The sequence below is a fragment of the Trematomus bernacchii genome, unplaced genomic scaffold (assembly GCF_902827165.1).
Source record: "Trematomus bernacchii unplaced genomic scaffold, fTreBer1.1, whole genome shotgun sequence".
Lineage (NCBI taxonomy): Eukaryota > Metazoa > Chordata > Actinopteri > Perciformes > Nototheniidae > Trematomus > Trematomus bernacchii.
Window position 1 is genome coordinate 531,971 of NW_022987876.1, and position 71,798 is coordinate 603,768.

Here is a 71,798-nt window from a genome sequence, read left to right on the forward strand (position 1 = left end):
AATGTTGTAAAAGAGTAATCACGACCAAAATCTACCAAAAAGGGTCTTATTATGATATAAAGGGCCGTTCCGGAATCTCAGGCCTAACGCAACTGCTTCACTTCAATGTTGTGCTTCAATCCTGCCAACTGATATTAAATAAATAAACAGATATAATCAACTTTTACTTTGCATTTAAAAGTTAAATGCATAAATGTGATGTATCTTAGATACTAATTAATGAATGCCTCATATCACATCATATCATATAAAGTCTTATCAGGGTATCGTGTCCCATTGCTATGCACTGTAACTATGACATAAATAAAAAAACTGGGTTAATACCATTTTATCTGATATATACTTTACATCAGAAAATCAGAAAAACATACACAGGTTTAGTGTCTATTATGTGTATATTATTATGTGTCTGATTACCATCATGTCAGGATTCGTGGAAAAATGTAGGACCCAAATGCAGAATACAAAAAAAAGGCAAAAGGGTCAAGGAACAAAAGGCGAGCTTTATTTAAACAAAAGCTGATGACTGAAAAAACATGAATGAAAATAAACAGGTACTGTAGCACAAGGCAGCATCAAAACAAAAACTGACCGTGACCAACATGGAGGGAGACAGGAAAGACAATGAACCGACAAGGAGCACAGGGGACGACTATACAAAGAAGGGTAATCACAGGACAAGACACAGCTGGGCAGGGGAGGCAGAAACACATGGGCAACAGGTGAACACAATCAGACAATCAGACACAGGAGGGAAAACACAGGAAGGAAGACAAGACACCGGGAGAACAGAATTGCAAAATAAAACCCATGACAAGACAGACAAAACTAAGATCATGACAGAACCCCCCCCTCAAGGGACGGATTCAAGACGTTCAACCAAAGTCCAACACTTCCAAAAGGGTGGGTGGAGGGGGTCCGGAGGCCCGGAGGCCTGGAGGCACGGCAGAGGACCAGGAAGGGGTCTCGGGGGCGGACGACCCGGGGGCAAGGCAGAGGAACAGGAGGTGGTCTCGGGCGGACGGCCCGGGGGCAAAGAAGAGGAACAGGAGGTGGTCTCGGGCAGACGGCCCGGGGCAAGGCAGAGGACCAGGAAGGAGTCTCGGGCGGACGGCCCGGTGGCAAGGTAGAGGCAGAGAAGCGGCTAAGGCCGTCGCGGGCATAGTTAGGGAGCCGGGCACAAGGACGGACCGGGTTCGTGGCCGACTGGACCACCGGCGGAATAGGAACCAGTGTTGTCCGGACAGGAACCCTGGACGGGACATGGGCTGGTGTCAGTGGGACCCCGGACGGACAGGACATGGTGTTGGCAGGACCCCCAACAGGACAGGACATGGTGTTGGCAGGAAATCCGGCGGAGCAGGTGACGGCGGGACCCCCAACAGGACAGGATATGGTGTTGGCAGGAAATCCGGTGGAACCCCCAACGAAACATTACATGTTACTTGTTACTTGTTAGACATTTTTAGCCAAAGCGACTTACATACTCAATACTGTGGATGATCCCCACAGGAGCAATTTGTGGTGAAGTGTCTTGCCCAGGGACACAATGACATGCTGACTGCAGTGGGGTTTGAACCTGTGCTCCCCCTGATCAAAACACCAACGCTATGGACACATGTGTCCATAGTGATGTGTCACGATAAGTCTATCAGATAAGTCTATGGAATCAGATAAGTCTAGACTTATCTGATTCCATTCAAAGCTTCTCTTCTTATTATTGAAATTTAGCAGGGGAAAAAAGAACATACCACAGCCTTGATTGTCGCTATACACACATGAATGATTCAACTTCAAGATAGAGCCTTTCATATCCTAGACCCAGACATAAACAGTGGACGGTGACTGGCAGGTAGAGGATAGGTCTTTTCAAATTATTCCTGCAGTTCACACTTCTGGTTGAATTTAAAAATATAACAATGACACATTTATTGCAAAAAAGGTCCAAAGGTAAAATACTTAGAAGTGGAAATAGGAAAATCCTTTGTGACAGACGCAAAACAAAAGTTAGAACATCAAAATGTTGTTACCACAGAGCACACTTCCTTTACATGAAATAAAAACAGGTGATTTAAAACAATCCTTATTAAGGGGTAGTTAAGCAGACCCACATCACAATTATTTGTTATTGTATTACATTTATTTTGATTTTAAACATATTTCTTTCTAGAAGTTGAAAAACATTTGCAGTTGAAGCACTCTTAATATTGCCCTTGATTTACCAAAGGCAACACAAAATATACAGACACTTTCTTTAAATTCATTGTTGATCTGCACGTTCATTTGGGTCTTTCCTAGTGTGTGACAGATCCATCCAAGGGGAGTATCCAGGCAGGCATACCCTGCAGCCAATGAACATGAGGAATGCCCTACGGAAGGAACGGTTGAAGAAACCATATAGCAGGGGTCGGCAACCCCTGGCACGCGTGCCAGCATTGGCACGCGGCACCGTAGCCAGTGGCACACTAGGAATAAGTCGAATAAGTGTGCAAAATATTTAAATTGTATTTTCGGATCCTGAACGAGACCGCCGCCAGAGCGCGTCTCCCCGTTACCTGCAGAAGGAAGCCAAGCACGCAACGCAGCCCCGCTCTCTTTAACTCCAGGTGACTTTCTGCCGCTTTCCTCCGTGGTGCAGTGCTGATCGTTTCACCACGGAAGAAAGCACTTCATAAATTGCAGTACCCATAAGGAGCTTTACAAATGTCGCAGTTTTTGCGTGGCTGTGTGTGTCTTTAGTTGAAAGCCCAGTGGCGATCTGCTCATCTCTCATTGAAATAATATGCTACAAAGGGGCGGACTGGCCATCTGTGTGTTGAACTTTCCTGTCGGCTCCCAGACCGTAGTCGAGGAGGGCAGAAGCAACGAGCTTCAGGTTCAATAACCCACTTTAGCTTAAATGACTGGAGAGAGGCGAGCTCTTCTTGAGAGGCCGTTGCATTTATTTAGCTGTTCTTCTGTTTCACAAAATACATCACAGACCTCTGTTTTTCTGCTGCCTCGTTTCACTTCCAGAAACATACTCACACGCACACGCCACACCCCTCTCTCTCTCTCTTAAAAGGGACAGCGATCTCATCTCACTCTGCATGACCCTAATATCATAACATGTGTGTTCTGGAGAATCACAGAACGGACGATCGTCCTTATTATTATGCCGTTTAAACCAATTATTTAAATGTGTTTGTTAAATTCGGTATCATGTAAGTTGCGCTGACAGGTCCACACACTGCTTCCCCGCAGCGAGGCCCCCCCCCCCCCCCCCCCCGTTGATAATTCTCGATCGTTGGCACGCTGATAATTTTTTTTTTTTTAAATGGCACTTCATATCAAAAAGGTTGCCGACCCCTGCCATATAGGAAGGGATTTAAAGAGGAGTTGATATATCCTAGCCACACAAATATATCCCAGACAACCACCTCTGTGCTGTATTCAATAAAAGGGTCCACAATGATGACTGTAAAGAAGGGCATCCAGAAGATTAGGAATACTCCCATGATGATACCCAATGTTTTTGCTACCTTTCTTTCCCTCTTCATAGTGTTTCTGTGTCTTTTTATCTTGCTTGAATCCTTTCCAACTCCAGAAGCCATTTGGCTTTCCATGGCGCTGATCTGCCTGGCCTGCCGCTTGGCAGCTTTGAAGATCTTCCAATAAGCGATTAGCATGATAGCCATATGCAAGTAAAAGGCTACCAAGGAAGCCATGACAGCATAAATGCGATTGACCAGGAACACGCATAAATCTTCAGGGATCAGGATGTCCACACCTGCCACATGAAGATCTAGCATTATGGGGCAAAAGGAGATGAGCATGGGAACAGCCCAACATACACAAATAAGGAGAGCTACTCGACTGTTGGACATTTTTAAAGAGTAAACTAGCGGGTTGCAGACAGCGTAGTAGCGGTCATATGCAATGCAGCTGAGATGGAATATAGAGGCAATGCAGAGCATGACATCAAGGCTAGAGTGAAGCTTACAAAAAAGGACACCAAAGTACCAGCATCCCTCCACCGTCCGAATCATACTATAAGGCATCACTACCAGGCCAACAAGGCAGTCAGCCACTGCCAGGGACATGACGAAGGAGTTTGTGGGGGACTGCAACTGCTTGAAGTAGGCAATGGACAAGACCACCAGAAAGTTTCCCACCACTGTGCACACAATGCCAACAGAGAGGAAGGCATACAGAAAAATGCGAGAAGCCTGGTTCCTAAATGTAGTACAGGATTGAACTTCAATCTGAAGAGATGTGTTAGCCTTTTCGAACAATTCCAAGCTGCCGTTATCCATGGTCTAATCAAGCCTGTCAAAACACATAGATACAGTTGTGAGAAATTACTGTGGATTTAGCAGATTAAGTGAGGCATTTTATCACAGTTTGCCTACACTGTTGTATGGTACATTAACAGCGAAATATTTGACGAACCACCCAGAATTGTGTTTGTTATGACCCAATTGCTGCTCCATGGTTACTTCTCATTAGTTAATCTCTAAGTACATTTTAGTTCGATGAAGGAATCACTAAAGTCTGTGGGCTTAAAAATACCTTGTTTTAGTGGAGTTGCCTAATCTAAAATGCCATCTCTATGCTTTGTTTATGTGGCAGTAGCCGCAGAGGGGAGGATAGGTGAATGTATTTGTTAAAGTTGGTTTGATTACACCATTCACAATTCCGACAATGCCACCTTGGGTATTTCACCCAAGGAAATATTAACACTTTTTTCAGTTATAGAGTGGACACATAGGTTTGAATACTAATGGAGCAGGAGACGTGGTTTCAATTTATCAAAAATATACAATTTTATTTAGCACAAGTCAATAGTTAAAATGTAGTTCAAAACAGTCGCACAGGGCTGTAGCACAAAGGGAAAAAATGAATTAGGGGCTGAGGCTTACCAGTGGGGGGATAGGGTCGACGAGTGAGTGGAAGGATCCCCAAACAAACCAAACTTAAATCACCCCAGTCATACGTGCAGGAAATCAAATCCTGGGGGAGCACATCACACACAAAAGAAGGGAGGAAAACCACCACCTTGGACACCAGCACCACCAGCTTCAGCTCTCAGTAACTAAGTAGGGAAACAAAGAGGCAAACGCAGTTAATGGGGGCAAAATACGTAAATCAAAGTAATAAACAAACACAATATCAAATATGTTCTCATAAACAGATGATAACTGTTGGGGAAATATTTTCCAAGGTCCATAACTTTGACCCAGTGTATCAGTTCATACTGTCCTGACTGAGCACACGCACCTGTAACCTTGGCTGCTGTGCTCTCAGTGTTTTGTCTCCCTGTTCCAGCCTGTTGGCGTCAGCTGATAGAGGTGTTATGATTCTATCTTGTTATGCACAATGTTGATTATTCTCTCAGAACTAGCTAAACACATGGGTCTGGGGGGGAGTTCTTCAGATTTAACGTGGCAACTCTACCGTGAAGTCAGAACCTCTGGCTCTTGGACTTGTGATGTGAATTCTCCGGCCGAAGCTCCTAAATAAACCATCAGTGTTTGACATCAAAGCTCCAGCTCTCCCCGTGTCTCCCACTGCATTGCTACACAGAAGTTTCCCCCACAATAACAATTGTGTAAACATTTAAAAATAGAACAAATCACAAGAGAAAAGGTTCAGTCAAACAAAATAAACAATTAACTAGAATAAAATAAACAAGCTAGTTTAAATCAAGTTGGCCAAAGTAAGGACAAGTTATAGAGGGAGTTAGCCCCAGAGTTCAGTGACTTCCACACTTCAAGTGTCGGCCCAAGCAAGGCAGCAGGAAGGCGTACAGTTAAAGCAGCATTTTACTGGTGAGCGAGCATCCGCAGTAGGCGACGCAAAGCTGGCCAGAAGCAGCAATCAGAAGCAACGATTATGTAGCGGTAGCCCAAACATTTAGGCAGGATCAGCAGCAGTTGTGACGTTACTGCCGATAAACACACTTTCTCCGGTGAAGCAAAACAGCAGATGTCCCTTAAACATTGGATTGGCCCTAGGTTTATGAATAAATACAAATATAGCGTTAATATCAATACAAGTAATGAGGTGGATTGACTAAATAGATCGCCGTACAGCGCACATACCGATCAGGCTTTCCTATCGATGACGCAGAGAGGGGAGAGCTTCACGCTCTTTATGGCTGTGTTGACAGGCTGCACCGGGAGGATCCTCCACTAGGTGAGTCAAAGCAGGGCTAAGTATCAATACGCTGGCAAATTGCAGAACCTTTCCTGAAGCGAGCAATGCTACTGCAACATACCTGCACCGGTGGCGGAAGCAAACACGGCAAACACGCAAGTGGGGCGGGTCTGTGTACCAACAAACAAGAGACAGCCAGCTAGAAACCTCTGCCCTTTTATAGGGTGCCCCCTGGTGGTGATATGCTCACAAGAGCCAAACGAGGAGAATATGCTTTACAAGGGATTAGGACTCTCATCCTGCTACACTTAGAAAGAAAAGACAGGAGACTTCCGGTTTGATGAGGGAGTGAGCAGACGTGTGTGTGGAGGGCTCCTGACAAACTTTTCTATACCTTTCAAATACCTTTCAAAGCCGATTTTGTAACCGATTCAAACCACGCTCATATTTAAGGGAACTATGAAGTAATGACTAGGAAACAGAAACAGCCATCGACATCAACCACACAAACAACCAGAGCTGCGACCACAGCGGCTAAGATAGCAGCTAACATGGCTGCCGCTTGCCCAGTTACCAAGGGGGACTTGGAGGCTCTTCTCAGCAAACAAAGTCATAGTTTCAAATCCGACATGGCTAGACTGATACAAGAATCAACGGATTCCCTGGAGAGGTCGGTAAACTCACTAGGACAACAAGTGGCATCGTTCAACAGCCGTCTCGACAAAACCGAAGTAGTGGTGGGTGAAAACGTTGGGAAACTCACCGTGATGGAAGCCGCTGTTCAGTCCCTACAGTCCCAAACCATCACATTCCAGGAGCGGGTGGACAACCTCGAAAACCGGTCCAGGCGGTCCAACTTTGGGATAATAAACATACCCGAGGGGCGCGAGAGGGGTCAGGACCCGACAAAGTTTGTGTCTGACTTGATAATGGAGGTGACGGGTCCCGGTGTTCTCAGCAGTCCTCCGGAGATAGAACGAGCCCACTGTTCCCTCGGTCCCAGACCGGGAGACTCCAACAACACGGGGAAGCCTCAGGCCTTCATTGTCAAATTTCTCAGTTTCCAGGAAAAGGAGGCAGTCTTAAAATGGGCCAGACAACACAAGCTGTATTACGGCGGCACCGAGTTGAGAGTGTATCCTGATATCAGCACTGTCCTAGCCAAAAAGCGAGCTGCGTTCAACCCCATCAAGAATTCTCTTTACCAGAAAGGAATACAATTCCGCCTGTTGCACCCAGCTCGTCTTCATGTTTCATTCAGAAATGACGATTACTACTTTGACTGTCCGCAAAAAGCCCAGGACTTCTACAACCAACGCATTGTCCCGCCCGAGTAGTGGGAGGCTGTGGAGCACGGACTTTCTCTGGACTGAATGCACGGCAAATAAACACTCACAAACGGACATCTCAGGAAAGGGTGAAGTTGAAATGTTTAACCTGAGTCTGTTTGTATTAAGATATCCTGATATGGATCCACTGTGAGGTATGGATGTTGTTATCCAGCATGTGCACTAGATTTCCTCTGTTGTTGTGTGATACTGTGGCCACTTCCGGTGTTAAAGGGGCACGGTCCGGGGGAAACAAGACTTGCTAGGAACCTTTTTTGTTTCATTTCTGGTTTGTGCGGTTAACTTTATATTGGCTACAAACAACACTAGACTGTTTACTCTACATGTCAGACCAATTGTAGAGATAGGAGCCCTGTCTGCTCAGGAACATTAGTTAGATTATAGGTTAATGTCATACGGAAGTGACATATTTTTTTGGAGTCCTGCTGCTAGTTCTCGTTTTCGGAACAAGCTTAGGAAAGGGAATATGTGTTTGGCTCTCCTTTTTGAGAGCATTTTTTTTGGGGAGAATTTGGGTGTTAGGTCCTACTATGTTTATTTTTGATTTTTGTTGTTCGTTTCTCCTGCTTTCCATTAAATAGGCCCCATGCTACCTCTTCATATACTTCTGGGTCACATTTTGATGATGGTTAATGTAGGACAGGAAATGGTGGAGCATGTCTAAGACTTGTCTCTTGGAATGTTAAGGGCATGAATGCCCCAGTTAAAAGAGGCAGAATATTTCCCCCATTTTCCAAACATCTTAAAACTGAAATTGCCTTTTTACAAGAAACTCATCTGACCACCAAGGACTACCATAGGTTAAAGGCATCATGGGTTGGCCAAACCTTTCATTCCAATGTTAGTAGTAGAGCAAGAGGCGCAGCTATTGTGATGCATAAAAAATACAGTTCAGCCCGACTAAGGTTATAGCGGATCCTCAAGGTCGCTTTGTGATAGTCTCTGGTTCCCTCAATAATGTCAATGTTGTTCTCGCCAATCTATATGCGCCCAACTGGGATGATGAAGCATTCATGGGAAAGGTGATATCATTATTACCCAACCTAAACTCCCACCATTTGATTTTGGGCGGTGATCTCAACTGTACAATGGACCCGCTTTTAGACAAATCTAGCCCAAAACGGGACTACCCCTCTAAAATGGCTAAAGCCATCTCATTATTTATGAGTCAAACAGGATGTGTGGACCCATGGCGTTTTCTCTACCCCAAAGTGAAATAGTTTTCTTTCTACGCCTTGGTTCACAAAACATTCTCGAGAATCGACTATTTTTTTATCGTTAACTATTTTCTTCCCGCTGTCAAAAGCAGAGAATACTCAACCATAGTGATATCCGACCACGCCCCATTACTACTTGACCTCTCATTCACACTGTTACTAAAGACACGTCCCCCCTGGAGACTGAACTGTACACTGTTAAACGATGATCGATTCTGTGAAACAATCTCTAAAGCTATTGATGATTTCCTTACAACCAATATGTCTGATGGGATATCACCATCTCTTTTGTGGGAGACGTTAAAAGCTGTGATCCGAGGAGAGACTATCTCTTACTCTGCAAGGCAAAACAAATTGAAAAAGCAAAAACGGTTAGAAATGTTGGGCAGTATAGCAAAACTAGATAGCAAACTCTCAACATGTCCATCCCCTGAATTAGATAAAGAAAGGCAAAATCTTCAGATGGAATACAATTTACTTTCAATGCAAGAGACTGAGAAATTGCTTTTAAAATCGCGTGGATTTCAGTATGAACATGGGGAGAAGGCGGGTCGTCTCCTAGCGCACCAAATTAAGAGCCAGTCGGCTTCCCAACAAATTAAACAAATACGGAACCCTACTCGTGAACTCACAACAATCCTATCTGTTATCAATGACACCTTTAAAACCTTTTACTCTGGACTATATGCCTCACAAGCTCCTGTCGATAATGCGGACAGAACTCAATTCTTGGATGATCTGGAATTTCCGTCCATAACACCTGCTCAGAAGGGTGAGTTGGATCAACCTCTAAAGCCCAGTGAAATAGCTGACTCGATCAGGCTGATCCAGAGTGGCAAGGCCCCCGGCCCAGACGGCTATCCAATTGAGTTAAAAAAAAAAAGTATTGATAAATTGACCCCCCTTCTTTTGAGAATGTTCGAGGACTCTCTGGACCGGGGAACGTTGCCACAAACGCTCACTGATGCGGTAGTAATCGTATTATTAAAACCAGGCAAGGAAAATTCTGAATGTAGCTCCTATCGCCCCATCTCCCTTCTGAATGCGGACTATAAGATCCTAGCTAAAATACTAGCCATACGCCTTGAATCAGTCAAGCCAAACATCATATCATTAGACCAAACTGGGTTTATGAAAGGACGATACTCCTTCTCCAACATCCGTCGCCTTCTCAACATCCTCCTCTCTCCTGCATCCAAGGAGACACCAGAGGTGGTGGTCTCATTGGATGCAGAGAAAGCGTTCGACAGGGTGGAGTGGGGCTTTCTATTTGAGGTCCTTAAGAGGTTCAGCCTCGGATCCAAATTTGTGTCGTGGATAGCATTGTTATACTCTTCACCCAAGGCTTCAGTGAGTACGGGATGAATTCTCAATATTTTACACTAGGTAGAGGAACTCGCCAGGGTTGCCCTCTAAGCCCGTTACTATTCGCCATGGCGATCGAACCCTTATCAATTGCGCTTAAATCTGCCAGCTTTACACAAGGAATGACCAGATATGGTTCAGAACACATACTCTCGTTATACGCTGACGATTTACTATTGTTCATTTCTAACCCTATATCTACCATTCCTCAGATAATAGATCTGTTAACTCGATTCGGAACCTTTTCAGGGTACAAGCTAAACTTTTCCAAGAGTGAGTTCTTCCCTGTAAATGACCTGGCCCTTCAGATCCCCGATAGACTCATCACCTTTAAGATGTCCAGAAGTAATTTTAAGTACTTAGGTGTGAATATAAGTGGAAAACTCTCAGACCTTTACAAAAACAACGTCCCACCACTAATTGACAAGCTCAAATTTGATTTGGAAAGGTGGAATAATTTACATTTAAAGGAGAGGTGTCATGGCCATTTCTACTGATCATAATTCCATTGTTGAGGTATACTAAAATAGATTTATACTGTGCATTTTTCCAAACTCACATTGGCTTCTCATACAGCATCTCTGTCTGTTATCAGCCTGCAGCCAGGGAGGAGAAATCAGCTGAGCTGCCTGCTCCCTGCACACAGATGTGTGTGTGAGGAAGTCCGTGGATTGGTCAATTTGGACCAATCAGCGGGGGCTTAAGGTAACGGCTCCGCGGACGTAACGTAACGGCTCCACGGATTGGTCCATTTCGTTCCGGGTACGGCATGACATCATGCCGTACCCGGAAGAATCAAATGGACAATGACGTATCTCCAACGAGGCGTTTTGGGGAGGTATGCATAAAAACCTTCATAACACACAAAGGGACGGGTAATAACCGAAAAAGCATGACACCTCTCTTTTAAGTATCGCTGGGAGGGTAAACTGTATCAAAATGAACGTTCTCCCTCGCTTCCTGTACCTCTTTCAATGTCTGCCAGTCTTCCTACCCAAATCACTTTTTCGTAAAATAGACACACTAATCTCCTCTTTCATATGGCAAGGGAAGACTCCTAGAATTAGGAAAGAGCTTTTACAATGGCACAGATCTACAGGAGGAGTAGCGCTTCCAAACATAAGACACTACTATTGGGCAGCCAATATCCACAACATAATTTTATGGACTAAGGAACCAACATTGAGTTGGTGTGAGCTTGAAGCCAAATCCTGTCCTACTACCTCACTTTTGGCTTTGCTTACATCTATTACCCAGCCGGCCGACTCAATATTCGAATAACCCGATAGTTGTTTCCACCCTAAGAATATGGTCCCAATTCAGAAATGTTCATGGACTTAATGGATCCTCTATTCATAGTCCCATTCGCAACAACCATCTCTTTCTCCCCCCTTACACTGATGGGGCCTTCTCTATGTGGCAGAGATTAGGTCTTATCAGAGTAAGAGACCTTTATATCAACAATGTTTTCGGTAGCTTTAGCCAACTCTCTGACAAATGTTGCCTCCCAGACTCTCATCTATTTCGCTACTTCCAGGTCCGTAACTGGGTTAAACTAAATAACCCTTCTTTCCCCAATATCCCTCCGGATTCAATAATTGACTCAATTCTGGACACTCTAATAACCGAAAAAGGTTTGATTTGAAGAATTTACTATTCCGTCTCCCGTCTCTCAGAAACATCTCTTGGTAAAATCAAACAAGATTGGGAAGAGGAACTAGTCCAAGCAATATATGATGATGTCTGGGATGGCGCATTAGCGAGAGTGAACAATAGTACGTCCTGTTCCAGGCTCAATCTTATACAATTTAAAGTTGTCCACCGTATCTATTACACCAACTCTAAACTGTCCAAAATATACCCAGATGCCACACGTCACCAGCAAACATGACTCATATGTTTTGGTCTTGTCCTCGCCTACAAGGATACTGGACAAGCATTTTCAAACACCTTGCTCAGGCCTTGGACGTGGTATTGACACCATGTACAGAAACTGCCATTTCTGGAGTACTACCTGGCCACCGAATGATGAGGAGGAAAACTAAGGACAGTATAGCCTTTGCATCTATTTTAGCACGTAGAAGAATACTCCTAGAATGGAAATCTTCGATACCACCTAAAGCATCTCTATGGCTCAAAGATCTAATGATGTACCTGAACTTGGAGAAAATTAAATATAACCTGAGGGGCTCTTCAGAACTATTTGAATCTGTCTGGGGCTCTGTGTTAGCCTACATAGCTGAACTTAAGACACTACATTAAGAAGATAGGGGGGAATTATGAATGTATGTTTTTTTTTTTCTGTCTTTATATACATGTATGTATGTACGTGTATGTATGTGTATGTGTATATGTGTGTAGGTATGTACATATATATATATATGTGTATGTGTATATGTGGGTATACATATGTGAGTATATGGGTACATGTATTATTGTTATTATTCTTTATTTCCTTATCTATTAATTTTTTTATATTATCTTTTACATTACTTTATTTGTACCTATATGTATCTATTTACTTTACTAGCTAGGACCGGGAGGGGAGGGGGGGAAAGGGAAAAATATTGACTGTATAAATGTAAACTCATTGTGCCTGACTCAATAAAAAGAAAAGAAAAAAAAAGAAAGAAAAGACAGATGTTATTTTCATCCCAGATGTTGATATAATGAGGAGAACGATATGTATTTCCCTTTTTGCCTGTCTCTACATAACCAAGAAATGCTCTGACAGAGGGAAGTTATTGATTAGCTTAACGTGCATGGAATTATCCACATTAGCTATCAGGTCTGTTGAATTGGAACCACAGTCACACATTCTCAAAGAGGACAATGCATGTGTTATATTTATAAAAGTTTCATTTCAGCTCATACCAGCAAATAAGTTTCACTCCTCTGGCAATTAAGTTTTACTCGTCTGGATTCATGCATTGCTCATTACAGATTATCACACAGCAGAAGACATATGACTGTAATGAGCAGAATTGCGTGTAATTCTCAGTGCAAGCAAAGTGAGCAGGGAGCAGATGTCCAAGCTAACTTGTAATAGATTGTAATGAACACCACAGGGACTGTGTTAGGAAAATGATGCTTAATGAACATTTTGATTTTAGTTTGGCGTGTACTATGTATATAAATTAGTAAACAAATAAACATGAAATTATACAGTATGCTCTTTCATAAAGGCTGTTAGTGGGTAAAAAGTGCCTAATACTCTGCAAATCCCCCCTCAGTGAGGCGAAGGACACTTCGGCAGTCATCTTCACAGCCCCCAGCCCCCACACGCCATGTTTCCCTTTGTCCTTCTTATCATTTTACCTAATTGAGAAACATCACGTCTGCAAGAATCATAATTTTATAAGTCTGTTTTCTTTTTGTGTAATGGCTCTGCTATCATCCAAAAAAAGAGAGTAGACATTGATTAGTACATCTCTTTTTACATTTACATTTTGCAATCAAGCTTATAAAAAACAATAAATTCAGTGTGATGATGTTGCCCATATGCTAGTTGATATTATAAATACCCTGATAAATGTTGTACAGAGTTAACAGCCATTTAACAGTTTGGTTATGATTAAAATGCATTCTTGATGACTACATCTCAGTTTCATTTGTGAATATATAATATTAGAATGATGTTGTTATACAGATTAGGATCTATTATAAGATATTCAAAGAAAGAAGTTACAAAAAACGTCTAATTTAAAAAATAAAGTTATCCTAACCCTGGAAAAGCCACATATTAAATATCACACATTAAAAGGATTCTTCATCTTTCCATCTGATTCTATGAAGAGCAGCACAGTGACTACAGATTAGCTTATTTATAGATGTAAGCATTTCAAACAAGGTCTTGAATTTTGGTTTAACAACAAAAACCGGCATTACTAGAAGATTTTAAACAATGACACTCACCTGTAAAAAGGAGAGATGATTGTCTGTCTTCATGTCTGAATCATACTGCACCTTTTACAAAGAGACCAGGGGGATGGGAGGGCTGGGAAGTGGGCGCATGCAACAATAGTCACAGTACCAAAAAAACAGTCTCCTGCCATCTCCCCTGCCAATTCAAACGACTGACAAATATTGTGACATGTTGAGTAAGGACGGACCATTAACCGTATAACTTTGAAATGTGCAGATTTGTACAGCAGTGCGTACAGTGTACTATTCTAAAACATACCATTTATTTTCTCCAGAGTAAGCAGTGCAAACCCTAGATGTTTTTTCTTATTTGTAGAATCACTTTTTTTAATGTAGTCCTAGTTCTAGGTAAGGCATTGCCATTAAGGCCACCATTTTTGCCCAGACTGAAGATACATATTTTTTGGCATACTGTACATGCATGGTCCCCAGAGGGAGTGATCTCTTGTAGTGCCACCAGCAAACTACATGTTTTGTTTTTTAGCGAAAATTGCCTACAACTGTAGAATGGAATGTAATGATATTTGATTCAATCAATCAATCAATCAATGTTTATTTATATAGCCCAATATAAGACACCAAAAAGGAAATTTGGGGGAAGCTGGGTTATTCGGAACATGAGAGTACACAGGCACAGACAGAGAGAAGGAAGAAGTAAGGTGTCCCCCGACAATCTAAGCCTATAGCAGCAAAACTAGGGGCTGAATCTAATCAGCCCTAACTATAAGCTTTATCAAAAATGAAGTTCATAAGCGCACTCTTAAAAACGGATAGGGTGTTGTGACGACCCCTGCTTCAAGGTCTCCTGTGGGGTGCATGGCCCTTTAACGTTTCTCCTCTTTTGTGTGACGACCTGATTGAGGACACCTGGCGGCTGTCGGAGGATTTAAGAGGAGGAGCCGGAGTCTCGATGGCTCTCTCCCCGCAGAGGACCGGACCTCGGATAGCAGCCACGTCGCCTATGTTTTTTGTTGCTTTGTCTTTTTGTTTGTCTTCGGACACATTAAGTTTTTGATAAATAAACACCTTTTTTACATATTCTTGTCCTTCCCACGCTTTTTGTTATGGCTAAGAGCCAGGCCATGACAGATGGGGGCTCGTCCACTTCTTTTATCTATGATACAGCAACGGATAGGTAAGATTTGTGTTGGGAGTTGGTGCGCGTGTATAAAGTTTGTTGGGAGCGCGTTTGCAGTGCGGCCGGTTTCTTTGTTTCGGCTCGTTGTGGGAAGGACATTTCAGATCGTTGTTTGGGGACATATTTGATTACTTTGTGAGGATTTGATTTGTTTGGTATTATATTTTGGGAGAGTGGTTGCTAGTTGTTCTTAGCCGTGGTCAGCTGTTTGTTTTTGTTTCTTTCTCCTTTCTCTCTCGTGGGGGTTTGTTGGTGCGTTGCAGGTGGAGCAGTGCGGAGCGGTGCGGAGTTTTCCCTGGCAGGTTAAGCGGCGGTTCCCTTGGGATTGTTGAGCGGGGTGTGTAGTGTTGCGGAGAAAGTGGTTGAAGCTTCGGCTTGGGAGCATGGCCGTGGTCACAGTAGTGTTGCTAGCTTGCTAGTCGCTTTGCTGGGCCAGCGGTCTCCGGTGCATAAATACCCACCACAAGTAACTGCATGAAGACTAGGGAGGAGATTAGTCAGTGGGATGGTGAGTTAGTGGGGAAACTCCAATCAGAACATTAGTGTTGTTCCACTTTGGACGCATAATAAGTGTGGTGGTATCTGTTCGGGTTGTTTTTGTGTTTTTTTTCTTTCTAAGCTCTCGGTTTAAAGGTCCGGAGTTGTGTTCCGGTGAGGGGTCGTTGGAAGTTAATATGGCTGACGTAGAGGCATTTATTGAAGCTCCGTCTCAGGAGTTGCTTGGTACTTTTTCAAGAGAGCAGCTGCTCTTAATTGCTGAGCATTTCTCTGTGTCTATTGTCGGGGATAGAAGGGTGAAAGACAACATAGGACTCTATAGTGTCGACGTTAAGGGAGACGGGAGTTTTTGCTGCAAAGGAAGAGGGGGTTTTGTTAAAACCTCGTTTTCAGGCAAGTGCACTTTCTTTTGAGCAGCAGAGGGAAATGTTGTTGTTGCAGCAGGAACACGAAAAAATAAAGTGGGAACATGATCGGGAACATGACAAAAGGAAGTATGAGTTGGGAATTGAAAAGGAAATCACAGTGGAGCGGATGCGACAAGAATCTGAGAAAGCCAAGATAGAGTTGGAGGGACATCGTCTGGCTATTCTCAGAGATGGCGCGTTGTCCGGTGAGGGGCTGGGTGAACAGGTGACTAGGTCTCCTCATCGCTTTGATATTGGTAACCTGCGCTTGCTGCCTCACTTTAATGAAAGTGATCCTGACACGTCTTTTTTGTTATTTGAACGTGTAGCTAGGGCTAGAGAGTGGCCTGATGCGGACTGCGCTTTGATGCTTCAGTGTGTTCTCACAGGAAGAGCGCAGTCTGCATATTCCTCTTTATGTCTGGAAGATAGCTCTAGCTATAGTAAAATAAAATCAGCGGTGCTTAGAGCATATGAACTGGTGCCAGAGGCCTATCGACAGCGTTTTAGGTTCTTTGAGCAAAAACAAGATCAAACATATGTGGAGATGGCGAGGGATTTGTCTATTCATTTTAAGCGTTGGTTAACTGCTCTTGAAATCGATTCTTTTGACGATTTGTGTGAACTCATGATTTTGGAACAGTTCAAAAATATTCTTCCTGACAAGATTGTTTTATATAACAGAGCACAAGTTAATTTCTGCGGCTGGAGCTGCTGTGGCAGCTGATGAGTTTGTGTTGCTTCATAAGAGCAGGTTCGGAGGGCGCTCTGGGGCACTAACTGTTAGTGAAGGAAATAGAAAGGAGGTTGGGATGGATCCAAGGAAATTGAGTTTGGTCAAATCTGATGTGGATAAAAACAACGACACTTGCAACTACTGTCGGGAAAAGGGCCATTGGAAGGCAGAATGTCCTGCGCTTAGAGCAAAATCTGAGGGAGGAAGATGTTTTGTTGGGCCTGTTGCGTTGGCTCTGCCTGTGAAAAGCTGCTGTGTTGCCGATGTGCTTAAATCCCATTTATGTGGATCTGACGTTTTGGCATCTTATACTCCATTTATACGAGACGGCTTGGTGTCATTGGTAGGTAGTGATGTCAGAGTTCCAATAAAAATCTTGCGGGACACAGGGGCTTTTGACTCCTATATTGTTGACTCTGTTTTGCTGTTGTCTGGTGAAAGTGACACAGGTGACACAGTTCTGAGTTGGGGGATGGGATTAAAAGTTTTTCCTATTCCTGTTCATAAGGTGTATATTGACTGTGACCTTGTTAAAGGTGAAGTGGCTGTTGGTGTACGTCCAGGTTTGCCAATCGAGGGGATACATTTTATTCTGGGCAACGGTTTGGCAGGTGGCAGAATCTGGACTGATGTTCCCCCTGCGCCTTTAGTGACTGGTGGTCTGATTGAGTCTGGGTTTGAGGAGAGCTCTACAGTGGTGCCAGGGGTCACGTCCTCCTGCGTGATCACGCGTGCTATGGCCAAAACTATGCTGTTTAGAAACCAGAAGGCCAAGCATTGCTCCACTGGTCAAAGTGGTCGTGGTGGCGGCGGCTTTGGTGGTGGTGGCGGCGGCTTTGATGGTGGTCGTGGTGGCGGCGGCGTTGATGATGGTCGTGGCGGCGGCGTTGATGGTGATCGTGGCGGCAGCTGCAGCAGGGGTCGAGGACGTGGCAAGGAAATGTTCTGTTATCGGTGTGGAGACCAAGGACATATGGCCAGGGACTGTGACCAAACTGAGGATGTGTGCTACAACTGCAACAAACCAGGCCACATGGCTCGTGACTGTGGGCATGCCAACGACCGGAGGTGCTACTTCTGCGGTGGGCTTGGTCACATCTGGAGACGTTGTAATCAGGTGAAATGTTACAGGTGTGGCGACATTGGCCACGTTGCGGGGCGTTGCAGTAAAGCCAGTGAGGCTAACGGCTACAACTGCAGAAAAGCGGACCATCTGTTAACAGTTTGCCCCGAGGAAAATGCGCATAACTTATATCTTTGACTGTAATGTATTGTCTTTCATACTGTTTTGTAAATCCTTCTTGCTCTGCCCATCTTTTTAAAGTGTGCTTCTCAGGTACCTGGGTTGCTAAAGATGTGGCTGGGTGTTGGAGGCGCGGTTGGCAGAATGAGGGTTGTATGTTACAGTTGTTGGTTTTCTTTAAAATAGGGTACCTTATGTCTTTTGTTTTTGTTTTTCATTACTGGTTGGGTTTTTGTTTTTGTTTGGGATGGGGTTGGTTTGTTGTGCCGGTGGTCCTGGGGACACCGACTTTAAGGGGGGGGTGTGACGACCCCTGCTTCAAGGTCTCCTGTGGGGTGCATGGCCCTTTAACGTTTCTCCTCTTTTGTGTGACGACCTGATTGAGGACACCTGGCGGCTGTCGGAGGATTTAAGAGGAGGAGCCGGAGTCTCGATGGCTCTCTCCCCGCAGAGGACCGGACCTCGGATAGCAGCCACGTCGCCTATGTTTTTTGTTGCTTTGTCTTTTTGTTTGTCTTCGGACACATTAAGTTTTTGATAAATAAACACCTTTTTTACATATTCTTGTCCTTCCCACGCTTTTTGTTATGGCTAAGAGCCAGGCCATGACACACCCAGGGGGGAAAAGATAACACATTGACCCAGGAATAAGTGCTCAAAACATGGGTAAAAGTGTGTTAAAAAGTCGGGGAACATGTTTAAAATGACAGACTGCTGCTTGTTGGCAGGCTGACTCAGTTCACTTGTCTCACACACACACCCAGGGGGGAAAAGATAACAGATTTAGCCAGGAATAAGTGTCTGAATCATGGGCACATTAGTGTTTAAAGTCGGGAGAACTGTTTTAATTCAGGACCAGGGTGAAAAGATAACGCATTTACCCCGCTAAAGTGTTCAAAACATGGGTATATTAGTGCTCAAACTCGATTAAACTGTTTTAATTGCGGAGGTTTTACGTTTTGGTTCACTCGTCTCACACACCCAGAGTGTTAACAACATTTTTACAAATTTTATAAATTAGTCTAGAGCTCGATCTATTGTAATTTGAGTGTATTACACGTCTGTCCATGGAACGCGAGTTTTGCGCAATTTGAGTGGACTAAACTGATATGCAGCTGGAGTAACGTACATTGAGACGCATTGGGACATTTCATCGTCACTTTCAATGTTAACCTTGTACATAGGAGGCACAATACGCTTACTCTACTATAGCAGTTGTAGACAGAGTAATTCACTTTTCTTATTTTCCTGTTAGGTGTAAGCTCATAAGAGATGCGAGACCAAAAAATGGTGTCTAACCTTTAAAGGTGCAAAAACAACAATTGAAACCAACTTTGAACTTTTGATAGGCTGTAAATCTGGCCAACTGATGAATGTCAAATGAAAAAATGTGCCCTTTTAATTAATGTGATTTAAAATGTGTATAAATCATTTTGGATTGAATCCAATAAGCTAACATCAACATGTGCACAAACCCTGTCCCTCCAACATGATGGACAAGCCCTCTGGCAGCTTTCTTGCTTTTTCTTCTAATATTGACTGTTGGCAGACTGAATGCTAGTGACTCGTCTGCCTGTTCTTATTTACCCCTATATTCTCAGTTCCTTTGGATCAGACTTGCTAATGCCAGTAAACTTTGTATTATGTAAATAAATCCTTGAACTATTCCTGCTTACTCCTCCTCCCACTACTGCCAACATTCAGACTGTGACAGTACAATCTGGCCTCAAAATTGACTCAGCAGACAGTCACCAGCCCTGCCTTGCATTTCCGGGGCGGGAGATTCATGTGATTGGTTGTTGGTCGAGCTTCAGACACGCCCGCCGCCGTGTGTAGGGGCGTGAGGTGGAGGTGGGGCAGTGAGAGGATAAAAGGAGGGTGCTGCACAGCGACACTTCACTGACAGCAGATCAGGATCAGGTAGGAGGATGAGGAAGACTCTGCTGTGGCTGCTGGCCTCTCTGGCCTTTGTCTCCCTGACTTCTCTTGCTGATGGAGCTCCATTGTAAGTAGACATGTCGTACCTTTACCCACTCCAGCTCTGCTTGAATCATTTCTCAGAAAACAAAGATATATATGTTTTTGTTTTTGGTCATCTTCCTGGTATCAGGGGTGCACATAACTGGTACGCAGGTACGCATGCACGGCAACAATCTGAAATGCGTATAACGTCACTTGTGTCACTATGCGCCTTTGCGTACCTTGCGTAGGTCATCAAAATAAAACACTTATTTAGTCTACACGTGTTTCTTGTCAACACTCAATGGAGTAAACTATAAGACATCATGTCCAAAAAAAACAAAAGACATTAAGCAGCCACTTTGGCGTTTTGCTCCCTGCAAAAAACGCCAGACATTCTTGGACTGATTGAACTGGGTGCTGGCCGAGCCGCGCAGCCGCAGGCCATAACCGACGGACCTGTGAAGCTTTTACAGGAGGCAGAGGCTTAGAACACTGGACGACTAGGTTGGTTGCCGTGTGCACAGACAGGGTTGTTGTTAACGTCGGTACAGCATTATACCAAAACTACACCAACTGGCTGTGGAGGGAGACACCCTTGTGCACATTCTGTGCCCCGCACACACTGGAACTGCACAAAATCAGCTGATCACAACGTTCACGTTCTGTGAGACTTTTAATCGTTCTCTGGTCAAGCTGCTGCAATTTTATTTACAACAAGGTGGAGCAAAACACAAAGCTGCAAACTTGTGTTAATGGAAGAGTTTGAAATCAGACAGAGGTGGAAGAAGTACTCAGATATCTGTTACAAGTAAAAGTCCTGCATTCAAAATGTTACTCAACTAAAAGTAGAAAAGTATTATCATCAAAATAGTTAGTAGTTAAAGTACTGATTTAAGAGTTGATTATATTTCACCTCATTAATCCAAACCTGTAAAGTAACTCAAGGTACTAAATACATGTAGTGGAGTAAAAGTGCACCATGTACCTCTGAACTGTAGTGGAGTAGAAGTACAAAGTAGCATACAATGGAAATACTCAAGTAAAGAACAAGTATCTCAATATTGTACTTAAGTACATTATTTAAATACATGTACTGTCTTAGTTACTTCCCACCTCTGAAATCAGATATGAGATCAGAATCAGACGTCTGCATTCATATTATTACCTTAACTCGTGTCTTTCATAATGAGGAGCTACAGTCCACTCTGTGTTACAAAATGCAAGGTCATGTGGTGTTTCAAATGATGCCAAGAAGTTGGCCTAATTTTATTTTTAAAGTTTGCACAACGATGCAAAATGCCAGACAGAGCAAGGGTCTAGAGATATGATGAAATATTGTGTTGATCCAGTGCTGGATTGTTGTCAATGTAATCAATAGATTACTCATTGTGTGTGCATCCATGCTGGAGCTCATGATCCACATCTTTGAAAATAGATTTAGTTTTTTTTCTGCAGTTTGGGGGAATTGAAACCTAAAGTTAAATGTTCTGCTCCCCCTCACTGTTCCCTTTAATTATGTTCTTACCAATTGGGTTCGGTTTATTTATTTGACCACTTTAAGCACATATATACACACAACTCATGCAGTATTCCATATATTTATTTGTATGTTAACAATTTCCAAAATACATGAATATTCTTTGAACTTTACTATTTGAAACACTTCAAACTCGTCCTGCGAATGGAAATAAACCATGGAGGCATCATTAATTCAAGATGAGTAGTTAATTTAAAAAAGGTTGTTTTGTGTGTGAATTCATATTTTGAACTCTTTTTTTTCAGTACATCCAAAACAGCTGGTTCTTTCTGCTCGGTGACATCACATTCACATTAATATATATCTTCTTTTCCGCCCCTGCTTTGCAGGGAGGTGATGTCTGCCCCCAACTTGTTGAGGGTAGGAACAGCAGAAAACGTTTTTGTGGAGTGTCAAGACTGCACAGGTGAAGACAAAAGGGTGGAAATCCATGTGATGAACCATCCAACCAAAAACATAAGGCTGGCAACTGCATCTGTGACACTTAACAGTACAGATAAATTCCAGGCGCTGGTACAGATCATGGTAAATGATGCGCTTTAACTCGGCTGCATTTTCTAAGATGATCTATGAATTAAAAAATGTACATAATGTACACACCCTGCTCCTATTGAACTGTTTGTGTTTCTTCATAATGATTCAGATCCCTGCTGGAGACTTCAGTAAGGATCCCAGCATTAAGCAGTATGTGTATCTGCAAGCTGAGTTCCCTGACCGACTGCTTGAGAAGGTTGTCATGGTCTCCTTTCAGTGTGGGTATATCTTCATCCAAACTGACAAGACCATCTACACCCCCAACAGCAAAGGTGAATTTATTCATTATCAATAAATCAAGCAATATTTATTCATAAAGCCCCATATTACAAATGTGAAATGTGCCAAAAGGGGTCTCAATTAATCAGTGGAAAAATTAAAACTATAAAGATATGACTTAAAGGTCACCTATAAGGCAAAATCCACAATGTAATGTATTTTATACATTAATATGTGTCCCCTCTGTGTTAAGAGTTTCATGAAAAAATACTCTCTCTCTTTTTGTCCTGATCCATATAAAAACCTGTCTGAAAATGAGCTGATCAGATTTAGGCCACTTTGTGATGTCACAATGTTTGTTTTGGGTTGTGCAACCATTAGCCAATAACCAACCAAGGTAACACCTGAATTTCATCCTAGAAGGTTTCCCATTCCTCAAATTTCCCCTCCTCGACTCCTATCCTCGACTCCTATCCTCGTGTCTTAGTCCCTCCCACAGGAGATGCGAGCGGAGGAGTCGAGGAGGGGAACCGAGGAGAGAGGAGGGGAAGCAGCAGGCGGTTAGAGAAAGGAGAACTCCTCTCCTCTGAGCGGTCATTTTAAAGAGACGTCCCTTAATGATGACAGGAGGCACAGCAGCACTCTGTCTGATGGACAGATGTGTTCATGATGACTTATATATTTACTTTTAATTAATTGACAGTGCGGTATAATGGGGCAATAGCAGGCTACAGATGCGGACATATATACACAAACACACACACACACACACACACACACACACACACACACACACACACACACACACACACACACACACACACACACACACACACACACACACACACACACACACCTACACATTGTACAGCACACACCTACAGCTCCTAAAGCATATAATATCAGGCTACAGCCGTTGTGTATTTTATTTTGTGAAGCACTAAATGGTTTTAGAAAAATATCGACTCTTTGTTTTTAGATATCTACTCAACTAAAGCATACAAATACAGAGAGTAATGTAGGCCTGTTATACTGAGTGATATATATTATACACACTGCTCTGCTTTCTGCACGGACCTCACAGCTGTTCTCACTGTAAACATCGCGTCGCAATTAAAGCAGTTAATAAAATAATATTCAGGGGATGCATGCAGGGCTGTCATTGGCTGAAATAAGTCCGGCTGTGCGTCACGTCTCTTTGAAACATCTCTGTTCCCGGAAATGCATCCGCGGAGGAGCCGTGGAGGACCGTGGAGGACCCATCAGTGTATCCTCGGTTATAGCTCCTCCAGAGAGCCTCCTCGACGCTCGATCCTCGGTCCTCGATGTGCATTTAGAGAAATGAGATGTCCTTCAACATGGCGTGCCGAAATCCATTTCCGGGTCACTACCAGAGGAGTCGAGGAGTCGAGGAGTCGAGGAGTCGAGGAGGTGGAAATGAGAGAAATGGGAAACCTTCCTAGAGCAACATTGTGTTTGTTTGACCAAATATCTTGCAGAGGGGCGTGGCCAGCAGCAGCTCATTAGCATTTAAAGCTACAGTCACAGCATCATCACTTTGGGAACAGGGCTGAAACAGAGGGGTTTATAGCATGCTACAATGCACGATCTGTTTAGTATTTCGAGCCAAACACTTCAGAGACATGTTTTATATATATCTGAGACCTATAATATATTGTTGAAAAAGAATATAATAGGGGACCTTTAAAACATAGTAGTGGCAGCGGAACTAAATCAGGAGAACTGCAACAGGTTCATCCACAATCCAAAAGGTGCCATGATTGAATGTGGCTTTCTGCAAGAGGAAAGAGCGCGAAACATCTGGAGTTGCCAAGTTTTTACCATGCATTTATCGAACATTAGTGCATAAAGTTAGAGAGGCAGTCTAAGCCTATAGCAGCATGACTAGGGGCTGGTCCAAAGTAAGCCTGAGCCAGCCCCAACTATAAGCTTTATCAAAAAGTAAAGTCTTAAGTCCACTCTTTTTCTATGTCAGTTCATTACAGGATGTTTGCTGTGACACCCCGTATGGAGCCTGTGGAGAGGGATGACGCCAACCAAAAGGATGCGTCTATTGCCATCGAGTTTGTGGTATTGTTTTCCGATCTTTGATAGATACTTTTCCCCGGAAATTACCAAAATAAATAAAAACACAGCCAACCTGAGTTGTTGGGTTGTGTTACTTTAGGAACACCTGTCCTATCTCTTGCTACCCTCTAGTGGTTGATTTGCATAAACATAGCCACTTCCTTGAGTGGTAGATAAATATATTTTAGGAGTAGCTGGAAATTAAAAAAGTCTCAATGGAGACATTGACCAAGCTCATGGAGACATGCATAACATAGTCTATAGCCTGGATTTACAACATTAACTTGTTTCTATTCATGTTTTATTTTTTATATTGTTCTTTTTTAGACCCCTGAAGGCATAATTTTAGCACGTGATCCAGTCTCTTTGAAATCAGGGATCCACTCTGGAGATTACCAACTCGCTGAAATTGTCAGGTTAGTAGTTTATCTTGTTTATGTTGTGTTCTCTACAATGGATTTCCATGTTGCGAATTTAGTGTTTGGAAAAGAACTAAACAAAAAGTAATATCTTGTATGAAATGTGGAGACACAATGAATTCTCAGTTCACACATCACACCATACTTCCAAGATGATGAATGTAAGTGAAAAACACTGGATCAGAACAGGGGGGGGGGGGGCGCGGGCGTGCGCGGGGTCGTGAACTGTAACGCCGTGTTATGCATGTCCATTGCCCACTGCACCTCACGGGAGCGCGCACAGCGTAAAGCAAAAACTCACAGACATTTCAATGATTTGTACGGCAAAGTACGGTTTGGAAACAATATAATTTCCTTTTTGACGGGCATGCATAACACGGCAAAACACCGGAGCCTCGCTGCGGGGAAGCTTTGGCGCTGTTCCGGTTTGTTCTAATCTGTCAAAATGACTGACTGCTTTCAGATTTGTCCGTCATTGTTAAAAGAAATCCGTCATAGATGGGAAATATTCGGTTAAAGCGACCTCTGGTTGGCACAGTAGTTCCTGGGCTCTATAACACCTTACTGCACTTCATCTGGCCTGATTCCTGTATTACCTTGTTACCTCTCTAAATTAGTGTTTAAATGTTGTGTTTTTGTGTGTTTCTATGTTTAGTACTGGCCTGTGGATGATCCGCGCAAAGTTCCACAGCAACCCACAGCAGAGCTTTAGTGCAGAGTTTGAGGTCAAAGAATATGGTGAGTCTCCCATTACCTGCACTTTCATTTAAAACCAATATCAACTTACAACATTCACTCGTTTTTTTACTGGATTGGTAAAACCATAAATATCATTTTTCAGTGCTTCCCAGTTTTGAGGTTAAACTGAATCCTACGAGCTCTTTCTTCTGTGTGGACGACCGAGAGCTCACAGTCAACATTAAAGCCACGTAAGAGAAAGTTCTTGTTCTGTGGCTTTAGAGGCTGTTTGATTGGTGGATTGATTGTAGGAATGAATACAGGTTGCTGTTTAGAGGTTGGGTTGACGCTCTTGCTCTTTTAGTTTCTTATTCATTTGTTTTTACTTTGTTTAAAATGAACCTGTTTTGATTCATACATTTCCCTCTCTTCTGGATTTAGGTATTTGTTTGGTCAAGAGGTGAATGGGGTGGCCTACGTTGTGTTTGGGGTCATAAATGATGGTCAAAAGAAGAGCTTTCCAAGTTCTCTTCAGAGAGTGCAGGTGAGCACATTCTACACTAACTATATTTTACATGTGTTTTGGAAGAGTCTCATACTCACAACATGTCTAGTATTTCTCCTCTAACTCCAAGATCTGCAGTTATTTCAGTTTCATTTCTATTCACAGATATTATGTATTTAGCGTGTTGAAAATGTAACATAATGACAACGATGGTGGTGACAAAACACAGTCTTTTCATATTCTTTTAATTGAGAGACCCTTATAAAATGTTGTATTATCAACTGTTCACTGTAACACTATACTACATTTTAAGACACATTTTTGAACTACGTTACATTAGATTGAAGAAGGTGTTGGAGCTGTCACGCTGAAGAAAGAGCACATCACAACGACCTTCAAAAACATTGAAGAACTGGTGACGAATTCCATATTTGTAGCTGTCAGTGTGCTAACGGAGAACGGTAAGAAAGAGACTAAGACTATTCCCAAACGACAGGGGGGAAAACATAAATATATTGTATAAAGATAGGATAAGTGTTTTTGTATCAACTAGAAAGTGACTGCATTTAAAATATATAATTACATTATAAACAAAAAAATGTTGTAATCTGTTTTGATTTGATTTGTTTCTGCATCTATTAACAGGTGGTGAAATGGTGGAGGCAGAGTTGAGAAATATTCAGATTGTTAAATCTCCTTACACCATCCACTTCAAGAAAACTCCAAAATATTTCAAACCAGGAATGACCTTCGATGTTGCAGTAAAGTACTTTACATTAACTTTAAAAAAAGTACTATAAAAAAGCACTTTATAATAACATTAGCAAAAGTATGGCTATATTTTTGATGTATTAAATTATTTTCTGAAAGACAGTTACTCTTGTAAATTATTAAACCTACATAGAGTTTGCTTCTCTCTTATTATATTATTAACAATAACAGATCACATCATTCTGTGTCATGGATTTGAATTATGATTTTACGGCAGATTTTTCAGATTTAGGGAAATATTCCAGAGAAATTAAGAAATATACCCGTTAAGCTTTGTGTCACCATAAACCATCTAAGTCATCATATTTAGTGAGCAGAGCTAGATATTAGTCCTGAGTTTTTACCTTTATAAGACAATCAGAAACCTTTTTTCTGATTGTTGAACTGTTTGTGTCTGTGTTGGCAGGTTGAAGTTGTGAATCCTGACAACACTCCGGCACAAGGTGTTTCTTTTGTGGTTGAACCAGGCACTGTGACTGGCATGACCGCAGACAATGGCATGGCAAGGCTAACCATCAATACAGGAGGGTACCCACAACTGAGGATCACTGTAAGTCTCTTAACAATTCATACAGGCACCACAGGCCGCTTTTCAAATGTAAGCTTTGACCTACAATCAATGAATAATCATTATAAACATTTTTGATATTCATTTATTAAGGTGAATTCAAGCAGAGCTATCAGCAGATGTTTTTGCTTCTTTATAGCTCATTGCTTTACTCCTGATCTTTTGCACATTTAATTTACAGTATGTGAAAGGTGAAGCTTATCTTAATCGTAGCCAGGATAAAGATGGAATAGGAAAGACTTTGGACTTTTCAAGTAATATTTATTTAACCATGTGTATGCTTATGTGTTTCTTTCATTTCAGGCAAGTACGAATGATCCTCGTATTTCATCGACAAGACAAGCATCAGCCAACATGACAGCTCTCCCATATATTACCCAAAGCAACAACTATATACACATAGGTAAGAGACCAGGGGTGGGAATCTTTTTGTATACCACTATTTCATTTTGTATCCTTTGAATCACGGTTTTATTCTAAATTGATCCTCAATGAACAGTTGCTAATTTAGGAATAGACTCCAATCCGCCTTGCGCTTCTTATGGCTGTTTGGCAAATTACGGCGTAAACGTTGAGTGAAGCGTGTATGAAATTATGGATTTTTTATATTTTAGGAAGTTATTCAAAGTTAGGATTTGCAAGACTTTGGATGGTATTGAGCCAAATACCTTTAAAATAATATGCCTGGAAAACATGCTCCTTTTATCATATTTTTCACTTTTATGTAACAAGTTCATCTAGAACTCTCTTGCTCTAGAATTACTGTCCATCAGAAGCAATGTAAAATATCATTGTTTTATGGGGAGAAAATGTACTACAATGCTCTACTTTAGAAATACTTGAGATACTGCAATCACAACATGCCATATTTGCAGGTGTGGATTCAGCTGAAGTACAATTAGGAAATAACCTGAAAATCGACCTCAACCTCAAAAGGCAGGAAAGTTATGACACTGACATCACATATCTGGTGAGAGATGTTTTAAATCTGTGCATGTGTGCTTATACTACCCTTTTTGTTGCGTCCATCAAGTTGTGTAGTGCAGTATACATGCTCATGTGCAATAAGTGCTGATATGTAAGTCTGTGTCCCTATAGATCATGAGCAGAGGTCAGCTGGTGCAAAAAGGACGATACAACACAAGAGGTCAAGTACTGATCTCCCTGATGGTTATCATTACCAAAGACATGCTGCCATCGTTCCGCATCATAGCCTATTACCACACAAATGAGAATGAAGTGGTATCAGACTCTGTTTGGGTGGATGTAAAAGACTCCTGCATGGGTTCGGTGAGACACGCAATACAAAACACACACAAACTGATTTATTTATTACTGTATTCCTCTGAAAGATTTTTATGTAAGCAACTGGTTCAACAAATCCAAACTGTAGGTATAATTCATTGACCTCACCTTAACATTTAGCTGAAGCTGGAACCATCGAGACCCACTCCATCCTATGAGCCTCGCAGGATGTTTGGTCTGAAGGTTACAGGAGACCCAGGGGCCATAGTGGGACTGGTGGCAGTGGACAAAGGCGTCTATGTCCTTAACAACAAGCACCGCCTCACACAGAAAAAGGCAATTTATTTATATTATATTTTTCTTGCATTCATTGCATGAATACATTTCTAATGACATATCAGAACTTTAATGTGAGTTTCCAGATCTGTCTACCTCTTGCCTTTAAGTCTTGTTTATTTATTTGTGTGTGAATGACTTTCATATGCTCAGGTGTGGGACATTGTAGAGAAGTACGACACAGGTTGCACACCAGGTGGAGGGATGGACAGTATGAGTGTGTTCTACGACGCTGGGCTGCTGTTTGAGTCCAACGCGGCTTCTGGGACCCTCTACAGACAAGGTGACACTACTTTACTCTCCCCTTCCCTGAACATAGTTTTAAAAGTGAGCACATACACCTTTTTCATAACCATCAGTCAAGTGTGTTAGGATTTTGTTTTAAACAGGACCCAGGCGCAGGCAATGACTTAAGATGTTTAAATGGTTTATTGTTCAGAGACTCAGGCAGGTTTGGAGACTATGGAGGTCCGGAGTGGAGGTAGGCAGTTCAGGCTGGACTGAGAACAAGGCAGGCAGGTATGGTGAAGGAAGAAGCAGGCAGGTTGGCTGGAAGGTGGTCGATGGCTGAGGGATCGGCTGAGGGATCGCACTGGAAGCATAAGGAGAAACTAATTACAAAAAGTACAGAATAACACGCAGACAAGATAACTGAATTGAGCAGCCAGGAGGATGCAATACCACTGGTGTAGAAAACATTCTGGCGGTGAGTTGCTGGGAGACTGGAGTAGATATGCTGTGTCATGATTGGATTGATGAGGGACAGCTGAGTCGGTCGGCCAGGTAAAAGGGCTGGAAAACACTGGTTTCAACTGGGACACATGAAAGGTGGGGTGAATTCTCATGAAGGGAGGCAGCTTGAGTCTAACAGCAGATGGACTGATTATGCGCTCGATCACATAGGGACCAATGAAGCGTGGTTTCAACTTCTTGGACTCAGCTTGTAAAGAAATATTTTTAGAAGAAAGCCAAACTTTCTGACCTGGTTGGAACTGGGGAGCTGCGGTCCGGTAGCGGTTTGCAATATGCCGATTGTGTTCAGCGGAGCGTAGAAGGGCAGGGCATCCTTCCAGATCCTCCGACAACGACGGAGATGGGCTTGGACAGAGGGAACTGCGATCTCGTCCTCTTGGGCTGGGAACAAAGGGGGTTGATATCCAAGAGAACATTCCAATGGGGACATACCGGTGGCAGCACTAGACAGTGAGTTATGAGCGTATTCAATCCAGGGCAGATGTAAGCTCCAGGAGGTGGGATTCCGGGAGGTGACACAGCGAAGTGCAGCTCCAAGGTCCTGATTGGCTCTTTCGGCCTGCCCGTTAGTCTGAGGATGATAGCCTGAGGAGAGACTGACAGATGCTCCAAGTGCTCGACAGAATGCTTTCCATACCTGAGATATGAACTGTGGCCCTCGGTCGGTAGCAATGTCTGTTGGAATGCCATGAAGCCGGACCACATGATTGACTAGGAGGTCAGCAGTTCCAGAGGCTGTGGGGAGTTTAGGAAGAGGCACAAAATGAACAGCTTTGGAAAAGCGATCGACAATAGTGAGAATGGTTGAGTTACCCTGTGAAACCGGGAGGCCGGTAACAAAGTCTAGGCCGATGTGACTCCAGGGACGACTAGGGACTGGGAGAGGCTGGAGTAGACCGATAGGAGCCTGGTGTGAAGACTTGCTACGGGCGCAGACAGTGCAGGCCAGCACAAAGGCTCGAGAGTCTGCTTCCATGGAAGGCCACCAGAAGTGTCGTCTCAGGAGGGATAGGGTCCGATTCACACCTGGGTTGCAGGCAAAGCGGGAAGCATGGGCCCATAAGAGAACCTGTGAGCGGACAGAGTCAGGTACAAACAAACGGTTATCTGGACCATTTCCTGGATCTGGCTGGTCTCGCATTCCTCACTGAGCTCTCAATCTCCCATGTCACAGCGCCCACCACTCTGGTAGCGGGGATTATGGTGTCAGGAACTATGGGGTCCTGATCCACTGCAAACTGCCGGGACAATGCGTCAGGTTTAAGGTTTCTAGAACCAGGTCGGTAGGTAAGGGTGAAGTTGAAAAAACAATGCCCAGCGTGCCTGACGGGAGTTTAGTCGTTTGGCAGTTTGTATGTAGACCAGGTTCCTGTGGTCTGTCCACACAATGAATGGATGTTCAGAGCCTTCCAGCCAGTGCCTCCATTCTTCTAGCGCAAGCTTTACAGCAAGCAGCTCCATGTTGCCAACATCATAGTTGCGCTCAGAGGTTGTCAGTCGTCGGGAAAAAAAAGCACAAGGGTGAAGCTTTTGATCGGAGACTGAGCGTTGTGATAGAACAGCCCCCACACGCATCAACCTCAACAATAAACTGAAGAGATGGGTCAGGATTCGTAAGAATAGGGGCCGAGGTGAAACGACTCTTCAGCTCAGAGAAGGCAGCCTCAGCCTGAGTAGTCCACGAGAAGGGGATTGCTGGGGAGGTGAGTTGGTTGAGAGGACCGGCAACACGACTGTAGTCTCTGATGAACCGGCGATAGAAATTTGCAAAGCCCAAAAAACATTGGAGCTGCTTCCTGGTGGAAGGTTTGGGCCATTGTGCCACTGCTTGTACCATCTCTGGGTCTGTTCTCACCTGACCTTGCTCAATGATGTAGCCCAGGAAGTCCACTGAATCCACGTGAAATTTGCATTTCTCTACTTTGACAAACAGCTTGTTCTCGAGGAGCCTTTGTAGAACCTGCTGCACATGTTGGGTGTGTTCCTCCAAGGTCTGTGAGAATATCAGAATATCATCCAGATACACAAATACTGAACGGTTCAGGAAGTCACAGAGGACATTGTTCACAAGAGCCTGGAAGACAGCTGGGGCATTGGTGAGTCCAAAGGGCATCACTAGATACTCGAAATGGCCTAGTGGGGTGTTGAACGCCGTCTTCCACTCGTCTCCTTGACGTATGCGGACCAGGTGGTAAGCATTCCTGAGGTCGAGTTTCGAGAAAATGGTGGCCTTCTGTAGGGGTTCGAAGGCTGAATTGATGAGGGGCAGTGGATACTTGTTCTTGATGGTGATGTTGTTAAGGCCCCGGTAGTCAATGCAGGGGCGCAGGGAGCGGTCTTTCTTGGATACAAAGAAGAAGCCTGCTCCAACGGGGGAAGAAGAGGGTCTTATGATGCCAGGAGCGAGTAAGTCTTTGATGTATGTCTCCATGGCCTCACGCTCAGTTCGCGACAAGTTAAAGGAAACCTATCATGCTATATTTAAATGATATATTGTAGGGCCATACCTATATAAGGTATATTTATACGTTTCTGTTTTCAAAATACCAAACAGATCATGCATTTTAGCCATGCCTCATTTCGCTCTATGTGTTGTTTGCTGTCTACGGGTCTGATTTTGTGAGCTGCAGCTGACCACGCACCCCTGCAGGAGAGGGGAGCCGCTCTGATCAGCTGCTGGGCTGTCAGAAGAGGGGGAGAAAAAGAGATCTCCGTCCTCCGTGTTTTATTATAGCCTATATAGAGTCGTTATTCATTTGTTTTAAAGCTCAATAAATAACAAAGACCTTTGACCGGCACTTTTATAATTTTGTCCGGAAGATTTAAACTTTAACGGACATCTTGACCGGCGAAAGAAACTGAAACTGAAACTCTGCCGCACAGTACCCTCGTTCCTTGGAAGAGGCGGAGAGGTGGGTGTTTGTCATCTGCTGGTGGACTAACCGGAGAGAATTACAGTGCTTGCCTCGACGGGGAGGGATTGCATTGAATTAAAGCAGCGGGAGCAAACGCTTGCCTCGGGGAGGGAGAAAGAAAGCCACAGCGGAGAATAAACAGAAGGGTAACCATGGTAACCAAGTCTTCTTCGCTGCTTTTGTGGCAGACTACAGCGCCACTTACAGGCCTGGCATATGTACTACAGCGTCTCCAGCGCTTTCGAGCGGCAATGGCCGGCCGTGGCCCAACCCCACATTCCCCTGATAGGTGGAGAGTTGGCCCAATAGCCGTAGCGCCACTTCTGTGACGTCATAGAAGTGTTCAAATCTGGATCAGTCTGTATCAGATCCGTTGCAGCCCCTTTTTTAGAGATTTGGGTATGGAGGAAAATAGAGAGGGTTGTGTTTTCTGACACTTGGTGAGTTCCCTGGAACACCGGGGACACATATTCATGTATAAAAGACGTACAAAAGTGCATTTTGCATGATAGGTCCCCTTTAAACAGGCGACTGGATGGGAGAGATGCCCCAGGAAGAAGATCTATTGTGCAGTCGTAAGGGCGATGAGGGGGCAGAAAACCCTCCACACACACACAGGGGAACAAACAGGGACACACAGGGACACAGTTTGGGCCGTGACAAAGTGCTTTAGAAGTGAGCATATTGTGTTCAGTAGAAGAACTGCATCCTAAAAGGTCTTTTTATGGCTCCCCTTTATAGTCACGCAGATTGTTTTGGTGTTTCTGAAATGGTTCGTTGCTCTTTGGATATTTTGTAAATATTTGCCTGCTAGAAAAATATTGAATTCTAGTAAGAATTTAGAAAACATTTAGAAAAACATGGAAAAGTAAAACGGTCAGATACTCCCAATCTAGGTATTTGTTCGTAGGAAATGTGTCTTTGGTTGAATTTGCCCTTTGAGGCATTTCCATGTTTGCATTGACCATGGTGACTGGCCAATGAGCTGAATTGTCCTTATTATAAGGCGGTTTTAAAAACCACCTTTAGCACTTATTCTAAAAGAGTTTGTCATTTACATAAATCAGACGTTCAATATCAAATGTTCTCACCCCCACAGCATGTTCACGTGTCCTACCAGAGAAATCACCTCACTCTGATTTGAAAAGTTCCACATCACTTATACAATGCTAAGGGTAGGTTGAATATTGTTGAGTTCTGTAAAAGATTTTGTCTCTGTTGCTTTTTTCCAGAATTGAAATGTCCGGCACCGAGCAGGAGGAAACGAGAGACTACAATCATGGATGTCAGAACCAGCTTACGTAAGAACCATAACTCTATACAAAGCAATAACCTCATTTCCTGTTATCTTCTGTCTGAAAAGTATTTTTTACAAGTTTATGTTCTCAATCCCTAGGTTCCCATTTAGAGTAAAATACATGTAAAACCAGGGTATGGTTTAGGTTGTGGCTATCTTTTGGTTGTCAAGTAGCTAGTACGCATTTTCCTTTGGTTTGATATTATCCAATTTTGGGTGACCATATGTTTTTGTTTTGAACTCTTTCACCAATTTCAATTAAAATGTTATAGTCTATTTTAAATCCATGTGTCCCTGTTCTAATTAACGGATGGCAACTGCCAACATGCCAGACCCTAGCTTTAACCTCTTCAGTCCTAAGGCCCCCCAACGTTTTTTTTTCGAGACTGTGTCTCAGGGCTTCTTAACATTTATGAAACTATTAATGTGTAGCACCAGATTAATGGGAAGAATCTCAGCTAACTGAAGATATGAACCATTTTTACCAAAACAAAACACAAGTCTCATAAGAAGCGTCTAAATGACCCCTGAGCGAAAATATTCTTACGAACTGCGGCACAGAACTCAAGATAAAGATACCCTTATTACTTATCGTAACTGCACATACAATATATCCGATTAAAGCTGAGACTCCACAGATTAATTAGGTATAGTATCATCACTGAGCTATCCGAACTTGCGACAGGGGAAGCAAACACAGACATCACAACACGTACCTTTACGGAGCTTTTACAGCAGATCGTCTCACCGTAGCTGTCAATTAGATCAAAACACGTGTTCAATGGCATTAAAACAAGAAAAAACGAGGCTGGAAAGGTTGGTCCATGGTTTGATAATGTGACTCTTGGTTTGAAAAAATTATTTATAATCCATAATTTCCATTTTTATGTAAAATTCGGAGCAAATAAGTTAGCTGCTAATGGTAGCCACCAGAGTGTATGCAGCTTCCGGTTTTGGCCACGCATCACTCTCACTCCTTAATTGTTAACGTGTTGATGTGTGTAGAACTTCCCCTCGATTCCATTGGCTCTAGCGGTTATAAAGAGATTTCATTCATCAAAATCGACCAAGGGGGGCCAGAGATAGGTCAAATCCACCCAAATGACCCCAGAAGTGTTTTTTTTTTTGGCTAAATCTCTCTAAAAATGTCAAGTTTCACTTGTTTTGCATCAATCTTGATACAGGGTACTTATTATATGTTGTACTTTGGATTCCTAAAGCTTTTAGTCTACTAACCCATCATCCAAGGGTCGTTTTCACTATAAGTAAAGAAGAATCTTTGGACGGACACTATAATTTACAGTTTTTACTATGTAAAATCTGAATTTTCTTTAAAATAAAAAACATCCATATTGTTCTGGCTTTTCTACATCCAACTCACAGGTTTATAATTACTTTGAGAACAAAGATTATTAATATAATGGGAATATATGGTCATTTGTTCTGGGAATGTCATTTTCGAGCCTGAGACCTGAAAAACAGGCTCAGGGCTTAACAGGTTAAGGACGATAATACATATCAGATACATCAATGTGTCCACCTCCTCCTCCTCCTCTTCAGGAGGGAAGGCTCAGGTCGAGTCCCACGAGAAGCCCCCTTTGTAGATGTGGAGAGCAATGGATGGTGGTGTGGAGCTCAGGTCTAGCGACAGCGGTGGAGGAAGGCTTGAAACAGGGGGTACAGACAACAACTGGGATGGGTCATACTGTGCTGCAGGTCAATAGCACAGTTATATGGGTGGAGGAGGAGAGCTCGCCTTGACTTAACTGAAGACCTCTTTGAAGTCATCTAGGTTAGCGGGGTAAAGATGAGATAGGAAGGTCAGGGGCCGGCAGGATAGGCAACAAGGAAGCAGTCCGGAATAGTGTTGGAAAGTCCAGCATCAGTAGCATAGGACAATTTGTCAATGAGTTACTGAGCAAAAGAGGCTTATATGCTGGCTTGAATAAGGTGTGAGGTGGAGATGAGTGAAGTTACCGTGGTGCAGATGGCAGGGAGAGAAGCAGACTGTGGCAGTTCAGGCTCTCCACATGTTTGTAGATGGTGTGGTTTCAGATTATTCTTCCATGCCATGCTAGAGTATGTATTATGAAAGTCAAAAGGGAAAACTATTTTTACTTTATTTTTCATTTAGTTAATAGATCAATGTGTTCCTTCATACTGCGTATTGTTCCTTATTCTTAAAAAAATGTATAAAATGTTTTGTTTCAAGTTTACCCTTCCTGCACAAATCTTTATCTCTCTGTCTCTTCTTCAAAACCCTTTTTTTATAGTGAGTAACTATACAGAAAAACTGCAACGGGACTGTTGTTTGGATGGCATGAGGGACACCCTCCTCTCTTACACCTGTGAAAGGCGTGTAGAGTACATTGTTGATGGTGAAGCCTGTGCAGCAGCCTTCCTGCACTGCTGCAAGGACATGGAAAACCAGCGAGCTGACAGCAAGGTGGAGAGCCTTCAACTGGCTCGCAGTAAGAGACCGGGATAAGGGATGGGCTGAAGCCCTGGGTGATCATTTGTTGCCATAGTAGTAGTAACAAAATATTCTGAATAAAAATATGTTTGACACTCTAGGTGAGGAGGATGGCAACAGTTACATTGACAGCAATGACATTGTTTCTCGCACCAAGTTCCCTGAAAGTTGGCTCTGGTCAGATATCACACTTCCTGCTTGCCCTGGACGAAACCCATGGTAAGTCAACCGACATATACTCACAAAAAACACTAACTTCAATAATGATTCCACTAGAATTTAAGTCTACACTTACCTCCCAAAGATTTAACACTATACTTTGTTCCAGCGATACCACATCAGTGATTAAAAATGTTCTACTGCAAGACTCAATCACCACCTGGCAGTTTACTGGCATTAGTCTGTCAACTACTCACGGTGAGGATTCAGTGACTGAAAGCTGTTTCGTTTAGGAATCTAAACTTGAACTTTTTTTATCCCTTAAATCTTCTCTCTCTCTTTCTCTATGTAATCCCTTTTTATTGTCCCTCTCATCTTAAAGGAATCTGTGTTGGTGATTCGTTAGAGGTGATTGTCCGGAAGGAATTCTTCATTGATCTCAGGCTGCCATACTCTGCTGTCCGGGGAGAGCAGCTGGAAGTTAAGGCAATCCTGCACAACTACAGCGACGATCCTGCAACTGTAAGTCTGTGTTACATTCAGTATAAGAGGCAAGAGAACATTTTAGACTAAAGGGCAAAATCAACAGTAAATATTCAACTGACATACTGTATCAAAAAAGAGAGTGAATAACCTTCCTACTCTAAACTTTGCATACCTGCTCACATAGTTTAGATTTAATTTATAGGCCTATCTGCGTGATAAAAAGCATGACGTAGCTCTGAACAAATGCGTGGATGTAAAAATAGAATGTCACGGTCCCCATCTAAACAATGCTCTAGTAATACAATGTCTACTCTAGCTTGGGAAAAAAACTATAGGGCCGCTTAATCTGATCAATTCATTGTTAATTAGAACACCAAGAAGTATTAAAAAATAGCTATTTTCATCAATCTACTTTGAAAAGGACGCTCTATGTAGCGACTGTAGCTATCAATTCCATATTGCATGGGATGAAAATGCCACAGGTGACGCTCTGATGCTGCATTAATGCTTCCATCATGCGGTAGTGGGCACCATGTCTGAACTGGGATGGAAAAACGATAGATGCCTCAGCAGCGGGAAACCTTACTGCATTATTAACAGTGTGCCTTTTATTATTAAGATCAGATTGATCCTGTAAAAAACACTGTATATCATCAAATGTTAATTAAAATCAGGTATGCATTATCGATAGATGACCTAAAATAAAACTGATGTAATCCTATTATATCCTCAATAATAGTCTTTATCTTTGGGCAACTTCACAATCTCCAGTCCATCTTTGTCCTGTTCTCAAGGTGCGGGTTGATCTGATTGAGGAGGATAATGTGTGCAGTTCGGCTTCAAAGCATGGAAAGTATCGCCAGGAGGTCCGAATTGGGGCTCAAAGTACCCGATCTGTGCCCTTCATCATCATTCCCATGAAAGAAGGAGAATTCCGCATTGAGGTCAAAGCTGCTGTTAAAGATTCATCGCTTAATGATGGAATTATGAAGATGCTGCGGGTGGTGGTAAGAAAAAGACTCCATGTCGTGTTTTTTTTATTACACCATGTGGAATTGTTCTCTTATTGCAATAAAATATTCAAGCTGCCATAAAAAAGTACTCATCCGAGGTCTGTAACATTATGGATGTAATATTCTTGTCACTACTTTTAGTTTCAAGCAACAAGCCGTTTAGAAATCCTTTAAAAACCTCAGTTTGAATACGTAAGGGATAATGTGCAGCGAGGCGGTCATTATGGGTAAAAGAACACCCCACAGGCAGATCAGGAGCCTGACGCGAAGCGGAGGGTTCTTGCTCTGCATGAAGGGTGTTCTTCATAATGACCAAGTCGCTGCACATTATCCCGCTTATTACATGGCCACATTCTCAACAAAGTAACAATATGACTCCCAATATTAATTGAAATGATTTAGAAAATGTTTTTATTGATTTAAAAAATAGTAGGCTATTATTTATTTAAAATGACATGCATCCGCTAAGAAAAAGAGTCTGTTGTTACTGTTTGAACTACGTAGCAAAGGCAGGAACTGCTTCAATAGCGTTTTTTAGGAGCTTTTTGATTACAGATTTGAAAATATCATTGCTTGCTTTAAAAGTAGCACAATTCATTATGTAAAACCTTGGAAAGTATCTACTGTAGATATCCCTGCCCTAATGCCAAAGTAACTGGCAACTGAATATGTTTTGCCGTTTGATTTCGATGTCTGGACCGTTGCGTAAAAAGGAGAGTTTCTTCCCCGTTACTTCTCCGCTGTTTTCTTGTCTCAGTTCGAAAAGCAAACTCCATGCAGTTTGCTTTTCGGCCAAACTGCATGCAGTTAAATCGACCGGACTTCTTTCTGCAGATGTGAGCATCCTTAACAACGGTCAATAAATCCTTGACAGCGGTCTGTCTGTTCTGGATTAACAACGTGCCACGTGTTCTGAATTGACCAATCAGAATCGAGTATTCAACTAAGCCATGAAATAAAATCGGTTTAATAAGGTGACAAAGCTACAGTTACGGGTATGAGAGATATAGTCTGGCAAAGTCAGTTTCGTAAACTGTCATGTTTATGAAATGCATCTTATTGATATATAAATACCTTATTTAAATTTGGACCATACTTGACTTTGTTAAACAACAGCAAACAAAGATTACTCAAAAGTTATGCAAATAATTGTAATTTCTAATGTTTGTCCTAACTGTTGTTTTTCCAGCCTGAAGGTGTACTAGTAAAAGAACCTCAGATTGTAATTATAGACCCCACTAATAAAGGTGTAGGTGAGTTGCCTTGACGAATGACATTTCTGCATTTTACAGTATAGTGGTTTATCAACGTTATGTTTTTATCTTTTGCTAATTGATGCTGCAACTTGCCCACTGTTTCTCCCTTTAGATGGTGAACAAGTAGTAATTATCAACAGTGGAATTGCCAAAAAAGATTTGGTTCCAAACACACCAACAAGCACTCAGATCTCTGTGACAGGTGAGACATGATGCCATGTCAGTGCATGTACAATGGAAACGATATATACAATTGGTATAAATTGTTATTGTTCTTATTGGAAATATCTACCTCACTGGTCGTTGGGGCACTTTATTGTTTGCTTAGTGGTTTGTTCTTGACTGTTGATTTATAATGTTTTGTGTTTATTTTCTGTCTGTCTGTGTTCATTCAGGGAGAGAACAAGTTTCTGCCCTCGTGGAGAACGCTGTTAGCGGGAACTCTATGGGTACTCTAATCAAAAAGCCCTATGGCTGTGGAGAGCAGAACATGATGAGAATGACCCTACCTCTCATTGCAGCCACATATTTGGACAAAACCGACCAGTGGGAAACTGTGGGCTTTGAGAAACGTGCAGAAGCCCTCCATCACATCAAGACTGGTAGGCTCACTGATGTATTTTTAGTACAGATAGCAGAATCTTATTAATGCCACTGTGAGTGTGATTTTAAATTGTGTGACATTGTAGAAGAGGTTTGAAAAAGAAAATCAAACCACACCACCCCTGTCCAGCCCTCATTTGGGTTTCCCTTTTTAAAACAAAAGCCTATGCCAGCAGAATCATTTGAAAGAAGCTCTAATGACTGAAAAAGATTCAGGACTCCTTAAACTGGCTTCTAATCAATAAGATTAAGTAGAGCAATGAATGGCACTTTTTAAAACGGTTGTATGTATTTGTTTGTGTACAGGCTACAACCGACAGCTTCACTACCGGAAAACAGATGGGTCTTTTGCTATTTATCCAGAATACCCAAGTAGCTCCTGGTGAGGCATTCAAACATCCTTGAACTCACACAATAATGTATGTCACATATGAATAAAACGAAACTATTACACCTTCTTCTCTCCTATAAGGTTGACAGCCTATGTTGCCAAGGTGTTTGCCATGGCAAACAATCTGGTGGCAGTGGACAGAGCACACATCTGTGAGGCCATCACGTTTCTGATTCTCAACGCACAGCAACCTGATGGCTCATTTATAGAAGTTGGAATGGTGATCATGGGACAGATTATGGTGCGTTCACTGGTTTCATAGAAATATGTTTTTCATCTATGTGCTACAAAAATAGCTAATAAGTTTGAAAACAATAACATGTTATTGACCCTTATTCGAAAAATAAATAAGTGTGTGTGGGTGTGTGGGTGTGTGGGTGTGTGTGTGTGTGTGTGTGTCTGTCTAGGGTGGTGTGCGTGGCTCAGATTCAGATGCCTCCATGACGGCCTTCTGCCTCATTGCTATGCAGGAGTCACGTACGCTATGTGCTGCCAGTGTTGGTGTGAGTACTTTACCTCCATACAATGTTTTCTCTTTTTCCCTCATCTGTTTCATTTCTTTATTTACCGTCTGTCCAACATGCTCCGGGTCTAAAAAGTAAAGCCAATCCGGATGTGCCTTTAAGCTGCATCTAATATCCAGCAGGGGGCGACTCCACTGGTGGCAGAATCAAGTCAGATTGTATAGAAGTCTAAGAGAAAATAAACCAACTAATTTTCCAAATTAGTTTATGGTCACAATCGCTAGATTTTAGTCTTCTTTATTGAAGCATGATGTTCATTTGGTAAATGATGGTCCTATTTAGAGTAAATAGACTATTAATCAGCGTATGCTTTATGGCGTGGCTACCATGAGATTGAATAGTAGTTATAGTTGTGTTATCCGGTTGGGATGTTGTCCATGTTTTAGTTTTAGACTCTCTAATAGTGTGTTTTCAGTTCATGAAAGGTAATTTTTGCCTTTAGGTTGCCTAAAAATGTCTATCTGACTGTTCTCACTAGTGATGGGAATTACGGCTCTTTGAAGGGAGCCGGATCTTATGGCTCGGTTCCTTTCCGAGAGCTTTCAAAAGAGCCGTTCAAAAGAGCCGTTCAAAAGAGCCGTTTTTAATAGGTTTATCTGCGAAATAATCACCAGGATAATGATTGACTGTATTGCCAGAAATCTACTTTTACTCACAGAGAAATGTATAACTTGCTACATCTCTCAGCCAGTCAAACTACTACTCAAGTAGCACGCGTAATGCCTCATCTACGGCAAATTTGCATTCAGGAAAGCAAGTTCCCGGAAAGGCGAGTGGATTTATGGCGAACCAACGATAAAAAGAACGGCTCTCACCAAGTACGACTCGGTTCTCTTACCAAAGAGCCGTTCAAAAGAATCGGATCGTTCGCCAACGTAACATCACTAGTTCTCACCTTATTCTCTTTCCTCCCTTACTTTTTGTACAGAGTCTACCAGGCAGTATAGACAAAGCGGTGGCCTATCTGGAAAGGCGTCTGCCCAGCCTCACCAACCCATATGCTGTTGCCATGACATCATATGCCATGGCCAATGAAAACAAAATGAACCGCCAGATCCTCTACAAGTTTGCTTCCCCAGGTGCTGTTACTATTCTTAAACTATTATTTGGAAACATAGTCTATGTTTTGGTGATTAGATTCAAAACGATTTCTCATTCACAACTACTAAGAGCCGGACCAACACATTGGTATTATGGGATGATTTTTGCTCAGTACAGAAATGTCAAATGTTTGAACAAATTTAGAAACAGTCTCGAATGGACATAAATAGTCTTCCAGCCATACGATGTCCTGTAACAAATATTGTTAACACTTTTTGAATTACAGATATATGGGGATTTGTTAAAATTCTAAAGAGCGAGCACATTTTAATATTTCCTAATGTATTTTATTTATACATTATTTTCTAAGATGAGATATCCTGGATTTATAAGTAAATAGATTGATGTATAGCAAGTGTAAGGGTCTCACTAGCACTGAGCTAGCTATCAAAAACACATCAGGGACAGAACAGCAAGTAATGGGAAGATATTTCTTTGTCGTCATTAGAGTTTAACCACTGGTTTACGCCTAAGGGAGATATCTGCACACTGGAGGCTACGGCTTACGCTCTTCTCGCTCTGGTCAAGGCCAAGGTGAGCATGTCACATTTATGTGTGTTCCTTTCATGCTACAGACAACATACAATTCAGCAGAGGTGTGGACTCGAGTCACATGACTTGGACTCGATTCAGACTCGAGTCACCAATTTGATGACTTTGGACTCGACTTGACAAAATCACAAAACACTTGCGACTCGACTTGGACTTGAACACCAATGACTCGGGACTTGACTTGGACTTGAGCCCTCTGACTTGAGGTGACTTGATAATTTAATTCAGAGTTCTCCAACACGCCGATCGCGAGATGCCGTTAGAAGAGCAGACTCCCGTCGGGGAAAGCAGAATCTCCAGCCGCTGCAACTCTTGCTGAGAATCCTTGCAGGCAGGTCTTTATTTAGCTGGGCCACCATGCGGCCAATCATATGTGAGGACACACTAGGATCATACCATTATGTGAAAGAAGGGTGGGGGGCAGACGCTCCAAAGACAGCAGGTGTAGTGGTACAGGCCAGCTACACAGAGCGACGGGGAGCCGGATTTAAATGCAAGCGCGTCGGAAAAAGTCAAGAAATTAGCGAAAACCGAAAAAAGAAGCAGCATCTGGCTGCATTTCAATGATATTGGAGAAAGCAAAGCTGAGTGCAGGATTTGCAAAATGAAAATAACCTTCAGAGCAGGGTTTTGTTTTGGTAACCACTCAGGATTTATTGCCAGAGGTGGGAGAAGTTCAGATCTTGTACTTGAGTAAAAGTACCAGAGTGTAGGAACACTCGGTTACAATAAAAAGTCCTGCATTCAAAATGTTACAAGTAAAAGTACAAAAGTATTAGCATCAAAATATAGTTAAAGTACCACCTGCAGAGGGATCTAGATTCAGGTGTTCTTTTCCCCATAAAGACGCCTCGCTGCACATTATCCCTTGCATAAAGATAGGTTGTGGGTCCCTTATAACATGTTGTACACAGTGGAAATAAACATTCTGGTTACCTCAACATCAGGGATCTTATCAATTAAACTCCTTCTGAATCAAACCGTCACGGTAGCCTTACCTTACTGATCCCTCTTACAATAGAAGAAAACACGTTACTTTACCAGCAGAGAGAAAATAGATTATTACAGTATTAATGTGACTAATAAAGAGCAGTTTGATTATTAAGTATTATTCTGTTGATCGATGTCATTACATTTAGTGAAAAGCACATAATGACTTGTTTAAGACTCGTTTTGTCAAAGTTTAGGACTTGGACTTGACTTGAACTTGCCCATCCTGACTTGAGACTTGACTTGGACTTGAGCGCAAAGACTTGAGACTTGACTCGGACTTGCAAAACAATTACTTGGTCCCACCTCTGCAATTTAGTCCTTATCCATGCTACTTTAATATAAAGGTTTGTATTCAATTTTCAATGAAATGTGTCTCTCAGTAATGTCACAGCCTTAAAATATAAGTGACATTTTACCCTTTTAAGTATCCAATATTTTAAGTATTACAATTATTAAGTAACCGATTTGATTTTTTAAATATTTGTAATTTTTGTATCATTCCAATGTGCAGTGAATGACAGAAAAGTTCAACCATGTACCTTCCTTCTGTGAATAAAGGCTTTTGAAGATGCCAGACCTGTTGTGAGATGGTTCAACAAACAGCAGTTTGTTGGCGGAGGCTATGGATCGACTCAGGTAAGAAGAGACTCCTCTCTCCATCTTGATCCCTCCATCCTGTTTTAGATTATCATTTATTTTGTTCTGATTCATTTCCCCCCCACCTCCCTCTCTTAAGGCCACCATTATGGTGTACCAGGCTATATCAGAGTACTGGTCCAGTGCTAAAGAACCAGAGTACGATCTGAACGTGGACATTTTGTTGCCGGGAAGGGTAAAGCCTGAGAGGTACAACTTCAACAGGGATAACCACTATGCCCCAAGGACATCTAAAGTAAGCACAGACACACACACAAACTCACAAACAGTGGCTCATTAAGGTGGCATATGTTTGTCTCAACACAGTTTGTGTGAACAGATTGAAATCATGCATGTGTATATTGTGGGTAGTCTCCTGGAATACAAACAAATCTGTAAACTCTCAAAAAATAAATTGAACTATAAAAGTGATTTGAAAATAGAGAAAAAAAAACTAATTTCAGTTTTACAAAAAATAATAAAGAATTCACAAATAAAAGAAGCACATTTAAAAACCTATCCTAACATATTTAAAGGTCACCTATCATGCTATTTTTAGGCAATAGCATAGGTCTCAGATATATAAAAAAATATGAAAAACATGTCTATGAAGTGTTTTGCTCAAAATACCAAACAGATCACCCATTCTAGCCATGCCTCATATCCCTCTATTTCACTTACTGTTTCAAAAGTGCTGATTTTGGGTATAAAGCTTTAAAAAAATTAAAAATAGATAAAAAATAAAAAAGGAGGGGGCTGAGCTCATGCGGGACCCGGCAGCTACTGTCTAAACTAAATACTGCCGTGATGAAACGCCATATCATGGATTATCAAGGATTATTTCTGAAACAGTATGGAGCTCAAAGGCTTTCTCTCTTGCCACAAGGTGAGTTCCTTTTTATTTCCTGCTTCTTCACACACATGCTCTCCAGTACAGGTTAGCTCTGAGTGTTAGCGATGCTAATGTAAACATGCACTGACCATATTACTTCCAAAACAGTCGGGCATTGTTTCTGATAGCAACGTTTCTGATAGGCCCGTGGGTGTAAAGCCAACCTACATTTCAGATATTACGTCATATCGGACACAAATCTGGATCAGCTCCGTTGTAGCCCCGTTTTTAGATATTTGGGTACGGAGGAAAAGAGACAGGGTTTTATTTATTTATACCCACCGGGGACACATATTTATGTATAAAAGACATAAAAAAGTGCATTTTGCATAATAGGTCCCCTTTAACTTTTGAACTTTATCCAGTTGTATTTATGAATTCTAAAGTCCCTTGAGGATCTCAATTCTTCCATGGAGATTTGCCAGATTAATCAGATTTTTTTGAAAAAGTTTTAAATGTACAGATTGCATATTTACACACTGATTGTTTATTTCGTCAGACAAATAATAAATACTTTAATATCTGCTTATCCTTGACTGTTTGTGTTTGTGTTCATATTTAAACTCTGACAGATCAATGATATAAACCAGAATGTGACAGTGACTGCCAACGGTTCAGGAGAAGCAACAGTGACAGTGAGTACAATATATTTGTATATGTTATACTCTGAGTTTAAATAACAGTTAATAACTGATCGGTCCTTTTTTTAAATTAAGATTTGACCTAATACCCTTTTAACCTTGTGAGGACTTATATCAAATATTGCACCTTCTCTGTGTGACAGATGGTGTCGCTGTACTACGCTCTACCTAAACAAAAGGAAAGTGATTGTCAGAAGTTTAACCTGTCAGTGCAGCTCATCCCAGGTGATTTAGTGCCTTCTGTCTCTTCTTCAGTTGTTGTACCTTACTCTTGAGAAACAAATTAACTAAATACAAATATAATATTTTACTCCTGCAGAAAAAATTGATAAGGATGAGAAGATATACAAGCTGAGGATAGAAGTGTTGTAAGTACAACCAAGGCAACACACTGCCACATGGCTTTATTCATAACATTTTCTAACCAGCTATTTACAATATTATTATATTTCACAATCTGTATTAAATATTCTGCTTCTGTTCATTACCCTTTTCCCTATATTCTTAAACCTTTCATTTCCTTCAATCTATTCTGTGTACAGGTATAAGGACAAGGAAAGAGATGCAGCAATGTCAATTTTGGATATTGGCTTGCTAACCGGCTTCACCGCTAACACAAAGGACTTGGACTCAGTAAGAACTTTTACAGATACACATTAACCCACAACAAATGCACTTGTCACGGTTCCTGTTGAGAGAAAAAAGATGTGTGTGATGGTTAGTGGTCTGATTATGTGTGTGTGTGTAGTTGTCCAAAGGACATGCCCGCACCATCGCAAAATATGAGATGGACAAAGTCCTGTCAGAAAGAGGCTCACTCATCCTCTACCTGGACAAGGTAAGACGTCGCTGTTTCCTTCCTCCATACTTTTCCTCTCTGCCTTGCTCTTTGTGTATTTATCTCTATCTCACCTTTATCTGCAGGTTTCTCACACACGACCAGAAGAAATAATTTTTAGGGTTCATCAGAAGATGAAAGTGGGCGTCTTACAACCAGCGGCTGTATCTGTCTATGAATACTATGAGCGTGAGTCTTAGAGAAACCTCCATGTATTTTGTTCCCAATAGATGTCAGAGAATATAACACTGTCAATAAGCAGGCATTATTATTTGTTCAAGTACTTAAAGGTCCCATGTCAAGCTTTTCCGGTTACTACCCGTCCCCTTGTGTGTTATGAAGGTTTTTATGCATGTAAACGGTCTGCAGAGTCACAAACCCTCAAAGTAAGGCAAGGCAAGGCAAGTTTATTTATATAGCACCTTTCAACACAAGGCAATTCAAGGTGCTTTACAAAAATGAAAGACATTCAGACAAAGGCATTTAAAAACAGTCATTAAAAAGAAAAGATAGACTTCCGGTCTAGCAGGCATGGGGATCGCAGCATAGTGTGACAGGCTCCCGATAGTGAGAACTCAAAGTTGCCTGTTTTAACTCGAATAACCAGGAAAAGATTTACAGCAAGCATATACACGGCGGGCGAAGTAATATGCCTAAAAGGGGTAAGAAAAGTATTGCACCAACAAAGGAAAACGTCGAAAACGAAGAAGGTCAATTGTCACGAGCTAGCAGCATTAGCAACATGGACGACACGCAGCCGGACTCTGACTCAGAGCCGAACGGTGAATCTAACTTGGCTTTAATCTTGAAGGAGCTACGAGAACTTAGAAAAGACTTCGGTCAACAACTGAGCGGCATAAAAGAGGACTTTAGTAAAATCGGCAAAAGAGTGGAAGAAGCAGAGGAGCGAATTAACGGTGCTGAGACCAGAATCCAGTCATCGGAGGATGTTCTGTCGCAGCTGGTAAAGCATCAGATGCAAACGGAGGCAAAGCTGACTGATTTGGAGGGGCGGTCGCGACGCCACATATCTTCCCTTCTAAAAGGGTTAAATTAATAATCATTTTTCTCAAAGTAATGATAAACCTGTGAGTTGGATGTAGAAAAGTCAGAACAATATAGATGTTTTTTATTTTAAAGAAAATTCAGATTTTACATAGTAAAAAACTGTAAATTATAGTGTTCGTCCAAAAATTATTTTTTACTTATAGTGAAAACTACCCTTGGATGATGGTAAGCAGTGGCGGCCGGTCCATAGGGGCGCTAGGGGCGCCGCCCCACCTCTTCCCATATTGAAAAAAATAAAAATAAATAATAATTAAAATTAAAATTAAAAAAAAAAAATATGTTTAAAAAAAAATATATATTTTTATTTTTATTTTTAATGAACAAGGTAAATATTATATAATTGGTATCAGTAAAATGTATAATCTACAATAAAATCTCGTTTAAAATTGTGTTACGATGTCTAAAGTTACTGATAAGTCACATGTTTCCTGCCTGGCCTTGCCCATGCACCTTCTCTCGTCTGGGCGCTAAGAGAGGAGCCTTCAACCAGTGCAGCAGCAGCCACCAGCAGCTGACTGTTGCTATCTGTAACGTGTAAACTATGCCGCGAAAATATAATTTCAGCCAATCAGCGTCGTCAAAGATGACGGTCACCGGGCGCCAATGTCAGCGCCCAGTGCAGTCTGTGAGTAGTTTGGACAGTGACTCGTATCCGGTTGACGCAGTAGTTGATGAGGATGGCTTCGTGTGCAGGTGGAGTCTCCGGACCTCGGTCCGCGCCTAATTCTGTTCAAGAGCTAATCTCCAATCCTTTCGAAAGGAGAAGTTTGGCAGATAAATTGTTGCTTAAAGACCTTGCACCGGACCAACCCGATTTGAATATATCGCAGCAATCTCGTGAAAAAGACAAAATTTATACACGAGGCTTCACAAGTAGCTGGTACACAAGAAAGGCTTGGCTAGCTGGATGCAAACAGGTAAATGCTGTCTTTTGTTTCCCATGCTTGGATATCACTTTATATGTAGAGAGGAGGTTTCCCATGGTTGTTAGAAGTTTATTAATAAGTGGGCATTTATCACAGAAGTGATTGTTCTGTCTCCACGTTTGTTGCATTGTCTGTGATGTATTTTCCAACGGTTATAGCTCCTGTTCTGTCCCAGCAACACTACACGGTTTGCAGCTCCACCACATTTTTGGTTTATCTTCGGTGTCGCTTAAAATCTGCTTCCCATCGGACTAAAACCTCCACGTAATCTGAAGACAGATACTTGAAGTTATTTAAACCTTTTGCAAACTTTATGTTCTTTCTTGCTCTAGCCTTGCCAGTTACATTGTACATAACACATATATTATCATTATGCTAACTGGTTGTTCGTGTTAGACGATGTAGCTTTTTCATTTCTGAGTTATTGCTATATGTAAATAAGCCTGTTTGTAAATAATCCTCAGAGAAACAAAGAAAAAACACAATTTATGACATTTTGTGCTGTGGTTATTTTTTTTAAATTGCATTTATTCACAGTTCAGTTTGAAATGCTGTAGTGACTTGTATTGAACCACTTAAATATTTATAATTAATGCTACTGAAAAGATGCTATTAATTTTATATCTCACTTGCAGTTCACTGTAAAGCTACTTGGTGAAGGTGTTGGTTCATAAAACATGAACAGTTTTAAGAAAGAAAAAAACAGACCAGTTCTGAGAACACAAATTCCTGGTAAAGTAGTAGATGTTCAGGTTGATAAATAATATTTTCCACACTGAAGATTATGGAGGTATTGATCAGTCTTCTCATATTTTTAAGCCTCGATTTCTCCTTTCCCCCCCCCTCTAACATCACCAGAAGTCATCATTTAAGGGGTCATTTCTCGAAAAAAATTTCCGGGGGGAAACCCCCCGGACCCCCCGGGTAGGTCACTTACGGTACGTCAAGAGCCCCACCAAAAAAAAAGACCACCGGCCGCCACTGATGGTAAGGTAGACTAAAAGCTTTAGGAATCCAAAGTACAACATATAATAAGTACCCTGTATCAAGATTGATACAAAACAAGTGACATTTGACCTTTTTAGAGAGGTTTAGCCAAAGAAACTCCACCTCTGAGGTGATTTGGGTGGAAATGTTTTTTTTCACCCAATCTTTCTCTCTCCATTGACTTCAATGCATAATCTTTCCGAAATAAGGTCCCATGGAGGTCCACCGGAAGGGGAGGGACTTCGCCTCTCTATTGTGGCTCCCAGGAAGCAAACCATTACCACGTGCTCTGGGATTGCCCAGTAGTAAATACCTTTTGGCATAAGGTTTATAAAGAAATTGTCATCGTATTTGGAACAAACATTTATTTTAATTGGGATGAACTCCTCTTCGGTTTCCTGCACTCAACATCCACAAATATTCAAACAAAATACTTATTTGGGATGTTGAGTGTAGCTGCCAGGAAAGCAATCACAAAGAAATGGCTCAAACCAAACTGCCCATCTATAGATGATTGGTATGATATCATTTACGAAATCTTTGTAATGGAAAGAATAGCTTTCTCTTTGAGGCTCCAGGAACTTAAATTTGAGGACATTTGGGAGAAATGGAAAGTGTATATTACCCCGATACGCCCTTTTTTCGTCTAACTGCTTGAATATTTTATTTAGGGATCCATACTGTCAATGTTTTATATTGAAAAGAAAACACCCCATGTTCTTGTGTGCTAATTGTTGTTGTTTTGTTAAGAAAAGACGGACCACTCTGTACAACTATTTAACTACATATGTATATGGACACTGAAGTTGAAATGTGATCCAAATCAAAAAAGAAAAAACATTTTAAAAAAAAGAAAAAGAAAAGATAATAAAAGAAACAGTAAAAGAAAAAATACATTAATAAAAAGTACATGAATAAAAAAGTACATGAATAAAAGGTTACAGTGCAGTTTAAGATATGAATAGTTCACACAGAAGTTCCATTTTACTGATGCCTTTCTTTAAGGTTACACAACCGCTCAGTTTCAATTAAAAGCAGCAGCAAAAATAAAAGTCTTCAGCCTGGATTTAAAAGTAGTAAGAGTTGTAGTGGACCTGGAGGTTTCTGGGAGTTTGTTCCAGATAATAACTGAACGCTGCTTCTTCATGTTTAGTTCTGACTCTGGGGACAGAAAGCTGACCAGTCCCTGAAGACCTGAGAGATCTGGATGGTTCATAATTTAGCAGTAGGTCAGAAATGTATTTTGGGCCTAAACCATTCAATGCTTTATAAACCAGCAGCAGTATTTTGAAATCTATTCTTTGACACACAGGAAGCCAGTGTAAAGACTTCAGAACAGGAGTGATGTGATCCACTTTCTTAGTGTCAGTGAGGACTCGAGCAGCGGCGTTCTGAATTAGCTGCAGCTTTCTAATAGATGTTTTAGTGAGACCTGTAAAGACATCATTACAGTAGTCGAGTCTACTGCAGATAAAAGCATGGACAAGTGTTTCCAAATCCTGCTGTGACATTAGTCTTTTAATCCTAGATATGTTCTTTAGGTGATAGTAGGCTGATTTAGTAATTGTTTTAATGTGACTCTTGAAACTCAGGTCAGAGTCCATGACTACACCTAGATTTCTGGCTTTATCTGTTGTTTTGAACATTGCAGACTGAAAGTAAACCCTGTAGCGAGTACACCTCTAAATCAAATCAAATCAAATCAAGTTTTATTTATATAGCACATTTATAAATGATTTTTGGTCGAGCCAAAGTGCTGTACAAATAATAAAAATACCCTACATTAAAGACCTTTTACAGCTAATACAACAGCACAATTTGTTCAGAATATCAGTATGAGAAAAAAAACGACACCCTCTGTCCTTAGACCCTCACATCGTACAAGGAAAAACCTCCGGAGAAAAACCCACAGTCTAAAGGCACGGACACACGATTATCGGCGTCGGTGGGCGTCAGGCCGACGATGAGCGTCGACACGCACTACTCAGATTGGTGTGTCCCGCACCGTCGGGTCTTTTCAGCCGTGCCGACGCCTTTTCGGCCAAAGGCAGTCGGCAAAAGAAATCACTCTGATTGGCTGTTCAGCTAGCGAATCAGTGCATGAGAAGCGAAACGGAAGGGAGGGACCCAAACAAACTATTAAGAAGGCAAATCTGAGATTTCATTTAACTCCAGCTCTCGACACAGGTTCGGGAAAGCCCCATGAGCTTCTCGCTGTAGAGTGAAAATGGAACGCACACGCTATTTGTTGTTTGTTTATATCACGCAGTCTGTTCTTCTTCTCTCGGTTATCACGCAGTCTGTCTTCCGGTTGCCTCTTTTGAATGATGAATACACACTACCGCCGCCTGCTGGTAAGGAGAGTTATTGCCACTCGCGCATGCGCAGTTCGTACGTGCTTCTTGGCCATCGGCTGAAGTCTTTGCGGTGTGTTTCAGTGCGACACATGGCCAAAACGCAGAGACGCGAGGCGACGCAACAGTCGGGGCCGGCCCTTTACACAGAAAAGACCTGTCTCTGCTGCCCCAGAACGCCTCGTTGGAGATTTCTCTTTTTCCATTGTATTCATCCTGGGAATGGTGACGTGCCCATACCCAAATGGACCCATTGGTCCATTTGGAGCTCCTCACACACACACACTCTATTAGCGGCGAAGATGTGACGCGCTGGGGAGGGGGGGGTGCTAGTGGAGCCTCGCAGCTCGGCGAAACTGTGGCGCCCTTACACTGTAGGTGCGCCGCGTTTGGTGGTGCGGGGGGGTGATGCGGGTGCTAGTGGAGCCTCGCAGATGGGGCTGCTGCAGCCCCCTCAGCACCCCCCCCCTTCCCGCGTCCATTCGCGATGTCTCGCAGCAAGCAGGAAACCACACCAGTAAGCCAGCTCACACTGTCAGCTCCTCGCAGCAGCGAGCCAGTGGGCGAGCTGACCAATCAGAGCACACTGGGCTCACAGGGAGGGGGGTCAGGAGCTCTAATAAGGCGTGTAGGACAGAGAGTGAATACACATACTATACAGAGATGCTGTATGAGAAACCAATGTGAGTTTGGAAAATTGCACAATATAAATCTATTCTAGTAGACCTCAACAATGGAATTATGATCAGTAGAAATGGCCATGACATGGGACCTTTAATATATCTTTTAGAAAGTACCGTAAGAACCTGTTTCAATATCTTTCTCTTCTATTGCAGAAACACATTGTGTGGAGTTCTACCATCCAGAGAGGAAAGGAGGACAGCTACCGCGGCTCTGCAGAGATGATGAGTGCACATGTGCTGAAGGTAAACGGGTCAAAGCAACCTTATCCATCAACTGTAAACTTTTATTTGTTCCATTTTTTATTCTAAATAACACAACACTTAAATTGTGCTTTGTAGAGGTAGACTGCAAGTCTGAGGTCTGTAAACTGCAGCAGTGTATTATTATACTTTGAAAACAATGGCTCAGAGGCTATACAGCAATGCTAGTAGCTGAGAGTCTTACCTATGGACAGCAGCACTAAATGCTATTCCCCAATCATAGTTGTTGAGATATTTCAGTGTTGACCCAAGTGTTGGAGCCACTAAACGACAGACAGACATTGTCCCCATGAAAGCCACACTGCGAGCATCGAATCATAATGATATCACCAGGAAAAGTCTCTCAGATTTACAACATAAATCAAGGAGTTGTACTCCTTATGAGAAAAGTACTTAGTTTCACATCTGGTAAAGGAGAATGCTGTAAAATTGAGTTTGCAGTAAATCACCAGATTGAAACATAAGCACCTGAAGTCTAAAAGAAACCTCACTAATAATCTAAATTGTGACGTAAATACAGCTGCCATCATCCATGCTCATGTACTAATATAAACATTTGATCGGATGTGTTATAACTTTATGCCAATTGTGTATTTCCAGAGAACTGCAGTATGCAGAAGAAGGAGAAAATCAACAATGATCAGCGCACAGATAAGGCTTGTGAGAGTACAGAAACCAGCAAAATAGATTTTGGTAAGAGAGCATAAATGGATTGAATTGACTCAATATAGTACTTTTATACGCCAAAAATGTATTTGTTTGATTGTGTGTGTCTAAGAGGTTGGGAGAAGAAGTGAGCAATGAAACAGATGAGCTAACAATCTACAATGTGTCTGTCCTCAGTGTACAAAATGAAACTGGAAGTGTTTGAAGATGGTTTGTCCACAGACATTTACACAATGCGTGTTCTGGAAGTCATCAAAGAAGGTGGGTATCTAGTTTAACTGCCTATAATGGAGGAGCCCCTGATGTTTCTAGGGTGCCGTAAAGGGTTAGGTGACTTAACAGTTGGTTTACCTCCTTTTTACATTTTGTGTGCACATTGAATCTCCTGTCAGACAATAAAATACAACTTTTAAAATGTTGTCCCGCCCCTTAGCCTCTCATGTAAGATGTGTTGGGAGCTAGACAATAGAAGCGCAAGTGTTATGTAGTGATGTCACTATGTCGCAGTAAACAAGTCGTCCAATGGAAGAGTTTCGAGCAGGGGGTGGGAGTGTGTGTCTGAAACTCCCTCTGGAGGGAACACAGGGATTTCAGCCTTTGCAGACCATTTACATGCACAACAACCCATATAACTACAGGAGAGGGAAACCCCCAAAAAGCAGAATCCAGCCCCTTTCACTTTTGGCAAGAAGGCAAATAAGTGCGTTTCCAGAAACGTTTGTTCCTTTCAGAATGATTCCACTGGAAATATGTAATAATAAAGTACTTTTGTTTTGTGATGAATGATTAGCTATCCATTTGATCCTCACCTTTTCTTTGTTCTCCTAATTTTAAATAACAGGAACATTTGATGTGGGTCCCCTGAATAAACTTCGCACCTTCCTCAGTTTTCCGAACTGCAGGGAGTCTTTAGATTTGGTTGTTGGCAAAACGTACCTTATCATGGGAACATCAGATGATATTCACAGAGATGATGCACATCAAACGTAAGTTTGTTTGAATCTGATTGTGTGGTGTGGGAATTTAAGATCTTTCTGTTTCACTGCTTTGTATACTAAATCAAGTCAATATTTGTTGTACTCATTTACCGTTGCCATTGATTAAGTAATAAAGTATCCAGAAGGAGGAAGGAAGCTTTCTTATGTTATGTTTGAATGTTACAGATAGCTGTTCACATGAAGACCTAACGTGTTTTTCACTCTGCTCTCCTTAGGTATCAGTATGTACTTGGAGAAAGAACCTGGATCGAGTACTGGCCCACAGAAGCTGAGTGTCAAGCTGATGAACACAGACCTACCTGTTTGGGCATGGAGGAGATGGTCCAGACGTACCAACTCTTTGGATGTCAGCTGTAGTGAAACTCAAGAAAATTAATTGTTTTTGGAAATGTTTATATTTTGACATTATTCCCATCGTGTACGACTTTCACTGCTATAAGATGTATGGGCTTAAAATGTTGCAGTGTATTGATTACAATTAAATGATCTCAATCTCATTTTCTGTGTCTTATATTCATATTCACTTTTAGTTAATGTAAAAAATTAGACAAATATTAAACTCTTATGTTGGTTATAGTAAACGTTGATGAGTTCTAACCATTTAAACTGATAAATGATGTATTTTAAGTCGTCTTCTTCTGCAAAACACAAAATATAATGTGTATTTTTGCAGGCTGAGGTCCCTAAAGAGCCAGATGTGGTGATGTTGGTCCCCATATATGCCATTTATTTGTAGTAGGACATTTTTTAACTGATCTGGGAGATTCACAGACTCATGAAACTTTACTAAAACACACTACAGATTGAGGGCTTTCAGAGGCGTATTACTTCCCTTAGTGTAATGTCAATATAGTGGTTTTTGAGCAGTAAAAAAATGCATTTCTTGAAGGAGACTCCACATTTTAGAGCCAGTGTTTGAAGCCATACACAATATGATGTTTTTTATGGTGTTCCTTTGGGTTCTTGTTATTTTGTGAAGGGATTTTAAAGTAAACTGAATTACTTTCAGGACCTTTGGGGCACCATAATCCTGCATTATACTTGTATCTGAAGTAAACTCATTGCACGACTTGTGGTATTCCTACATTTTATTCCATCACTATTTTTTTCAAGAAAGTATCTTATTGTGCCCCTAACATTAAATGAGTATACATCTTTCAGGACCTTGGGTGCTGCATAGTCTTGGGTTGCGGTCGAATAGTCCATTTAGCTTAGGAACCTTCCTAACGGAGTGAAATGACCCGGAAGTCCCTCAGTGGCAGCCATGATAAGTGCCGTTCGAATTCTCTAAATGAAAAGAAAGGAGGTTTCAAACTTCCTTTATAACCTCCTTTAGCTTAGGAACCACTGGACCTCCCTACCTGAAAGGAGAGGAGAAAATGCTGCCCCACAATGCCTTGCGGCCGCAGCATTTGCCCCGTTCACGGAAACAACCGATTATGAACGAGAAATGATATCATGAAAGTTACGGTGCTTATTAAGCATTTGAAAACGTATGTGATAAGTTGCCAAAGTGCTTTGTTTTGAACGTTCATCAGTATTATAATCAAAAAGAGAAATATGAACGTTAGTTTTTACTGAAATGATCAAATAAAGTCAACATTTCACAGTCTTTACTGAGCTGTGTGGGGTTTGTTCAACTTTTAAAAGATGTTTGAATGGTGATATACACAGTGATAGATGTTAAGGACTAACGGTTATAATAAATACATTTGTATTGATTTTAAGATCTTTTCATACAATCATACGTATTGGGATCATTTGTATTAATGTGGACCGGAGGGAGAGGGTGACGAGCATAAGTTTCACTTTCCTTTTTTATTTCAATTCCAACTTTGGTAATGAAGAATATGTTTCTCTGTTGTCCCCGTTCATAAAGCATAAAACAACAGCATCAGAGCACGGTGCAGAGTCTCTAGATGAGTTTACAGTAGTCCCTCGTTCTTATTAAACATCCATGTTGTAGTCCGCTGTATAGAAAACTGTAGTTTCCATAGTTTCCCCACAGCAGCAGGCGCACATTCATGACCTCCGCTGGCGCATCATAAACACGTCGGATAGTGAAAGTGCAGTCGGATTCTCTAAAGTACCGCAGTCTCTTCTCCTAAATCCTTTTGAATTATCCTATCCACTATCCCTTAACCCCGCGACGTTTCACTCAGAGGTCAAGGAATAGACGAAAGGGTTAGAATTTAGGAGCTGATTTTTGGACTATTCGACCGCAACCCTGCACTCTTACTTTGAAATATTTAAGTCTGTTTTGCTGTTAAAATAACTTTTACTCAAATATAATTTTGAATGCCAGACTTCTCTTGTGCTTCTGCTAATTGTGCTTGTATGAAAATGTCTTGTTTTTCCACAATGAATGATCTGTTGTGAATATGATTACATATAATACACCTCTTCCAGGACCTTGTGATAACACTGCATTGTGAGTTGATTATGTGTGTGTGTGTAGTTGTCCAAAGGACATGCCCGCACCATTTCGAAATATGAGATGGACAAAGTCCTGTCAGAAAGAGGCTCACTCATCCTCTACCTGGACAAGGTAAGACGTCGCTGTTTCCTTCCTCCATACTTTTCCTCTCTGCCTTGCTCTTTGTGTATTTATCTCTATCTCACCTTTATCTACAGGTTTCTCACACACGGCCAGAAGAAATAATTTTTAGGGTTCATCAGAAAATGAAAGTGGGCGTCTTACAACCAGCAGCTGTATCTGTCTATGAATACTATGATCGTGAGTCTTAGAGAAACCTCCATGTCTTTGGTTCCCAATAGATGTCAGAGAATATAACACTGTCAATAAGCAGGCATTATTATTTGTTCAAGTATTTAATATATATTTTATAAAGTAACGTAAGAACCTGTTTCAATATCTTTCTCTTCTATTGTAGAAACACATTGTGTGCAGTTCTACCATCCAGAGAGGAAAGGAGGACAGCTACTGCGGCTCTGCAGAGATGATCTATGCACATGTGCTGAAGGTAAACGGGTCAAAGCAACCTTATCCATCAACCTTATCCATTTTTTATTCTAAATAACACAACACTTAAATTGTGCTTTGTAGAGGTAGACTGCAGGTCTGAGGTCTGTAAACTGCAGCAGTGTATTATTATACTTTGAAAACAAAGACTCAGAGGCTATACAGCAATGCTAGTAGCTGGGAGTCTTACCTATGGACAGCAGCACTAAATGCTATTCCCCAATCATAGTTGTTGAGATATTTCATTGTTGACCCAAATGTTGGAGCCACTAAACGGCAGACAGACATTGTCCCCATGAAAGCCACACTGCGAGCATCGAATCATAATGATATCACCAGGAATAGTCTCTCAGATTTACAACATAAATCAAGGAGTTGTACTCCTTATGAGAAAAGTACTTAGTTTCACATCTGGTAAAGGAGAATGCTGTAAAATTGAGTTTGCAGTAAATCACCAGATTGAAACATAAGCACCTGAAGTCTAAAAGAAACCTCACTAATAATCTAAATTGTGACGTAAATACAGCTGCCATCATCCATGCTCATGCACTACTATAAACATTTGATCGGATGTGTTATAACTTTATGCCAATTGTGTATTTCCAGAGAACTGCAGTATGCAGAAGAAGGAGAAAATCAGCAATGATCAGCGCACAGATAAGGCTTGTGAGAGTACAGAAACCAGCAAAATAGATTTTGGTAAGAGAGCATAAATGGATTGAATTGACTCAATATAGTACTTTTATACGCCAAAAATGTATTTGTTTGATTGTGTGTGTCTAAGAGGTTGGGAGAAGAAGTGAGCAATGAAACAGATGAGCTAACAATCTACAATGTGTCTGTCCTCAGTGTACAAAATGAAACTGGAAGTGTTTGAAGATGATTTGCCCACAGACATTTACACAATGCGTGTTCTGGAAGTCATCAAAGAAGGTGGGTATCTAGTTTAACCGCCTAAAATGGAGTAGCCCCTAATGTTTCTAGGGTGCCGTAAAGGGTTAGGTGACTTAACAGTTGGTTTACCTCCTTTTTACATTTTGTGTGCACATTTAATCTCCTGTCAGACAATAAAATACAACTTTTAAAATGTTGGTAAATGCATTTATGTCAGGCACTTAGATGTCAACACCGGTAATTTTCATGTTTCTAGGCAAAATAAGATGTTCGACTTGTTTTGTCATTTATTAGTGCAGTTAGCAGCTTGTTTGCTGGATAATTATTATAGAGTCGTGAGAGTGGGACACATTTAAAGGGGCCCTATTATGCTCACTTTTATGATTCATATTCATATTTTGGGGCACTTCTGCGACATGTTTACAGATGTAGCACTCCAGATAGGACTCCAGTTTACAGCTTCCTGCCTAAGACCTGCCTAAGACCAGCATCTGAGAATGTTAAGCCCTCCCACTATTTTCCAAGAGGGCGTTGCCAGATTTTCAATTTCAGGATTTAAGCAGGAGATGGCGCTTCATTCACAAATACAGAAAGACAACTTTTCATGGACTTTCAGTTGTGTTTAGAAGAGCATTTGAACACATCAATATTTTAGATCAAATAAAGTATATCTAATCTTGTAATTCAATAATATATAGTCTTTATATATTAAATAATCATAATAATAATGTACATTTTTACATTACACTTCTTTATTTGTCATGCGGTCTAGCTACGCTGTAAAATGTATTATCTCTTCGATTTACACACGGCATCTATTGCACTTCTGTCCATCCTGGGAGAGGGATCCCTCCTCTGTTGCTCTCCCCGAGGTTTCTCCCACATTTCCCTTTGAAATGTGGGTTTTCTCTGGAAGTTTTTCCTTGTACGATGTGAGGGTCTAAGGACAGAGGGTGTCGTTTTCTCATACTGATATTCTGAACAAACTGTGCTGTTGTATTTGCTGTAAAGTGTCTTTACTGTAGGGTATTTTTATTATATGTACAGCACTTTGGCTCGAATAAAAATCGTTTAAAAATGTGCTATATAAATAAAACTTGATTTGATTTGATTTGATGCTCATACTTTTACCTTTACAATAGTTTGCTTTAATATGCAGTATATTTTTTGTATATTTTTGTGTTTGCTTCCTCCTGCTCCCTTTCGGACACATACTGTATGATTTATTATTAGGGCCCGAGCACGGAGCGCTAGGACCCAACGGCGAACCTATTGTTATCCTACGTATTATTCTTATTATTCCATTTCGGTATCCTGTTTTTGAGGGCTTTAGGATGCTTCAAAAGTTGTATAATTTTGCACGGATTCCAGGATCGGTGAAAAATTCAATATTCTGGAGTCAATGTGTTCAAATTATCCAACATACTCTCTAGCGCCACCTATGGCCATTTCCATTTTTGGAAAAATGTACAAAGTCGCACCGTAACTCCAAATGACCTGACATTTTGCACACTTATTTGGGTGGACCTGCTCTACATATAATCTCATTGTAGACACATGACAAATGTGGGCGTGGCCTGTACTTTTTTTTTATGACGATGTGCTAAAATGTGATTCGGAACGCAAAACTTGGGACACACGTCAAAGCCCACAACCTTTTCGAGAATGTAAAAAAAAAACTTAGTTTTTCAAAAACACTGCTCACTAGCGCCCCCTATTTTGTGGTAGTCACATATAGTTTCTCAGAACTTCACGAATTTTGGCACACACATTCCTCATGGAATTGCGGACATATTACTAATTTGCTTCCATTAGCCCATTCTTGCAAACTCCTCCTAGGGGAATGATTGGAAAAATTCCAGTCCAGGATAAGTTCAGCCCCTATCCAATATGATACTTAATTGCGGAGCACATTTTTGAAAAATCACTCGTGGAGGTCGTAAGCTAACAGCGAATACACAATTTTTGACGATTTACATGTTGCAAATTGCTCCAAACTGCTCGCATATAGTTTTTCCGATATTCACGAAACGCTGTATACACATTGCTATTATTATTGCACACATATTTCAAATTGCCTTCCATTAGCCCCGCCCCCCAGGAAGCCGGCCATTTTCAAAAATGTGCGTTTTTCATGCATTTTAAGCACATTCTTGCAAACTCCTCCTAGGGGAATGATCGGAAAAATTCCAATCCAGGACAAGTTCAGCCCCTATCCAATATGATACTTAATTGCGGACCACATTTTTGAAAAATCACTCGTGGAGGTCGTAAGCTAACAGCGAATATCAGTGTACCCTCGGTTATAGCTCCTCCAGAGACACTCCTCTCTCCTCTAAATCAGTGTATCCTCGGTTACGGCTCCTCCACACAGCCTCCTCGATAATCGATCCTCGACGAGCCTTTAGAGAAATTCGTTTTCCTTCGACACGTCGCGCCGACATCCGATTCCAGGTCGCTGCCGGAGGACCTGGGAGTCTGGGACGCGAAAATTATAGAAATGACAAACGGCTCATTTCGGAGGACTCGCACGCGTCTGCTTGACGCCGGGACGACCAGCTGCCCTCCCCGACAGGCGCACGGACGCGAGGGCCCGCTCATCACTGCGCGCATTTCTGCGACCGGAGATTTAATTATTATTAATATGAAGATATTATTAAGATAAGATAAGTTAAGATAAGATGTTACTTTATTGATTGAACATTTTAGTTTAGAATGTGCTATCCCACGGTAATTCAGAAGGCTCACAGGTCACATTCCGACCATTATTTAAAACAATAGGTGCTTTCATAATAATGATGAGAAACTATGAAATAAGAAATGAATAAAATTAAAATATAATTATCATATCATATATTATATAGTGTATTGTATTATTAAGTAATATCATACATTAACCCCATTATAGCAGATGCCACATTGAATGGATGAACACATTTATGCATCAATAATTACAACAGAGTATTTCTAAATACAAGTTGTAAAAATACTTATATGTATTTAATACTAATAACATAATGATTAATTTCAGATGATAATACTTTTCAGGGTTAGGGTTAGGTCCGGTCTGACAGCGCTTAGCTCTCTGCTGCAGTGAGAAAGAGAATTCACTGCTCTAAACAAAGTCAAAAATCAACATACAGTAGGGGGGTGGGGGATGGTGAACGGTATGGTCAATGTTTGTAAACACAATCCCCAGGATGTGTCCTAATCAAACCAAAAGAGAAAATGCAGATATTACACTCATAAAAGAAATGGTAGACATATCAGTACTCTTAGTGCCAAGTTGTCTCAGACAATCTGCATTTCTTAATGTGGGACAGTTCTGTGCAAAATGTGGGACACTGAAAAGTCTATGTTAAAAAGCCTCAGCCACCTTAATTCATGTAATAAAAACATCTCAGGTCAGTAACACTCAAAGCTAAATGTGCAATACCATGTTCAGCTATGTTACTATTTATAATGTTATTGTTGTTATAACAGAAGATGTTTTTCTTTATATTGAAGTTAAATCAATCTGGTGCACTTTGAGGGCAAAATTAAGAGATTTATGGATACCGCTGGAAAAAGCTGCAGTACATATGCCGAGCCTGTACGTAGCGCTGTAACTTCCTCCACAAAAGCAGCGAAGAAGCATGGTTGTCATGGTTGGCCTTCTGTTTATTCACCGTGGTGGGGGCCGAGGGAACCAGGCAGAGTTTTTCGCCGGTCAACGTGTGTTAAAGTTTAAATCTTCCGGACAAAATTATAAAAGTGCCGGTCAAAGGTCTTCTTTGTTATTTATTGAGCTTTAAAACAAATGAATAACGACTATATAATAATAAAACACACGAGCCTGGCCTCTCTTTTTCCTCCCTCTCTTCTGACAGCGTCAGTGTCTGTCTCATGCAGCAGCTGATCTAGTAATGAGTGACCCGGCCGACAGTAAAAATAAACATTTATAACTAGTTTCAGAATGGTACTGGGTGTTGATTTATTCTATTGGCTTCATATCGCAATATATTCCAGAAGTCTGAAATGCAAAATATGTCCCACATTAGGGCAATTCACCCTACTTAACCCAAAATAAAAGAACCCAATAAAAAGAGTTGTTAAATAATAGTGAAGTCACGTTGTAATAATAATAACTCATCTCTCAGTTTGAGTGTTCTTTTTCTGCTTTGCCAAAAGCCACTGTGTCAAGTGTCTAGTGACTATTTCTCTTAGCGGATGCATGTCAATTTAAATCAATACATACAACTATTTTTTAAATCAATAAAAACATTTTCTAAATCCATAAAAGCATTTCAATTAATATTGGGAGTCATGTCGTTACTTTGTTGAGAATGTGGCCTTATAATAAGCGGGATAATTTGCAACGACTTGGTCATTATGGGGAAAATAACACCCGTCGGGATCCTGATCTGCCTGACGAGGCTCCATTCAAATATAAATATTTTTTGTGAATTACTGAGTTTAGGCACGTTAATAACGTTTTAATGAAGTTGAATACAGTATATTCATATTTGTCAGTGATTTCATGTCAATTCGGCGAACATAAACATAAATGATCGTGGTGAAGATGATGATTAAATTAGGATTAAAAATCGAGAGCCGGGCTGCATTTCCTGTCGTTCGTTTTTTTCGACTAAACAACATTATTTAGTTAAATAACAACATGGTGATGTTTTGTAAATGATTACATGTCTCTTATTTAGCACAGACTATGATCCTATCCGTGACATATGGATCTTAACAAAGATCCGCTATACAGTAGTACCAGACATACTGTACGAGTTGATTTCACATGAGCTCCAGTGTGGAACCCCACTGCACCCCCTGGTGAATCAATGATCCATTGCAGCTGGCTTCACAATAATTACATTTATTTATCACAGGGGCGGTCTCAAGTCAAGCTGGAGGTTGTCTCCTGATCGAGGGCAGACCCCGTGCTGACCACGACCCTCGCGTTTCAAACGGTCCTAAATTAGGTGCTACATCTGTACATGCTTTAATGTAAAAAAAGTGCTTTTTTTTAATATACTCATACTGCCTGTGCATGCTGCACCTCTTTTCACCCTCTGTCTGAAACCAGAGCCCAGTCTGCTCTGATTGGTTAGCTGGCCGGCTCTGTTGTGATGGGTCAACCACTTGGAGTTGTCCCGCCCCTTAGCCTCTCATGTAAGATGTGTTGGGAGCTAGACAATAGAAGCGCAAGTGTCATGTAGTGATGTCACTATGTCGCAGTAAACAAGCCGTCCAATGGAAGAGTTTCGAGCAGGGGGCGGGAGTGTGTGTCTGAAACTCCCTCTGGAAGGAACAGGGATTTCAGCCTTTGCAGACCATTTCAACACATTCTCACTCCCAATTCGGCCTATGTTGACGTTATGTCAGGGTCCCTGTCGTCACTTTCCAACGCAATGGAGGGCCCTTTAGCGTCGAGTTTCAACTATCAGGGATGTCCATAGACTTCTATAGAACTCCCTAAACGTATGTAGAAGACGACTTGAGATCGCGAGCGAATGCTCCCCGCTGCGTTGAAATTCAACGGCTGCGGCCGGTTCTCTGCTGAAGCATACGATGCGAGACTGCGTTGCATTAAAAACATTATGCTCTCTATAAATTGTCTTTATTATTCTTTAAATGTTATGTCAGGATCTCTTGGCGTCACTATCAAATGCAGGGGGGGGTGGCTTTAGCGTCGAGTTTCAACTATCAGGGAGTCCCATTGACTTGCATAGAGCTCCCTGAACGTTGGTAAAAGAAGAGTTGGGATCGCGGAGAAATGCTCTCCGCAGATCCATTCTCACAGCGTTTATCAACCTTTTTCTTACTCAATATCAAGCCACACTTATTGTTTTTACTTCTTTATTTTAATTGTATAATGTAGGACTTTTGTTGCTGTCAGTTAGGGGGAGGGTAGGGGCTCAGAATACTGAAATCTGTATTGTTTCATCATTTTTTCCTTCTAATTTTGTATTCTTTTCTAAACCACACACTGTTATTTACTCAACAGTAAGACACAATTATCCTTGTGTTTATTTATTTGTTTGATTGTATAATGTCAGACTTTTGCAGTCCGTCATGACCGAGGGTCGGAGCAGCTCATTCGAACACAGGAAGCTGTATTTTCAAAATAAGAGTTCATTTTAATATTATGTTTGATAATATACTTTTTTATTAACTGGACCACTGGGTCATGTTAAGACCATATTTTCTGTCGATTTGGTGTTACAAATATAAAAACAAACCTCCCGTTCGCTCTATCTACCTGAGGTCCCTGGCAGTGTGCTGGTTTCTCCCTCCCTGTTCCCCCCAGCAGCTATGAACAACTATGTCACATTTATGCTGCAGAATACCCGCTCCCTCAACAACAAAGCACTACTCATCCACGACATTATCACTGACAGAAGGATTGACATCCTATGCTTAACAGAGACATGGCAAAATCAGCAGGACTTTGTGACACTCAATCAAGCTACACCCCCAGGCTATTTGTACATCCAGAAGCCCCGCTCCCTGGGTCGTGGCGGTGGATTGGCTGTTATCCACTGAGCTGGCATCCTGGTTAAAGAACTCCCAGTACCTACTACCACCTCATTTGAGTGTGTTGTCTTCAAACTGACTGGGTCTGCTCCGCTCCAGGTTGCCCTCATTTACCGCCCACCTAAAGCTTCCACTACCTTCCTGTCTGAGCTGTCTGAGTTACTCACCTATCTCTGCTCCATGTCTCAATCAACTCTCCTGCTCTGTGATTTTAACATCCACGTGGACTCCAGTAACTGCACATTCGCTGCTGAATTCCTCTCACTTTTGGACTGCTTCAGCATCAAGCAACATGTCCAGGGCCCGACCCACATCAAAGGCCACACGCTGGATCTGGTGTGCTCTACCGGCTCTCCGCCCCCCGACCTACAGCGCCTCGACCTGGCTGTATCTGACCATCACGCCATCCTCTTCACTGTTCCGGTCTCCCTGCCCAGGCAGCATCCTAAACGCACCATTATGTTTAGGAACATCAAGACTGTGAGTGCTGTTGGAGCAGAACACCTCTGCTACGCGCCATTCGTTGGATGAGGCTGGATCTCTATTAAATTAAGAAAGGAATTGAAAACACCGGAATCAAAAGTTATAACAATTATCTGAGTTTACTGGTAGGAAACCAAACACATATACAAGTTATACAGAGTACTCGAGTACTCCGGACTTCAGGTTTGTGATGCGATGTGGACACAGATGTCGGGACCAGCCACTCACCAAACCAGAAGCATTTTACACTCAAAAACAATAGTATTCATACTTATATTTCGGGGCGGAGATGTGTTGACTTGTTCCCTCCCCCTTTTATTCGACAGCGAATTAGAGAGCGCCTGGGGAGGAGCTGTGTAAGCTGATCACCTCCCCCAAGTGTCCTGACTGGCTGGATTCACTTCTGGTCGGGTTCAATACAGCGAATCAGAGTTCCGACCAGAACGTCAAATTCCTAAGTTTCACAAGGTCAAAAGTCAACCCTTATCTCTGTGGGGATTCCCACTCCCCCACCTTCCCATGAGAGCTCTTCACATAAACCATCCCCCCTCAGACATCCAAACCCCTCTGCATACATTTAATGAGGTCTTTAACGACTTTAAAACCAACATCTGGTGTAGAGGAGGAGAGGAGGTGTGTGTGTGTGTGACAGGATCCCTGGGTCAGTGAGTTTGAAAGTAAGAGTATCATTTCTATATATATGATTACCCCAAACCGTTGTGATTACTTATGACAGTTGTGATTACTTCAAACAGTTCAAACAATACATTTTCACTAAAATACAATTCAAAATAATACATGTTTACTTCAATACAGTGTAGAATCATATCTTTTTACTTCAGTGCACCAGCCCTATCCAACCTGATAGCTACCCACATGGCCTCGGGTCCCTCCGACTCCACCGTGGACGGCCTGGTAGCCCACTACAACACTGCCCTATCCCTCAGTCTCAACTCTCTCGCCCCCATTAAAACCCGGACTGTTTCCTTCACCCGCCCTGCCCCCTGGTTCACCACCGAACTCCGCCGTTTGAAGGCCTCTGGTCGCCAGCTGGAGAGACTCTCCAAAAAAACTGGCCTCGCGGTCCACCTCCTGGCCTTTCGTGACCATGTCCAAACGTATAAGGAAGCTCTCTCCCATGCCAAGACTCACTACTACTCCCGTCTCATCGGTGCCCAGCAAAGCAACCCCAGAACACTGTTCTCCACCATCAACCGCCTACTCCGCCCCCCTGACGCCCCCCAGCCCTCAGGGGCTCCCGATCTGTGCTCCACATTCCTCGACTTCTTCCAGGCGAAAGTCGAGGCCATCAACCAGCAGCTCCTGGCGAATGGCCCTCACCCCCTGCCTGCACCTCAGCCACCTGGTAACGCACCCCAAGCGCCGCGCCTCTCCCACTTCAACCTCTCCTCCTTCTCCCCTGTGGATGCTCTTCAAGTGGCCAAACTGGTCAGCTCGGCCAAGACCTCCACCTGCTCCCTGGACCCCATGCCCACAGCCCTGGTCAAGGACTGCCTACCCACCCTCTGTCCCTACATGGTGGTCATCATCAACGCTTCTCTCGCTCCTGGTATAGTCCCCAACAGCTTCAAAATGGCCTCAGTCACCCCCATACTCAAAAAACCTGGCCTGGACCCCGACGACCTCCAGAACCACCGGCCGATCTCCAACCTTCCCTTTCTAAGCAAAACTCTTGAAAGAGTGGTCGCCGGCCAACTCAATCTGTACATGTCCAACCATGAGCTCTATGAGCCCTTCCAATCCGACTTCAGACAGCAACACAGCACTGAGACTGCCCTCATCAAGATCACCAACGATCTCCTCATTGCTGCTGACTCTGGCCGCCTCAGCATCCTCATCCTCCTGGACCTCTCTGCAGCGTTTGACACTATCTCTCACAACATCCTCCTCACCCGCCTCTCAAACCTCCTAGGTGTCACTGGCACAGCGCTGTCCTGGTTCACATCCTACCTCCATAACAGGAAACAGTTTGTCTCCATCAGTGGCTCAAACTCACCCCCGGCCCCAGTCCACCACGGTGTACCCCAGGGCTCTGTGCTTGGAAAATTTGCCTCTGAACCTTGGCAAGTGCATGTTTCAGGCTTATCAATTAACAACAGGAGGGGTCACAGACATAGGACCAGCTGTTGAATAAAGCTCTTCTGACCTTAGCTGTCATGTCAACACACTCTCACTTCGTAAACGTCCAGGAGCGACGCGTGCAGTTGGGACGCTCCTAGGCTCCTTCAGCTTCATAAACAGCAAATAGCTTTCAACTGATTGCAATGTATTCCCATCTGCGGCGGGATTTGACGCTCATGGAAGCACGGCATTCGTTTGTGTCGGCGGCTCAGGGTCGGTGATGGGGAAATCCTGGCGTGGAGTAGGAAAAGGAGCTGGATTGGGAGTGGCACGAGAAGCAGCAGCCGAGGTAGTGAGAGCTGAGATCTGGCAAGCTAACTCAGAGACATGATGAGCCATGGATTGATTACTCTCGAATAACGCCCGGATGAGCTGGTCGTGTTGACCCAGAAGGGAACCCTGACTATAGACAGGGCATGATGGACTGTGGCGGGATCCGATCCAGTGCCTGCGGGGTTCATTGTTGGCCAGTTCTTCTGTTACGCTTCCCGTGAAGTGACTGGAGATGAGAACCCGCTCCGCAACCACTTAGACAGATACAGTGGTGAAGTGTCAAAAAATAGGCTTTATTTGACCACGGCACAGGCAAGGTGTAGACGAGGAGCTCAGAGAAGGGAGACGAGGAGCAGGACAGACCAGGGGGGATGCTGGACGTGGCAGGCAGAGCGGCATGTGTGTGTAGATCTGGAACAGGAAAGAAGCAGGGTTAGGAAGGAATATCCTCTCACTAGGTGCATCACAAAAGTTACTAGGAAAAATGCTAGTAGGCCTGGACGATAGTTTACCACTGAAGAATACATGAAGAACTGGCGAAGACTGAGGATGGGAACCAGGGTTTTAAGCAGGTGCAGGTGAGTAGTGGCAATCAGTGAGATGAACAACAGCAGCGGAGGTGAGTTGGCGGGAATCAGAATGTAGGTCAGCCACGCCCAGCCAGGAAGACAGACAGACAAAAACAAACACAGAAGGGGAAAAGAAGGAAGGAGCACTGTAGATCCTCACATGCTGGCTGTCAAACTTGCCCTAGAGGAGTGGAGGCACTGGCTGGAGGGAGCTGAGCTCCCTTTTATTGAATGGACAGACCACAAAAACTTGGCGTACATCCAATCTGCCAAGCGCCTTAACTCCCGTCAGGCTCGATGGGCCCTGTATTTCGGCCGCTTCTCATTCACCCTTACCTACCGTCCAGGGTCACGGAACCTCAAGCCGGACGCTCTTTCTCGCCAGTTCGCTTCCGAAGGACTAGCTGCCAGTCCAGACACCATCCTGCCTGCCTCCTGCGTGGTGGTGGCTGTTACCTGGGAAATTGAGTCATTGGTTAAGGAGGCTCAGCGGGCGCAGCCTAACCCAGGTAACTGCCCAGCTAATAGTCTCTTTGTGCCTACCTCTGTTCGCTCCAAGGTCCTGCAGTGGGCACACGCCTCCCGTCTCTCGTGTCATCCTGGTGTCCATCGCACATTGTTTATACTCAGACAGCGGTTCTGGTGGCCTTCCATGGCTCAAGACACCAGGGCCTTTGTAGCTGCCTGTACAGTATGTGCCCGCGCCAAGTCCTCCCACCAATCTCCCTCTGGCCTGCTTCGCCCGCTGCCGGTACCTAGTCGCCCTTGGTCGCATGTGGCCTTGGATTTTGTTACTGGACTTCCACTTTCACAAGGTAATACCATCATCCTAACTATTGTGGACAGATTTTCCAAGATGGTACACTTTGTTGCTCTTCCCAAACTTCCCACAGCCCGAGAGACTGCAGATCTTCTGGTCAACCATGTTGTTCGACTCCATGGGATCCCCACCGACATCGTCTCTGACCGGGGTCCCCAGTTCATTTCCCACGTTTGGAAGGCCTTCTGTCAGGCTCTGGGAGCATCAGTGAGCCTGTCATCTGGTTATCATCCTCAGACAAATGGCCAAACGGAACGGGCCAACCAGGACCTGGGAGCGGCTCTTCGGTGTGTGGCTTTCAGGAACCCTTCGTCATGGTGCCCATATCTGCCATGGATCGAATATGCCCACAACTCCCTGTCAAATGCGGCCACAGGTATTTCACCCTTTCATTGTGCCATGGGTTTTCAACCACCCCTGTTTCCAGCCCAGGAAGAGGAAGTTGCTGTTCCTTCCGTTCAAACCCACCTTCGTCGCTGTTGTAAGGTGTGGAAGGACACCCGAGCCGCCCTGCTCCGCTCCGCTTCCGGCAACCGCCTCATCGCAGACCGCCACAGGACCCCGGCCCCCAACTAGTTACCAGGTCAGAGTGTTTGGCTTTCCTCCAAAGATCTCCCACTCAAGACAGAGTCGAAGAAACTCACGCCACGTTATGTCGGCCCCTTCATCATCGACTTGGTTATAAATCCATCTGCAGTCAAGCTCAAGCTTCCCCCACACATGAAGGTTCATCCGACTTTTCATGTCTCTCTGTTAAAACCTGTTGCCAGCAGCCCCTTGTCTCCTCCAGTGAGTGTTCCCCCACCCCCCCGCATCATCGATGATCACCCAACCTACACCGTCAGGCGATTGTTGGACGTTCGTCGCCGTGGAAGGGGATTCTAATATCTTGTGGATTGGGAGGGCTATGGCCCAGAGGAGAGGTGTTGGGTTCCCCGGCGAAACATCATGGACGCGTCCCTGGTACGGGACTTCCACCGGGGGAACCCTGGTAGACCTGGTAGACCTGGTAGGCCGCCTGGAGGCGTCCCTTAAGGGGGGGGTACTGTGGTGGCTGTACTCTTCCAGCCGCCTCCTTTGGGTTGTTTTCCTTTTCCCTGTCTGTGTTTGTGTGGGCGTGGTGGCTGTCACTCCTGGCTCCCGGCTCACCTGCTGCAATCAGCTGTGCACCCTCCCCTACTACACACCTGATTCCCATCAGCCAACAGCATATCAGCGGAGGCTCCACAACCTGTCAGCGCCAGATCGTTGTTTAACCCACAGTGGTATAACTCCTAGCCTACTTAGCATTATTTAGCTATTTCCTCAAACACTGAATGTTCTTCTTACGTGTTTCTTCTTGTGCTCCAGGATCACTCTCCGACCGCCGATTTGTCATCACCAGCCGCCACCAGTCGCCATTCCAGCCGGATTATTCTCCCTGCTCCTCCACCTCAAATAAAACCTTTTTTTTCAACACTCTGCCGTGTCCTGCGTTTGGGTCCTCTCAGATATCGTAACAGAGAGTCCACAACAGGGCTATTCAATTGGCGGCCCGCGGGCCAAATCCGGCCCCGGGGTGATATTTACTGGCCCTTTGAGTATAATGTTAAAAAGTCATCAATTTTTTTTTTTAAGATTTATTTTTAATTTTTTTTTTGTGCCATAGTGCCTTTATTCCAGAGAGGGTGTTACATTGAGAGATAGAGGGGTAGACAATGCCTGAAAACTTTGACGGGCTCGGGTTTCGAACCCACCTACTATACTGTAGTGACAATTGATTGACAAAGTCATTGATTGCATCTCTGCGTGAATGATTAGATCATTTCACCTAAATGAAATCAAATGAAACATGTAGGCCTACTGAGTTCTGAACTTGCCATTTAGATCTATAAAGGCCTTGGGGCTATGTTGTTTGATTGAATTAAACACAATATATGCACTCCACTATGCTGTTGTAGTATTTACTGTATCTGAAGCTCTTAAATATGATTGCTCATATTTCAAGCCATCTTTTTCCTGGCCCCTTGCTTTGGATCATTTTCATCAACCGGCCCCCATTCCAAACTAATTGAATAGCCCTGGTCCACAACATGCATAAGCTTAGTTAACAGAGGGGGGATGGGAGAGTTTTGTCACATTCCGTGGATAGGAGAATTCAAAAGGATTTAGGAGAAGAGACTGCGGTGCTTTGAGAATCCGACTGCACTTAAACTATCTACGCATTTATGATGCGCCAGCGGACGTCATGAATGTGCGTCTGCTGCTGTGGGGAAACTACAGTTTTCTATACAGCGGACTATATTGATGTAGGCTATAATAAGAACAACAACTACTGTAAACCCAGCGCCGTATTCTATCTATACGGCGCTGTGTAAACCCATCTAGATACTTTGCACCGCGCTCTGATGGTGTTGTTTTATGCTTTATGAACGTGGACAACAGAGAAAGATATTCTTCATGACCAAGGTTGGAATTTAAATAAAAGGAAAGTGAAACGTATGCTCGTCACCCTCTCCCTCCGGTCCACATTCATACAAATGATCCCAATACGTATAATTATTATTATTATTATTATTATTAGAGACAGATCACTCCATAAATATGCAAATCCAAACCAACAGTTACACTTTACTGCTGGAGAGGAGAGATCAGGGGGGGAGAGCTGTGGCTGATGGGTTATTAGGTGTGTAAACAAAGAGAGTCACACACACAGCTGATCACCTGAGAGCTGCCGTTTCATTCAGACTATTTAAAAAAAACAACGGTCTGATTTTAACATTGCAC

At 42.5% G+C, this 71,798-nt stretch overlaps 3 protein-coding genes across 5 annotated transcripts; 2 read left to right on the plus strand and 1 right to left on the minus strand.

Moving 5' to 3' along the window:
• Positions 1-2,260: 2,260 nt before the first annotated feature.
• On the minus strand, positions 2,261-4,295 carry LOC117469515 (trace amine-associated receptor 3-like). Its single transcript, XM_034113944.1, has 2 exons — positions 3,360-4,295; positions 2,261-2,401 (listed from the first exon to the last, which is right to left on the minus strand). The coding sequence occupies exons 1-2, from the start codon at positions 4,293-4,295 to the stop codon at positions 2,261-2,263; spliced, it is 1,077 nt and encodes a 358-aa protein (XP_033969835.1).
• A 5,540-nt stretch (positions 4,296-9,835) lies between these two features.
• LOC117469516 lies at positions 9,836-18,607 on the plus strand. The gene is made up of 3 exons (XM_034113945.1): positions 9,836-10,054; positions 10,282-10,414; positions 17,120-18,607. The coding sequence occupies exons 1-3, from the start codon at positions 9,836-9,838 to the stop codon at positions 18,031-18,033; spliced, it is 1,266 nt and encodes a 421-aa protein (XP_033969836.1). The 3' UTR covers positions 18,034-18,607.
• Positions 18,608-19,923: 1,316 nt separating this feature from the next.
• Positions 19,924-58,291, plus strand: LOC117469487 (complement C3-like). 3 transcript variants are annotated; one of them, XM_034113908.1, is made up of 43 exons: positions 19,924-20,020; positions 21,844-22,039; positions 22,158-22,320; positions 24,264-24,358; positions 24,683-24,771; positions 25,430-25,512; positions 25,616-25,703; positions 25,894-25,996; positions 26,298-26,418; positions 26,603-26,718; positions 27,135-27,278; positions 27,600-27,699; positions 28,172-28,266; positions 28,395-28,586; positions 28,722-28,877; positions 29,031-29,160; positions 33,778-33,846; positions 36,116-36,313; positions 36,417-36,534; positions 36,644-36,732; positions 36,857-36,996; positions 37,755-37,967; positions 39,163-39,226; positions 39,342-39,431; positions 39,625-39,831; positions 40,139-40,214; positions 40,305-40,464; positions 40,631-40,726; positions 41,676-41,826; positions 42,297-42,382; positions 43,952-44,029; positions 44,130-44,285; positions 45,494-45,556; positions 45,706-45,787; positions 45,882-45,930; positions 46,105-46,195; positions 46,311-46,400; positions 46,487-46,589; positions 52,572-52,661; positions 53,280-53,372; positions 53,523-53,606; positions 54,187-54,331; positions 54,559-54,840. In XM_034113908.1, the coding sequence occupies exons 1-43, from the start codon at positions 19,944-19,946 to the stop codon at positions 54,698-54,700; spliced, it is 4,971 nt and encodes a 1,656-aa protein (XP_033969799.1). In that variant the 5' UTR covers positions 19,924-19,943; the 3' UTR covers positions 54,701-54,840. The 3 variants fall into 3 exon arrangements, with proteins under 3 accessions (XP_033969799.1, XP_033969800.1, XP_033969801.1); XM_034113909.1 differs by lacking the exons at positions 52,572-52,661; positions 53,280-53,372; positions 53,523-53,606; positions 54,187-54,331; positions 54,559-54,840 and adding exons at positions 57,238-57,327; positions 57,933-58,025; positions 58,176-58,291; XM_034113910.1 differs by lacking the exons at positions 46,311-46,400; positions 46,487-46,589; positions 52,572-52,661; ... (2 more) ...; positions 54,187-54,331; positions 54,559-54,840 and adding exons at positions 56,802-56,891; positions 56,978-57,080; positions 57,238-57,327; positions 57,933-58,025; positions 58,176-58,291.
• Positions 58,292-71,798: the final 13,507 nt, after the last annotated feature.

Coding starts and splice junctions, on each gene's coding strand:
- LOC117469516 (XM_034113945.1), top strand. CDS start 9,836: ATGAAAGGACGATACTCCTTCTCCAACATCCGTCGCCTTCTCAACATC. Junction 10,055..10,281: donor ACTCTTCACCCAAGGCTTCA/GTGAGTACGGGA, acceptor ACCATTCCTCAG/ATAATAGATCTGTTAACTCG. Junction 10,415..17,119: donor CACCTTTAAGATGTCCAGAA/GTAATTTTAAGT, acceptor TGTCATTGGTAG/GTAGTGATGTCAGAGTTCCA.
- LOC117469487 (XM_034113908.1), top strand. CDS start 19,944: ATGAGGAAGACTCTGCTGTGGCTGCTGGCCTCTCTGGCCTTTGTCTCC. Junction 26,719..27,134: donor GAATGACCTTCGATGTTGCA/GTAAAGTACTTT, acceptor CTGTGTTGGCAG/GTTGAAGTTGTGAATCCTGA. Junction 29,161..33,777: donor TGGGACCCTCTACAGACAAG/GTGACACTACTT, acceptor GCTTTTTTCCAG/AATTGAAATGTCCGGCACCG.
- LOC117469515 (XM_034113944.1), bottom strand. CDS start 4,295: ATGGATAACGGCAGCTTGGAATTGTTCGAAAAGGCTAACACATCTCTT. Junction 2,402..3,359: donor ACTCCTCTTTAAATCCCTTC/CTATATGGCAGG, acceptor TGCCGACCCCTG/CTATATGGTTTCTTCAACCG.